Source organism: Phyllostomus hastatus, unplaced genomic scaffold (genome assembly GCF_019186645.2).
Source record: "Phyllostomus hastatus isolate PE091 unplaced genomic scaffold, TTU_PhHast_1.1 phas_scaffold_501, whole genome shotgun sequence".
NCBI classification, from domain to species: domain Eukaryota; kingdom Metazoa; phylum Chordata; class Mammalia; order Chiroptera; family Phyllostomidae; genus Phyllostomus; species Phyllostomus hastatus.
The window spans coordinates 61,158,077-61,221,047 of NW_025334033.1; the positions used below are offsets into that span (position 1 = coordinate 61,158,077).

At 41.1% G+C, this 62,971-nt stretch overlaps 1 protein-coding gene across 6 annotated transcripts; it reads left to right on the forward strand.

Moving 5' to 3' along the window:
* Positions 1-24,091: 24,091 nt before the first annotated feature.
* Positions 24,092-56,148, forward strand: SPATA7 (spermatogenesis associated 7). 6 transcript variants are annotated; one of them, XM_045822868.1, is made up of 12 exons: positions 24,092-24,258; positions 28,165-28,239; positions 30,068-30,163; positions 33,332-33,379; positions 38,235-38,386; positions 46,473-46,948; positions 48,063-48,129; positions 49,937-50,052; positions 51,372-51,425; positions 53,244-53,321; positions 55,157-55,214; positions 55,451-56,148. In XM_045822868.1, exons 1-12 carry the CDS (start codon positions 24,240-24,242, stop codon positions 56,027-56,029), a joined length of 1,818 nt encoding a protein of 605 aa, XP_045678824.1. In that variant the 5' UTR covers positions 24,092-24,239; the 3' UTR covers positions 56,030-56,148. The 6 variants fall into 6 exon arrangements, with proteins under 6 accessions (XP_045678824.1, XP_045678825.1, XP_045678828.1 ...); XM_045822869.1 differs by having other exon boundaries at positions 38,253-38,386; XM_045822872.1 differs by having other exon boundaries at positions 28,169-28,239.
* Positions 56,149-62,971: the final 6,823 nt, after the last annotated feature.

Sequence of the window (62,971 nt, forward strand, 5' to 3'; positions counted from 1 at the left end):
TAGAATACAAGTATGCAAGCTTTCAGGACCCTGGACAGTCGAAAACCAACTGTACTCTCGGCTGTAATCTCTAGTAAAACCACATAAGCAAACCTGTGGTGCATTTGAAAATCTATAAAGTCATATCAGACTTGGTACTTTGAAACATCTTGCTGGTATTTATTGTTTGAGAAGAAGCAGTATAAATGAATGGATAGCAGTATTAGGCAGCTTCCCAACACTTTTCTCTGAGCTTCTTTCTAAAATCAATAGAATAGGAAAAATTCTTACTTACTATTCTGATACATACCGTTACTTGAACTCCACATTAAAACCTGAATGTGATCAAAGCACCAGACAGTGGTACATCCAAATTATTGGGCCACAGACCAAAGAAAGCTCCACTTCTAAATGTATCATTTTGTGTTTGTTCCTCTACATGTATTCCCAGAAAATACAACCAACAAGCTTTTTAAACGGATTATGGACAATTTTCTATGATCCACATTTTACAAGAAAATAACGAAGACTTCCAATGAGGACGTGAAGCCCAGACTGTGTGCTCAAACCCAGGAGGGGAAACAGCTTCAAGCCATGGATGGAATTCTGCAGAGGGCGAGGTGGTAGGGTTGCTGCGATGCTGTGCTGAGTGGCACACACAACTCTCCCTTAGCTGGTTTGCTACTTCTTTTTAAAACGTGAGCTAACACTTTTGAATACACAGTCACAAAGAGCTACAGGTGAGTAGTATCAGGTGCAAAAAAAAAAAAAAAAAGCGCTACCTCACTACCATCCAAGAAATGCAAATTGAAACAGCAATGGGTTGCTGTTCTTCATCTCTCAGATTGGCAAAGACAAAAAGCATTCCCAGGGATGTATGGAAATGAGCATGACCATGTGCTGCTGATGGGAATGCAAACTGGTGCAAGTCTGTGGTGGGGCAATTTGGAAATAATGGATCGAAAGCCTGAGAAATAATGATGAAGCTACAACATACATGTAATAATATGAAAAGAGATCCTCAATTCATTGTTAAGTAGAAAAAGCAGGTTACCAAGATTTTAATCATCTATGTAGATATTTAAACTTACATTCTGAAGGGACATAAACTAAAAGGTCATTCTCCTGGAGGACAGGATAGCTGGGAAGCAAGGGAGAGGATTTCATTTTGTGTACATGTTTTTGAATATATCTGTATTCAACATGAATTACTGTTTCCACTTTAAAAACTATTTATCCAGCCCTGGCTGGAGTGGCCCAGTTGGTCCGAGCATCAGCCCATAACAGAAAGGCTGTGGGTTTGGTTCCCAGGCAAGGCATATACCCAGGCTGTGAGTCTGATCCCTGGCCTGGGTACGTACACTCCCCAGTCTGGACACATACAGGAGGCAACCACTCGATACCCTGGAGGGAGCATCTAATCCGGCCCTGCTGGATTTTGGACTTCTAGACTCCAGAACTGTGAGCAAATACATTTCTGTCATCTATTGACCCAGTTTATGGTAATTTGTCATGGCAGCCCCAAGAAACCAATAATGACATAGATTTGAAACAGAAAACAACCTGTACAAACCATAAGTGTATGGTTTAATTATCACAAAGAGGTTACTATTCTTTCCCATTAAAAAAAATAAAACAGTGAATTGTGGACATTTTCAAACACGGCAAAGGCAACGAGAGCAGCGTGATGAGCCTGCACGTCCCCAAACCCAGCCTCGGCGGTGGTCAGCACACGGCCCATCCAGTTTCCTCTGTGTTTCCAAACATGCCTGCCACTGGGCCGTTTTAAAGCAAACCTTAACTGTATTATTATTCCACCTAAAAATACTTGAGGCTATATCTCCAAAATATAATAACTCCTTTTTCTGGCATAACCAAAATGCGATAGATCATAAAAATTTATCAAAATGCTGGTAATATGAGATCTCTCTATTCACTATTCAAATTTCCCCAGTTGTGCCAAATATGGATTCTTTTTTCAGCTGGTTTGTCTGAAACAGGATCCAACCAAGAGCAATATTCTGTGTTTGACTCATGTGCCTCTAACTCTATTCATCTATGAGTTCTTTCTCCTTCTTTTCTTTTTCCCTTCTAATGTGTTCTTTGAAGAAACCAGGTCAGTGCATTGGCACAGTACAGTTCCCTGGGTTTTAACCCATCCGTGGGTGTCTGCAGTATGTTCTGATCTCCCGTGTTCCCAGTAAACCAGAAGCTGGATCTTCAGCAGATTCAGCTTCAAAAGTCAGGGCAAGAACACTTCCCAGGTGGGGTTCGTGCTTGGCAACACATTGCACTAATGCTTGGGTCTCTTTTTGGGTGATGCTAAGACTGATCAGTGGTTTTAGGTGTTGTCGACCTAATCTACACATTATAAAGTTCCGTGCTAGCTTTCCCCCTAACTGTTTTACATGCATCTGTGATCATTAGCCAGAGTTATTTGCAGGGCCACAAAATGATAATATTCTAATTCTACTACTCTGTTTGCATTTATTAGCTAGAACTGTTATATAAAGGGAAAAAAACCCTCATAAATAATTTGATTACTTTGAGGTCCAGTGTATGCAGGAAAGACAGATGCCCCATTCTTTCTCTATATATGTGCCAGTGTTAAGCATAAGGAGTTGGTTCCCTAGCATCCCCCCCAAAATGACAAATAAATAGAGTTTTTGTTTCCTTTTCTTTTCTGTTACTAGGAAATCATAAATTTTACATTTGTTATTATTTTATTTCTTGGATTGGGGATTCTGGCCAAAAGCCACAAGTGTACTATTTCCTTGGCTGTGTCTCCTGGGAGCCACTGCTTATAAGTGAATCTTAGGCTGACTCACCCATTTCTATACAGGCATCTTTGGTTAAACAGAGGGCCCGGTGTCCTGGCAGTTTGCCAAAGCATCTTACCTGGTTCATAGCAGGATCCAGGTGAGATCCCAAGTCAATGCTTTTTCCACTGTAAGGCAAATAAGACAGCTAAGCTATTCAGGTTATAAACATTGTGCAGCCAGATGCAGAGTAACCACAATAATGACCATAGTAAACACACACATTTGGCAAACAAGGGAGTAAAGTATGAACTTCTTGTGGTAAGACTTGTTATTGTGGTTTGTCGAGAAGGTCAGTAAGTAGCAATTTGTGCACCAGAAAGAGGGATTTGAGTTGCTTGTGAAATCAAAGGACTTGACTTTGGTTAAGAGAGAAACTTTTTTCTATTTCGATACTGAAAAGAATCTGTTTTGCTAGTATTTTAAAGCAGAACAGGAAACAGTAAAACTAGACAGTTCTACCTAGCTTTATTTTAACTTTTAAAAATAATATTCTGATATTAAATACAACGTAATGTACAAATCTGAAGTTCCAGAGTCACAGTTCTTTAGTATGTGGATTCCAACAGAACATAGTTCAGATGGTGTGCCCCTCCCTCCTAAAACAGAACTGATGATGGTCAAGTATAATGTAATACTCCCGGGGCTACAAGGGATGGGTTAGCTCTTCTTCCTCATACCAGATTTACATGTAAGCGATTTTAATAATTATTTATGGGTATTTGTTTGATCATTTAATAACTGAGCTTGGAGCCTTTTCACATACAAAACTGTATTAAAGTCAGTATGTGTCCTTAAATTAATCCCTTAGTATATTTTAGTATATAGGGTGTGTATGGTAATAGAGTTGAAGGAACTAGAAAATTGTAACCTGGAGAAGATTAATAATTGCTGGGGAGGGGTCATCTCTTGTACCATCAGCTAACTATAAAACGGAGCTGGTATCTCCTTTGTGGCTCCATACAAAGGCCAGTGTGCCTGAAATACAATAACACGTGTGCTGACTCAGCAATGTCACAGGACAAGAACTCTGGGACCACCTTCTTTTCATTTTCTTTCTCATAACCAAAGCATTCAGGAAGGGAAGAGGAATACATATGGACTTTCCCAAATCAATTCAGTGTTATCTATAGAAAGCTTTGGTGGGTGGCTAGGGTGGTGGGGAGGGGTGGGGGGAAAAGGCAGAAAACTGTACTTGAACAATAAAATTCAAAAGTATTTAATACCTGGCTGGCGTAGCTCAGTGGATTGAGTGCAGGCTGCGAACCAAAGTGTCACAGGTTCGATTCCCAGTCAGGGCACATGCCTGGGTTGTAGGCCATGACCCCCAGCAACCGCACATTGACGTTTCTCTCTCTCTCTCTTTCTCCCTCTCTTCCCTCTCTAAAAAAATAAATAAATAAAATCGTTTTATAAAAAGTATTTAATAAAAAATTAAAAGAAAGAACACTTTGGTTCCTTAAAATACTATTAAGTCCCTCTTCCCTGCCCCCCTCACCCCAGCAATCTTCAATCTTCCAGCAGCTCTGTGTCTCTAGTGGCCCGTCTGCATCTCTCTCCCTCCTCTAAGTTTGCCCTCCTGCCCGGTTTCCTTCCGTGCCTGGTTCAGAAGTCCCGGAGGAAGGTACACCTGTCAGTGTCTCAGGGCCGGGGAAGGGGGTCCTGTAATAAAGCCCTGGTTCCCCAGTCTTGGAGTCTGTTTAGTACTGCGGATTCTAGATACCGTCCCACACTTAGTGAGTTGGATCTCAAGGGTGGAGCCACAAAATGTGCATTTGTAACAAGCTTCCCAGGGAATTCTGATCGAACAGGTCTAAGGACAGGTGTCCGGGAACCACTGCGAGGAAGTGCAGTGATTTTTCATGACCGCAGAAAGGGGCGCACATTTCTCTCTTCCCATCGACCCCACCAAATGAACCCTAATCACACATTATCACTATAATAAGCTTTTCATTCCACACACAAGCCCTAGGAAACTTAAAGTCTTGGTACCTGAATTTTAAAACTATTATTTGAAACAGTGCTTTCCTTTCAGAGAGAAGGCTTTGCCTAAAATTCTATCACTACTTTACTCTGTTTGTCACACGTGATGTTGAAAACCCCCACTGGGCCAGGTATTCACATCAACTAAGGCACTTTAGGTCTCAAGTGTCAGAAAAATCAATCCAACCCATCTTAAGCAGACAAGGGATTTATGGGCTCACGTTAGGGAAAAGTCCCAACATTACTGGCTTCAGTGGCGGCTTGATCCACAGGGCTCAAAATGTCATTCCAACTCCATTGCTTCCGTCTGCATCTCAGCTTCACTTCTTCTGGGCCGGCTCTGTTAACAACAGAATTTTCTCTCAGGTTTGCAAAGTGCTTTCGGGAGTCCCACATCGTATCCCCCTAAAGGCAAGTTCAGAGGGAAGAGGCTTCCCCTCCCTCGGGAGTTCCGGTACAAGTGTTGCTGCATATCATTGGTTCTCACTGGTCACATGGCCATCCTTGAACAAATGACTGTCCTAAGGAATGTCATGCCTAATTGGCCGGGTCTGAATCAGTGGCACCTGCTCTCTGCTGGCGCTGACGGTGGATTCATTGGACACGGACCAGCTGCGATCCGGGTGGCTCTCAAAAGAGATCCAGGGCACTAGAACCAAAAAGGAGCAGACCGGACAGACAAAAACGGCATGATCTCAAGTGTATTTTGACCACAAAATACTAGTAAACAGCAAAACTGACACCCAAACCAGCCTTTTAAATTTTTTTTATGAATTTCATGATAGATGCTTCCCAAAAGGAGAGACTTCATGGTCTACTTTTACAACTTCAAAGCAGAATCATTATCCCTTCCCACTGAAGTTTTTGTACTTCTTACCTTTCTATTCAACTGTAAGCACTGAATGGAACAATATGGAAAAGCTAAAACTAAAACATAGATTGTGAATGTGAAATGTCATTGAATAATGATGATGCATCGGATGGTAGCTGATTGCAGACAGTACTGCAATTTTGGAATACGGTTACTTTTTCTTTTCTTTTTTTAAAGATTTTTTTATTTCTTTATTTTTAGAGAGGGAAGGGAGGGAGAAAGAGAGAGAGAGAGAAACATGAATGTCCGGTTGCTGGGGGCCATGGCCTGCAACCCAGGCATGTGCCCTGACTGGGAATCGAACATGCGATGCTTTGGTTCAAAGCCAGCACTCAATCCACTGAGCTCCACCAGCCAGGGCTTGGAATATGGTTACTTTTTCTACCTAGGTGTTGTTAGAAGATTTTCAGATCTGAAACGACAGTAGCATAAAGTGCACAGTAAACAGAGTACCTGAGAGCATAAAACGTACCTCGCATAAATCTAAACACTTAAAGTCACATTAAACATAAGAAAATGAAGAAAATATTCAGCATATATAAAGAACACCTACAAATCAATAAGACAAAGATAGACATTCAAGACAAAAGTGGGTAAAATCCCCAAAAAGACACTTCACAAAAGAAACTATGCAAATAACTAGTACTCATGTGAAAAGGTGCTCAACTTTATTAGTCATCTAGGAAATGCAAATTAAAAGCATAATGTGATGTCACCTACTCACCAAAAAAAATAAATGTTGACATATATACACAATGACCGTGATTCTTGTCCACTACTGTTGATAGTGTAAATTGGTACAACCATTTGGAAAACTACTTGACAATATCTATTAATGGGGACATGTGTGTAGTTTATGACACAGTAATTTCACTCTTAAACATATACCCAAAAGAAATGACCAAGAACACTCTTGGTGTACTTCATTAGAAGTACAATTCGTAATAGTCAAAAACCAAAAACTACCAAAATGTCCATCAACAGTGGAACGGATCAACAATGCATGGTACAGTTGCACAATGTAATACTCTGCAGCAGAATGAACAAATAACAATTACAAAAAGCAACATGGATGCGTCTCAAAAAAATAGAGTTAAAGGAAAGAAACCAACCAAAAAAGAATGCATATTGTATCATTCCATTTATATGAAAGGGAAGAGCAGACTAAATGAATCTATAAAACTGGAAGACAAGATTCCAGGTAATCTTGGAAGGACAGGGACTGGAAGAGTTAGTGGGGTTTGGCAATAGTCTGTCTCTTGGTCCGACTGCCAGACAAGTGCATTAAGTTTGTGAAAACTCAGCTCGGTGACACTTACGTGCATTTTGCTGAATACGCATTATACTTTAAAGGTTAAAAATAAAAAAGGAAGAAATCAACTTGTCATTGCCAGCCTATCGTTTCCTACCATTACCAATTCCCTCGCTGTTTTATAGAGTTGCCTTTCAGTGTTGAAATAACTTGCTCTGTTTTAACAAGTTGTGGGTGGTTGATGTGATTACTCTATAAATAGTTTGTAGAACGGTTTGGGAAGCACACTATAAATGCTAGTTTGAAGCATTAGAGTGTGTGCACAGTATTTTTTCTCACAAAGATCACATTATGAAGCCATAGTACTTTTACTCAGCTTTATGTTTTACCTGTATAGTGCTGCACCCAGAAGCACTCAGGACTTCTAAGTGCGGATTGTATAACAATTGATTCCGATGGAGACCGCAGCTACTTAGAGACATTAAATTACAGCAGGAATCAGGCAAAGTCTGCACTGTTGATCCTGAAACCTTGTTTGAAATAATGAAGGAAGTCTGAGAAGATTTTCTGTCCTTCTCCATATTATTACTATTTCCCATTTGTAGCCTATTTCTAGCAGATACAGAATAACTAATGGTTGGGTTTTAATAAAAATTTCAGAGCCCATTTCAGAGCCCATTTGGCTTCCCCCATTTCAGAGCCCATTTGGCTTCCTCCAATATGAGCCCCCTCCCAAAGTCTTTGATGCAACCAGAGCTTTTCTAAGTGTTGCAACATCCTCTGTAAAGGAAAGTGAAAGAGATAAATAAATACAGATACAAGCTGGATTAATATTGAGAATCAACAAGTTATTCTTATAAGCAACAGTCTGTTGTTCAGAGAAATAGAGTTCAGGGGCCATACAAAATCCAAAGGCATATAAAACTTTTTGAATTATGAAATGAGGGTTAATGCACTGACATGTGTAAACAGACCAAACAGCAAAGGGGATGCATGGAGCAGCAAATCATTATAGTCTAAGGGCTTATAACAAATAGGCCGGGGGAGACACCTCACAGCAATGTTCCCTAACGTCAAAGACCAGGAACATCAAAACAACCATTTTTCTGACCCCCAGTGTTAACAATGATAACGCCTATCTTTTGGAAGTTGTTATATTTTGTTTTCTAATATGGAGTCTCCAGGCTTCTAAAATGTTCTTGTGGCATTATATATTGAGATTTCTCAGAACCATAGACTGGCTATTAAAATTGAATGAGACGTTAAAGTTTATTTAAACCCACAGTCCTAAAACTGTGTTCCAGGGAGCCCTGGGATTTCCTACCTGGTCTGCCAAGGGCGGCCAGGGATTGATACGAGAAGGGCCAAGGGAGAAGCACCCAGGACCCTCCCTCTGCCCAGGCCAACACTAACAAGTAGAACTCCACTTTTTCTTACTTCATAAGGATCTTCCACATGTTTTGTTTGAAGAAAGCATTCAATGACTTAAAAAATAAGAAATGCTACCAATTTGAAAGTAGACAAATTCATCCCATCCAAGCATCCTCAAAACTGAAGAGTTGACAGTCAGGGAAATAAGGGTCCAAGACATTAAGGGATGTGCTCCGCATCCCAGAGCTAGCCTGGGGCAGCACTGGAGCTGGAACTTCTGTTCTGGGATTCTGCCTCGAGTGGGCTTTTCAGACCACCAGACGCCCATCAGAGAACCTAGGCAGGTTCCAAAAAGAGGGGGTGGAAATCTTGAGGTGAAACTATCATGCTCTTATTTATATAGTCTTTATAGATTATCTTCTCTTTGGTATCAAAGCCCTTCTTATTTTTTAAAATAATACATGGGACACTAAATAAAATAATACAGTTAACAGAACTAAGGATAAACTATAGAGTCTACTGCCTGCTGGCTCCTAAGTGCTATTTGCAAATGCTACAGAAACTAGCTGCTAAAAATGTTAAATTTGTTACAATCTGGATTTTTCAACAGAGTAAAGCTGCCATGGGAACTAACTGATTTTAAAGCTTAACACTGGTATATATATATATATATATATATATATATATATACACACACACACACACACACACATATATATATACACACACATACATACACATCAGGTTTTAAAAAATATATCAGGATGTTGGTTTAAAAAATATTATATGATTAGACACCAGCTTTCTCTCTGTCATACTAGCTTTATTTTCTAAAAAGAATCTACTGCAGTTACGTTCTTTATCCACTTTGGTAGCCAAACAGTTAACTGAAGTTAGGGACCTCTATTTTTAACTGTTACTATAGTCCGACTCCCATTTAATCTAAAAACAGCCATGCCTTTCGCACCACCATTTCTAACCCTGCAAAGCTGAGGCTCATGCGGATCCAAATTAAGGATGAGCTTAAATAGCACATCCTCGGGCAAAACCATGGCAACCACTACACAGTACACATCCTGCATCTTGCCCGGTAGTCCTTAAAATTCTTGAACCACGAGGCAGGAAATCTGTTTGGTTTGGTTGTCATTTAAAGAGAGATTTACACTCTAGGGTGGTCAACAATCTGCTTTTATTTAGAGAAAAATAGATCTATGAATAGATTATAGATCTATTATAAAGCTATGTAAGCTTTATAATTAGGGAGAGACAGGAATCATTTTTATTATTTATGTATGTATTTGCTTACTCCCTGCATTACTTCGTACGTCCCGGAACCTCCACAAGAGGAAATGGAGTCAGCGAGAAGAATGATCGGACTGTGGTTTTCTACAGGGATGACCGCGTGACCAGCCGGCGTGGCAGTCAGGTTAAATGATAAAGATAAAATTGGATTCTGTCAGTGACACTGCCCACGTATCAGTATTAACCTGGGAAACACAAAGGGATTTTCATTTTTCTGACTTATTTCAAACTAAAAATAACTTTACGATTTTTTTCTGATTATAAAGTGAACACATGCTCAAGTAGCCAATCCATGCATTTTAGAAGAGTAAAAAAAGAAAGTAAAAATCAGCCCGAATTATCTAGAAGCGACTGTTGAAATTGCGGTGGCCGACGTCCCTGCTCCCTCTGTGCGCAGATCAACAAACGCGCGCCGCCGGAAAAGTGTAGGAATGACGTGGTGCCCTGCACCGTGGTTTGCGATCTGCTTTCCCACCCAATTCATTGTGGAGACTTTTCCATGCCGATTAATACAGATCTGCCATACATTCCACTGCATAGATGTGCCGTAAGTTATTTTTTAAATCCCCTACTTACAAATATTAAGAGCGATGCTTCTAGCATCGGGCTATTGTAAACAACCTCACAATGAAGATATTTTTACACACACGTCTTTGTGCAATTGGTCAATTATCTCTATAAGATAAATTCCTGGATGTGAGATTGCAAAGTCAAAGGATACATATATTTAAATTTTTGGTTCTTATCATCCAGAGTGCACCCTGGGAAAGTTGAGCCAATCTATACATACACATGCTTGTTAGGCATGTGAATAAAGTTTCTCTACATCTTCACCAATCTGAGTATCTCATTTTTTAAAAATCTTTTCCCACCTAATAGACAAGATGTCATTATGTTTTGTTGGTAGCAGCTCTTCTCCCAGCAATTCAAAGAAAAGAAGAAATACAACTAAATTCAATGAGGTAGTGGAACTAGATGATTTTGAAAGGTTTTGCAGTTTTAACATTCTACAATTCTACAAAATGTCCTTAATTAATTTCTCTATCAAGTGTCTATTATAAGCAAGATTCCAGAGGAAGAGAAGCTAACCCTGAGCATCTAATGTGTGTGGAAACACACACATGAGATGATTGCTTTTATGCTTATTATATAGGGGGAAAATATAGGGCTCAGAAGGGAGCATGTACAGCAGAATCAGAACAGGCTGATCCGACCAGAAAGATGAGGTGCTTGCCCTGGGCTCTGAGTTTTTTCCGCACACCATGCTGTGTCTCACTGGGATTCCCATCCTTCGGCAAAATGCGGTCTACTGAGGCAAGAGGAGGAGTTTCAGCAGAGACCACGCACACATGAAATAATTCAAACCACATCTGTTGATTCCTAAGGTCAGGCCCCTGTCTTCCCCGACCTACCCCTACCAACACTTGGTGCCATTTTGCCAGGATTCAGTGCGGTGTTTTACATATAGTAGATGCTCAGTAAATATCATCCATGCTTCTTCCTATCTGCCTGAGTAGCTGGCCAGAAGGGAGGAAATGCTCCTGTTTTGGAAAAGATGGTTCTACTCACTGTAGAACCTGGCAGCCAGAAAGCAATCAGCCTCGGGCTGGTTGACCATACCACCTCATGAGTAAGCCCCCTTCCCCTGCCCGCCCTGGCCAGGCTCAGAGCCATGAGCCCAGGGAAGGAGAGTAAGCTCCATAGATAGAAAGATGCTCCGTTCCAGGGTACAAGTGAGGCACTTGTATTGTTTCAAACTTCTGCTTTTACCTAATTAAATTATTATTGTATCTTACACCTTTGACGTTTTCTCTCCAGCCCTTTGACACTTCCGGAGTGTCTTTAGACTTTACCAAGGTCATTATCATGGCTGTCATTGTTGCTATCCATCACTAATCATATATAATTTGCATTTTCTATGGTTCAACATGGGTTTAAGATGGCACAGCTCAACTCTTACTAATCAAAATATAGTGTGAGCGATGGCTCAGACCCCAAAAGTTACTGAATTCTAATCAGTGACTGTCGCTTGTGGTCAACAGGTCCAACGCTAGGGCTGCTGTGCATGTGCAATGGTGAAGGATCTAGACTCTGTAAACCACTCTTGCAGAGAAATTATATAATGTGCATTTTATATTTCACGTATTACACAATAACTTTTTTATTTGGTTGGTGTAAATATTACAAGCTGCAATTCAATGGTTTCTGCAGATGAGCTATCCTCAAGAAACAGCTGGAAAGACATGTACATTCACACTGTAAACTTCCTGTAACGTTAATTCACCTAGTGGATAAAGCGGGGCCACGTGTCTATACAATGACTTAGTGTTCCACGTGCTTTGGTTAAGCTGAGAAAATGTTGGTTTTGATCAATGCCTGTGGTTTTTCCAGGATCTTAAGTATGGCAGGCTGTGACCTACCTCACTGTAAGATTAGCCTCTCTGTAGGGGAAAGAACGGCCCTGGTGAGGACATTTGGGCCATAATGACAGCCCGTCCCCAGGACGAAGAGTGGGCCTATTATATTTGCTGCAATGGACAAATGCTCGCCTTTCTAATTTACCATCTTTTCCCCCTAAACAAATGTGTTATTATTCAACAACAACAAAGGGTCTGACAAGAAGCCACAGAGCTCAAACTGTAGAGCACCATAAAAGCAGGAGATGATGCATGTTAAGTGTGTTCTGGCCTGATTTGGTTGAAAGAGATCACTTGCAAGAAACACTTGGGAGCAGTCCTTGAGGTCTTAGAGATGTGTCCAGACAGCTGAGGCTTCTGGGAACAATGGTGGCTTTGTTCGCTTTGATGTCCACTTGTGCTGCATTTGTCGTCAGTGGCTGTTCATGCAGAGGGCAAAGCCGGAGATGACACAGAGCAACAGCAAAGTGGGAGACGCTCTCTGAGTAATGCTGAGGAGGAGGCATCGGCTGTCACCAGTTCTATTTTTAGTAGATGTTGCTATGATGATTTCTGGAGTGCCGGGTCCAGCCTGTCCCTGCAAATGACTTCATGTTTGGACATCAATATGCATGTGCACAACCAAACCCACAGATAGCCTCTTGTTCCTGGGCTCATAGCTGGACCCTATTTCTCAAACTCCCTTGAGAACAGAGCTAATGGGATGTGAGCAGAAGGGATATGGGCCACTTCCAGGCCTGGCCGGTAAAAATGGCCATGAGTAATCCTCCGCTCTCTGCCCCCATCTGCCAGCTGGGTGCCTGGACAACCAAGAAGTCATGTTCAAAGAGTAGTGGAGCCCCTGAGAACCAGATCCGAAAATGTGTGTGGAGCTCAGCTCAGCAGCACCAATACCTCTGTTGACTGGAATGTATGCAAAGGAAATATAAACGTCTATGCCATCAGGCCGCTGAAATGTGGGTGGGGCGGTGGGGGAGGTTGGTTACAGCAGTTAGCCTACTCTGGCTGCAGGAGCCCAGGGAAGGAGCGGGCAATGCTCACTCTCAGCGTGCCCAGCCCGGCAGCCGGTCTGATCACCTTTCCTTGGAGCTCCTACTCTGCTTGCTCTCCAGGAGCCAAGCTGGGCGTGGTGGGAGAAACACGTTGAGCTGTTAGACACCAGCGTGTTGATACGACTGGAAAAGACACTATGACGATGGCAATGAACTTGCATTCTTAAGGAGAGAAATGCTGTCCCAATCAACAAATGTTTGTTGGACACGTTCCCTAAAGGAGTCATTTTGCTAACTGATGGGATACAGAGATATCAAACCTCATCTCTACCTTGGAATTAAACACAAAAAAGACACAGTCCCACCTGTCCCTCAACAAGCTGACAAACTGTTTGAGAAAACATGACTTAAAAGACAGTTGCCTAAACAAAGAAGACAAGCTTTATCAGACAGAATCGAGTTGAAATACCAGATATGCCACTTACTAGATTTATGGGGAATGAAACAGCCTGTGCCTCAGTATCCACATCTTTAAACTAAAATGATGTGGGATACACATGGTGAAGTTTTCTTAACTTTTTATCCCAGAATAATTTTAAATTTACAAAAGAGTTAGAAAAGAGGTCTCATCTACCCTTTTCCCAGCTTCCCTTCCCCAATGTCAACAATTTATACAGCCATCATACAACTATCAAAACTAGGAAATGAACATGCAGTCAAATAACCTCAGGACAGGCTTTATCAGGGTTTCTCCCATTTTTCTGCGCATGCCTTTTTTCTGTCCAGGGGCCCAAACCCAGACCACCACCTCCTGATTCGTGATCTCGCCTCTGTAGTCGCCTTCTTTCCACCACGACCTCCCTGTGTTTCTTGTGCATTGTGACATCACCGCTTTTGAAGAGCACTGGTCGTGACTGTCGTGGATGGTCTCCCAGTTTAAGTTCGTCTAACGTTTTCTACAGATTAGACCGAGGCTGCAGACTCGGGGAGAGAATACCAGAAAGGTGAATTGTGCTTCATGTCACTGCATGTCACCCCAATATCAGCATGGGATTACTGGAGATGTCGGCCTCTATCCCTTGGTTAAGGCGGTGTCTGTCCCACTCCATTGCAGTGAAGTTACTGTCTTTCCCACTCCATCGAAGAGAGTCATCCTTCTACATTGTTTAGTGGGGTGACCATTCATATCCTTTAGCCCATTTTTGAAAATCAGGTTATTTGTTTTCTAATTACTTAATTTTAAGAGAGATGTATATACTCTATATACCAGACCTTTATCAGATATGTGATTTGAAGATATTTTTCCAAGTCTATGACTTATCTTTGCATTCTCTTCTAAATATCTTTTGCAGACCAAATGTTCCAAATGTTTTTAATTTTGATAAATTCTAATTTATAAAAAAAAAACATTTTATGAACCTGCTTTGGGTGTCATGCTTTGTCAAATCCAACATGAGGTAATTTTTTTCCTATGTTTTCTTCTAGAAGTTTTATAGTTTCTGGTTTTACATTTAGGTACACAATATATTTTTGAATTAACTTTTGCACATGGTGTGAGATGTATGTCTAGGTTATAAATTTTTTTTGGCATATGGACATCCAATTGTTCCAGTATCATTTGTTGAAAATCTAATCCTCTCTCCATTGAACTGCCTTTGCAACTTTATAAAAAATGCATTGACTGTGAGTCTATTTCTAGACTCTTATGCTGTATTGATCTGTGTTCTATCTTTTCACCAATGCCACCATGTCTTGATTACTGTAGCTTTACAGTAAGTGGTAAAATCAGGTATTATGAGTTTTTTACTTTGAGTCTAATTTTACAGAATTGTTTTGTCTATTCTAGTTCTTTTATTTTTCCATATAAATTTCAGAATCAGTTTGTTAAGATCAGCAAAGAAGCACACAGCTGGGTCTTGTTTTTGGTATAATCTGACAATCTCTATTTTTTAATTAGTGTTTTTATATAAAACATATTTACATAATATATATTAAAATTTACCTTCCTGCCCTGGCTGGCATAGCTCAGTGGATTGAGCACGGGCTGTGAACCAAAGTATTGCAGGTTCGATTCCCAGTCAGGGTACATGCCTGGGTTGCAGGCCATGACTCCCAGCAACCGCACATTGATGTTTCTCTCTCTCTCTTTCTCCCTCCCTTCCCTCTCTAAAAAATAAATCAATAAAATCTTTTAAAAAAGAAAAAGAAAAGGCTTTAGAAAGTTTAAAAAAATTTACCTTCCTACTAGCTGTTCTCTTTGTTCCATTATTTCTTTGTCTTTATTTCATTTTATGCCTACTTTCAGGTCCATTGAGTATTTCTTAGGATTCCATTTAATCACCTCTATAGACATTATATCAGTTTTTTAAAATATTAGTGGATTCCCTAGGTTTGTAATGTGCATCTTTAATTACCCACAAATGGGTTAGACCACTTTATTTGTACTGTAAGAAATTTGTAGCAGCATATCCTCAGTGTTTTTCAGCAGGGCTGCATAAGAGAATCACCAGAGGAGATGAGGAATAAAATAGCAATGCCCCAACCCAACCTAAAGCAAATTAAATCAGAATCTTCAGGAGAGGGGCTCAGTCATCAGTATTTTTTAAAAACTCCCCAGGAAATTTTTAATAAACAGCCAGATTTGGCCACAGTTTTTAAAGCTCATGGGCTACCGATTGGTGCTTATGTGTGCTGGGCAGCCTGGGGATGTGCTTCATTCCATCTGTGGTTGAAAAGGCAAAGTACCTGGGCAGTGCTCACACCTGGTGGCAGCACCTGCCGACCTCAGACGTCTGCCCATGGCCCACGCTCTGCTTTTGTGATTTCTGGTTTAAGCCATCACCACTAGAGGACACTGAATTGTGATATAAGAAATGTGTAAAAATGTGTTTAATGAGAGCAGGTGAAGGAAATAATTTTTTACAGGTTTAGTCTAAGATGCCTTACTCCCATTGGTCAAGGAGGTACCAGGTAGAATACTGTACTTCTCCACGCTGACGCTCTTCAATCTTTATAAATGGTGGTGTCAACAGTCAGGGTGTTTGAACGTGATTTAAGGCCATGAGTAATTTTCTAAGAATAAAATATCAGTGAAATCACTCACACTAAATCCGCCATCTTTCATAAGCAGCTGGATAGTATGGACTGTAAAATAACTTCAAAGTTATTAGAGACTTGGCCTTTGTCAGAACATTAGGAAAAGGCTGCCTTTAAAAAATACCCAGTTTTCATAGAATAAGAACTGGGTGCAACATTTATTGCATTTTAACATTTTTTAAAAGGGGGTTAGGAAACTGAGCCTCAGAGAAGTGTCTCGTTCAAGTTCACACAAGTAGTTTAACACCATGCAGCCCAAGGATTCCAGTTTAATGTCTCCACTCTGTCGTGTTTCCATTCTATCACACACCAAATCTGAGTGGATCCTTGTCTACCTAGTCCCTCCTTTTTCTCTATGGAAGCAGGAATCCCATTGTAATAAACAAATGATTCCCAAGCTTCAGTCTTTTAAATGTCACCGACATGACATTTGCCATATTCCTAAACCACCAGTACTGTTATTATTTTATGCTTTTCCTTTAAATGTGTCACCTTTAAAATTAAACATTTTTTAAAGACAACTATACTTCAATTACAACTGGGAAAAAACAGTAGTAATTGCAATAAATAAACAAAAAATACAAAAAAATATCCCCTCAAATACTATAGCCTGAGCTTCAGTACTTGTTAGACGTGGAGATTAGCAAAGAGGAGAGTGCTAAAGCTATACTAGTAACAAACTGGTGTGTGATTTGGATTGTAAGATGTGCAAAGGGGAAAACTTTCTCACAAGGTAATTCAAAGTTTTTACTGCTGTGCCTGAGCAATCACATACAAAATACCAAAACTTCAAATGAGAGGAAGGATACTCTGGAATAGAAAGATATTGTCAGTACGCACCTGCCTCCAGCATTGGGCTCGCAGCTGTTACAACTACTTGGGAATTTATATTGGAAGCTGACATGTTCGAAGGTACATTTTAGAATTTTAGAGCATGAAATGCTACAAATACATCCATTAGGACTCTTCTGTTGTTAAGTAAAAGTGAAGAAGTTATTGGCTCCTATGACTGGGAGATCCAGTTCAAATAATCAAACCAGAGCTGTATTTGTAAACTCAAACAATGCTCCCCACATCTCGCTCACTCCCTTATTTGTTGTGCATGTGCTCTCCACAGGAAGCGAGAGAGCTGTCGGCAGCCTGGGGCTGCTCTGTCCCAGTTTAGGGGGCCCTAGCGAATAGGGAAGGAAGCTGACAAGTGTCCTGCACCCACATTTGACTCAATCCCTAGAGCCAGCTGGCTGGACCTACTCTGGCTGTAGTTGCTGTCTCCGCTCCTGTGCTCATGGAGGGACAGAAGAACAAGGGGAGTGGGAAGAAGGGAAGATCAAGACAATTCCACCCAAAGGCCAAGGGATGCCTTTCCCACAGGAGAAAAGGGAGAAGATGCTGGGCTGACAACAACAACAGGTGTTCACGACAAATGCCTTCTGTGTGCCAGGCACAATAAATTGGAGAAGAACCTGAAAGGTCACCTAATAACAATAACATTTAAAAATACAAAGAAGTAATACGTTGAATGGGTACTATGTCCAGGGAAGCAGACCCCATCCCATGGCCTTTGCCACCTACTTGCATGAGAATCCCAACTTCAACCATTCGAGTGTGCACCTTATTGCCTAGGGCTTTCTTGAACCTGAGGCCCCCTTTCCATGCCCGTGGGGAATTCACGACCTGCCTCCAGCAGCCCTTAGACAAGGACTGATGGGAGGTGGTGGATAAATACCCCAGCTCCCCATCCTTGGGTAGGATCACCCTGGTGTGTCCTGTACTGTTTCCCGGAGTTCCCTGGAGAGACTGAGCTCCTGTTGTCCCCTTTCTTTTTTCTTTCTTCCTTCCTTTCTTTCTTTCTTCCTCTTTCCTACTTATGGACACCCCCCCAACTTGTGTATACTACTTGCACTTGAATCCCTGTCCCAGGATTTGTTTCTGGGGGAATCCAAATGACGGCAGCCAGGCACTGAGGTAAGCTACTCATTTGTATTACCTCTTAGCATTCTCATGATGATCAGGTGGAATGGACACTAATATTACGCTATTTTATAGATGAAGAAATGCAATCCTTGGTCAAGGTCACGCAGCTAGGAAACAGTAGAGCTGACATTCAAAAGTAAATGGACCCTAACACACACTTCATGGCTATTCTGTGTTAGCCGGCACTTTATAATATCCCTGTAGAGGTCTGGTTTCTAGTAATTCAGTTTTAAGCAGGGGAAAGCCCGAGAATCACTGAAGGGTTTGCAGGGGACATGTAGTTGTGTCCTGCAGAAGCTGAGAAGGCAATATGAGCTGAATGTGAGCTACATCTTACACGTAGTAGGTGCTGATTAATAGTGGTTGAAATAGCATGTGGCAGTTTTTCACTATCAAAAAGTCATTAAGGTGGTTCTTCTCTGCCGTCATTGAAAAAGAGAAGCTGCCCCATCTGAGGAATGATTCTCCAGCGTAAAATGTTTCTAAACTCAATGTGAACGACAGTCTCCCTGGGTGGGAGGAAAACTGGGCTCAACTGGGCTGTATTTCATTTTGGAAGAATAATATGTTAGTCTTTTAGGGAAAAAAATATGACTTTAAAATATACATACCCACATTTATCTCAGACAGCTTAGAGACAGGTTTTCTGAATGCAAAGGACCTAAGCAAAGTCTCGCTTACCCTTTCCATTGTACATTTCATGAGTGCACATGGAAATACCGTTCCCCTTATTTTAGGCAGCGCACACATGAGAGCCACATGCTTCAGGAGCTGTCACCGGATCACTGTCTCGCGGCCTATTTCCTGAGTTAGAGGAATGAGCACTACCAGGGAGAGCTGACTTGTGTGGGTGGGCTCCCTTTCTTCTCTGGGCTCCAGATGTCTTTTCTGCAAGTTAAAGGTTTTGGCTTAGTGATCACCAACATCCTTCCAGCCCCCACATTCCCTGACATTCAAAGAAAAATATGTTACTGCTAGCCTTGTTTCAAAAAGCAAATTCAGGAGGCTCAGAGTATCACTATTCTTCCTACATTACATGTCTGTTTATCTTGCATAAGCGTCCACTCTGTGTAGAGATGACACAGAAGAAATCTTTCTGTGCCCAGCCCACCACCAAGGTTCTAGACTGTGCCCTCACCGTGGGAAATGCCTCCTGTATTTATTTCTTGAATCACAGTGCTTGTAAACTTCAGGGGACGTTTAATGTTTTCATAACAGATTTTTCCCACTGTTGGGCAATTCAGATTTTCTTTAAAAACATGAACACGGAATAGTCTTTTGCAGAAAAAGAAATGCAAGGGCTCCAAGAAGGTAAGATAAATCTTTTATTTGAGCCGAGTCAAATCAGAGATGGAGCATGTCTGCCGGAGTCAGGAGAGCTCCCCCGACAACCTCCTTGCTCGAATATTCTCAAGAAAGAGTTAATACAGCCTATGTTTAAAACTGAGTTTCCGATGGTGCTCTCCAAACACTTCACATGATTAGGTCAAACAAAATGGTAATGTATTTGACCACTTTGACTTATAAAATAGCAGTTTTGTGTCACTCAGCCTAACAATTTAAAATGTTTGAGGAGTCTATTACAGGCAAGCATCCTTAAAGGGCAAAGAACTAGAGCGTGACTGGAGTAGAAATTGAATCCCATAGAAAAACTAGGTAGGGCACCAGGAAAGGATGGTTGTCGTTGGGGGCTTGAAAGATATGTTGGGTTTTCAAAAATTGATTTGAATGTGGCGGTTTGTGAATCATAGATGCACTTACAAGAGCTTTATTACAGCTTCCCAGAAATCTATTCACTGTGAAAACTCCAAACTCTACTTATCAAATAAAGAAAATTATCACCAAGACAGACTCACGTCTTGGTTATGCTTGTTGTTTTGCTTTATTTTTCATGGCGAAGCCCCTTGTAAGCAGAGAACACATTGGGTGGAGATGATCAAACCTTTAGACTGAGCTTCATCCCTGATGTATTCTGGCAGCTGACTGGCAGTGAAAGAATAAGAAAGTGCTTTTCTTAAGCTACAGGGACAGGTTACCTAGTAACCACTGAATGATTAAATTCTGTTCGCAGAGACTTGCTCTCTTAATTGGACAAAAAGATTTAAAGAACACAGCTGGGCAGAAAGTGATGGAAAACCATGACAGTCATTAGTGAGTTTTATATCTGTAATTCCAGCAGCCTCCGCTGAAGGGTCACGATAGGAGAGAATCTTTCATTTGCAAGAAGAAGCCAACTAAGCTACCGATGGTGTCATAATTTTGTACTCTTTTCAACTGGAGAAAAATGAAAATAAAATGTGGAATGGAGCATATTAAAAAGTGCAGTGCAAACTCCGTGTGGTGTCAGAGTTCTGAGAATGATCATTTTTTGCAGATTATTTTCTATGATCATTTTCTAAGATTTTGTGTTCAGTATCAGAATTTTATCCCTTAAGAGAACTCGACATGGTTGCTTGGGGTCAGTTTATCCTACTACCACTCTCTTTTATGTATCTGCACTTTTTGTCTATCTCTTAGGCACATAATGCTTTACAGAGAATTATGGTTATTTCCTGTTCTCTCCTGCTTTAACAACATACTTGAGAAAAATCTAGTTATAGGTTTACAATAATAAAATAATTTTCATCCAGGAAGGGCTTTTTGATAACATAGTAATTTCTTCCTGTGCTCAAAAAAGAACTCAGTGTACATGTCACCAGCTATAATTGGAGAAGCTCTACCTTGGAGTCACTTTTCAGAGTGTTTCTCACTCCTTATGCTCCTTGAGTAAGATTTGTAGAATTTCTATTGCCTTGGCTTCGCAGCCTTTCTCACAGGGATACAGCTTTCTTTCCTAAAGCCCCCTCTAGTGACAAATGGCAAGGAATGTTCATAACATTCCTCAAAGCTCTAAAGTTCCACACCACCATTTAGTTATGAGATGAATCAACAGCTATCGTCTTTTGATTGGAGAATAACAGTCAATGGCTGAATTCCCAAGCATCCTTCAGTCACTGAGGCCTAAGGGATTTTGTCCTGACGCTGAGGCCAACACTGAATGCACACACACTATTTCATTGTATTTGTTTTACTCTGCTGGGGCAGGTAGTCCTTAAAAAATGTTTCCTAAATATCCTTCATTTTTGTCCTTCTGAGGCTTTAAAGATTAAAGTATGCTCCTAATTAACCCAATGAATGGAAAAAAAGATTATCTTGGCCTTTACCTCTCATTGTTTTTACTGCATTTATAGGATAATTTTCATTGATGGTGCTAAGCATGTCTAAGCAAATAGCAATTTCAGGAATTCTCTGAATTATGAAACTAAGGGTCATCTATAATGATATAGATTAAATGCATACATGATAATACATTTTAAAATAATATATAATAAAATATAATAAAATATATATTTTATGTATTAGGCTATGTATTATGGTGTGTAAAAATAGTTTTTTAAATTTATACCTCCATTTCCAAAGGGTTTAGGGCTCATCTAGTAAAATATAGGTGTAATTGAGCCATTAAAATAAGAGTAAAAGAATAAAAGCCACCTGCCTAGTCTAGGGAATTAAAGAGGTAAACAGAAAAATTGGCTATGAATTGTTATTGCATCTGAGCACAAATCTTAGGTTTGAGCCTTCTGTCACCAAGACGAAAAAAGAAACCCAGTTATACAAGTAAGCATTCCAGCTGTGGCTGGTAGCTCCATTGGCGGGAGTGCTGTTCTGTACAGCAAAAAGTTGTGGGTTTGATGCCCATCAGGGCACATACCTATGTTGCTGGTTCAATCCCTGGCTGGGGTGTGTATGGAAGGCAGCTGATCAATGTTTCTTTCTTGCATCAATGTTTTTCTCCTCTTTTTCTTTCTCCCTCTCTAAAATCCGTGAATGTGTCCTTAGGTGAGGATTTTTTAAAAAGTATTGCATCTATTAGGCAGTAAAAGGTTTTCTTTCTAAAATGCAGATATTAAGTTACTAGAGAGCAATAACAAAAGCACACAGCAAGAATAATTTCTTAACAATGAGAAATTCATATTTAAATATTGCACAAAAGGTCTTCAGGAATGCTCTCTCTCCAAGACCACTGAGCTAGTGGTGATTCTCCCAATGGAAGAGTGTTCCTGAGAGTTAACTCTCCAATAAGCCCATACTAGCTGCATGCATCTGCCCATGGATTACCTGTTGGGAATAGCAACCAGAAAAGAGCTTCTCTCATTTGCTTATACACACAGTGTGAAGCCCAAGGACAAATTAAATAGCACTTATGATAATGGTTCGCTGCTAAAATTGGAGAGAAAAAAAAACCCATTGTGCACTTCATGAAAGAATTGGAACAAAATACTTAGAAATAATGAAAGGAAGATGACTTCAGTTGAAGTTGGAAAGCGAGCAGTGTTGCCTTCAGAACCCTTTCCCATTCGCTGTCCTCTCCCAATCATTTCCTATTTCAAAGAAAAATCTGCTATCAGAAGAGGAGCTGACATCACCTTTGCGTGGATCAAGTCAATGTGTTGTCTCTCCCAGGAGTGTTTATCCTTTAAGCTTTAGCTCTAACTCAGTGTAACAATTGCTTGCAGGGAGGCCTATTGTGTGTGAGGTACTTTCTGATGCTAGTAGTAGAATAAACGTTTTTCTCTTCATGTTTTTAAATAGGGATATCAAGCATTAGTGAGTCAGCAGGCAAGAGAGTTTTTGTTCCCTAATATGTGAGTCTCCATACCCACACCCTTTTAAATGACTTTTGCTTTTGGGGCCCAAGAGCCATCACACACACTTCCACATTCCTCGGTTTGGGACCTAATTTTCTCCTTTCCCTAGAGTTCAGAGAACCAGAAGTTCAGGTGTTACTTGATCGAGATTTCTGGCTTATTCCCTTTCCTTAACATAGGGTCCCAGCTTACTAGCTTATGCATGGAATCCTCTGATACCCCAGTTCTTTAGAGGCAACTGTCTTAGAACAGACAAAACTGTTATTTGTTGAATAGCTTGCTTTATTTGCCAGGCACTGTACATATTAATCCTTGCAACTACAAAGTTGTAGCATCTTTTACATTTTGAAAAGAGGCACCTGAGGTTTGCAGAGGTTTAGAAACTAATTCAAGATCTAGTGGGCAAGTAGCAGAAAACTCGCAATTAAATTCCACATATCTGGTTCCAAAGCCAACATTTTCCCCATTACAGCAGAGATTCTCAAAAAGGGGAGGAGGGTTCAATTTTGCTCCCCGCTTCCCCCAGCGGACATTTGGCACCGTTGGGAGACATTTTTGTCACAGCCAGGGGTGATGTGGGTGGGTTGCTACTGGCATCCAGTGGGTAGAGGCCTGGGATGCTGCTAAACATTCTGCAATGCACAGGACAGCCAACCCGCAAAAACAAAACAGAACAAAACAAAACACAAGCATCCAGCCCCAAATGTCAATAGATCCTCTGTTGTGAGCCCTGCTCCCTGCCCTAATCTTATTTCCAAAATTAAAAAAATTGTAAATTTTTAAAAAATTGTTGATGTTGGAACTGTCTTCCCTCATAAAGGAAAACAGATTGGCGCCTTAAGCTCAAAAGGGAGGGGTTGGGCGGGGAGGGGGAAAGCTCAGTAAGCAGAAAGGAAACGCAAACTGATGAATGCGGTTAAGAATGAAGACGTAAACATGTAGATGATTTTCATCCCCAGGATTTTCACTAATTCAAACGTTCACCGGCTGTTTTGAAATTTAATTATTTGGAACTGGTTAAACAGTACCCTAACTTCAACCACCACTTGCGTTTGACTTTTTCCCAGGACCCAGGGGATGGGCATGACAGAGGAGACCACCGTCTTTCACCGCTCCTCCCGCAGCGACAAGTTCTGCCAGGTGCTGGCGGCTGGGCTGCCGCCAGGAGGCCGCTCTGCGGATGACCGGCCGGATCCCAGAACCTCAGACTGGCGCCTGCAGCACCTCCCCCGCGCTGCTCCTCCATCCTCGGTTGCTCTCCTGACTCCGGGTACCGCTGGGGGCGGAGCTGCAGGAGGGCACGTCCTGCGCCGTGACGTCACAATCCGACACCCAGGAACCGGCCCTTAGCAACCGGCCTAGCGACGGTCCCCAGGCGCCACCGCTCTCCTCCCTCACCTGCTTGACAATCTTCTGCTGCAGGGGCTAGCCCAGCCCGGGGAAGGACCGAAGGGGACCCAGCGTGTCTCCAGGGTGGCTGCAAGAGGATCTAACCATGAATGGCAGCCGAAGAGGTAAAGGGCGCCTTCTCGCGCCTCGCGCTGGCCCTAGCCCCAGGCCTCGGGCCCGGAGTCTGGGGTCCCTGTCCGAATCCGAGTCCCGGCTGTGGGAGTCGACGCCGCTCCCGGGGCGCTCTCCGTCCCCTGCTTAGTCTCCACTGTGGACCTGAGTGTTGCCCGGGCGGAGAAGGCTCTCCTTTGGGGGTTCGCGGGCACCCCTCTTGCTCAGAATTCGTCGCCCTGACTCCAGGAGGCCCTGTCCGCTGAACTCGGGGCCGTGCAGCCTTTATTAATTACCTCCACGGCTCCGGGGCACGGGAACCAAATTTGGTGTTTGGAGTCACACCTCCCTGGGCCCCCGCTGCACTCCACAGAGGTGACCCCCAGTTTCCTCATCTCTTGTACGTGGGGGTAAAACACCCATGCCATAGAGCTCTTGAGGATTAAATGCAGATAATACATATAAAGCTCCTGGAACATTATAAGCACCCAGTAAATACGAAATTTCCATTCTGTAACTAGCTCCCTCCTCTCAAAACTCTTGTGTAAACCAGGGATTGTCTAACTTTCAAGTGCATGGGAATCATGTTAAAATGCAGATTATGATTCAGCAGGTCTGATAAGGGGGGCTGATATGTTGCTTTTATAATAAGTTTTCAAGTGATGCAGTGTTTCTGGCTACAATTTTAGCAGCAAAGAACAAATCCATGCTCGCTCCGGCCCCCGGTCTTCGACTGCATGAGTACCTGTGGGTCAGGTGGACATCACTGGAACAGTCGGGGCCATGCAACTAAATCCCTACAAATCGTTGGCCCAGTCGAAATTATTTGCATCTTCACTCTCCCTGAACAAAGTAGCACTCTTTCTTCAAGCCCAATTAGGCAATCTTCAGGGAGACCCTCTCCTCCCAGTTCAGTGTTGTTATGTATTTTAAAAAGTGCCTTTAAACCGAGCTGCTACATGGTTCATGTAGTAAGTCTTGCTTTGAATATGAGTGTGCCTTTAATATGTAATCATTAGTCAAAATAAGTGCTGTTCTGAATAGAGGGGGAAACAACCCACCGCTTAGCAGACTGTATATCCTGACACTTTTCCAGCCTAAGTTCCTGAAATCACAAACCAGCATGCTTGTGTGGTTGTCAGAAATTTTATAACAAAGACTCACATTAAGCCCTGTTTCCAAATTATCTTATCATTTGATCCACAAAAACATTCTGTTGGGTGTTATCCTCACTTCACTGTGAATGAACACTGGAGACTAATAAACTAAGAGATCGTAAATAACTTGCCCTGGTCACAGTGTTAGCCCAGGCTCTGGATTCAGATGGGGAACTTGAAACCCTTGCACCAGTGTTTTTGCTCCCCACCTTGTGCTAGAGATGGGGGCCTGGCAAAGGGTGGATGTAAAATTGAGAGTAGAATAGACTTAGTAAGTCCTCAAAATGTATTGAATTATTTTAGAAATTGGGTTCCTGTCAAATGTAAAACAGTTTATATTTTTATAACCTACCCAATTTCATTAGCTTCATTTTTAGGATATTGTATAATATATATTATCAGACATCATTATTGATTTTGAATTTTTAAAACATATAATATTCAACAAATGCATGGGGTAGTCAGTTCTCTTAGATCTTAATTATTATGACTGATAGGAAACCATAAATAATTTTAGCTAGGGTGAAAATACTTCATTTTAATGGAAAAGATGGCACTTTCTACATTTCTTAAATTTCATTAAGAGATTACTTTTGATGATTTCAGAACACAAAATATTAAGACACCTAAATTTAAAAAGTTATTATTGTTCTCTTTTGTCATTTTCTTTTTGGTATCACATTTTTTAGACATTCTTTTATACAGCAAACTTTCTATATGGTGGTTTTGATAGGAAGAGCACCAACCTACAAAAAAAACAATATATGTTGTTTGTAGTCTGTGTGCTATTTACTAGGTAGTCTTCAGCAAATTGCTTTAACTCCCTGGGTCTTAGTTATTTGTACAATGGTAGACCAGATAATCTATAAAGCCTTTCCAACTTCTCCAGGGAGAATGGGGAAAAAAGACTGAGAATAACAAACTGCATTTACCCTATTATCAATAACTTAGGGAGAAGTAGAGAGAAAAGACAACCTATTCTTATGGATAGCTGAAAGAAGCTTGTTTCATCTGTTGGTCCAATAGAGACATTTACCAATGACATCATATTCCCAAACTTCTGGCATTCCTGGGAAATTCTGCCACAAGAAACACCTTCACCTTTCCTCGGTAGAGTCCCTTCTGGCTATCGTGGTGACAACCCATTGTTTAGGGAACTGGACTGCTTGCACATACTGGTGAATTTCACTACCCTAGCGAGACCTGTGATCTCATGGGTAGGATTTTAGTCCTAACATAGTTAGAGGAAGGTATTTTTTTCCTGGCCTTTGGTGTGTAGCTACTTTTTCGTGGCCCTTTGTATGAATTTGGGTCCAGTGAGAAGATAGGAACCATAAAATGATTTAAACAAGGGAAGCTTAAAGAACTGTTAAACTATCATAAAAGAGTAACTATAAGACATGAGAAATATCTGGATGGTGCCCAAGAGCCAAGGGAGAATTCATAAGGAAGGAAATATTTGGAAGGAGGCCTTCCAAACAGACACTGTTTCGATAGTATCCGAGCAAGAGGAGGGTGAGTTACACTAGATGAGCCTTAAGACATCTTTTAAACGTTAAGTTCTGATTCTGACTTTTATATACTTGTATACGTATTTCTTTTATACACAGTAAAATATGATATAATTTCTAATTAATTCAATTACTTTGTGGGAGGATTATCATTTTCTTAAAATTATTTTTAGGCCCTGGCTGGTGTGGCTCAGAGTGAGTGCCCACCTGTAAACCAAAGAGTCGCAGGTTCAATTCCTAGTCTAGGGCACATGCCTGGGTTGTTGGCCAGGTCCCCAGTAGGGGGCACGTGAGAGGCAACCACACATTCATGTTTCTCTCCCTCCCTTTCTTCCTCCCTTCACCTCTCTAAAAATAAATAAATAAAACCTTCTAAAAATTATTTTTAGGACAGACTAGCCTATAATTAACTGAAATAGTATACACATATTAACTTAGTATACACATATTAACTCAGTTCTATTGTATCTCAAAATCACTTAAAAACCCAGTAGGTCAGTGGTGTACAGAATGAAGTCAGTATATATCAAATAACATAATTGATGTATTTATCATTTTGCCCAGTCTCAAAGTACAGCTGTTTTGAAAATAACTTGTTCACAGCCCTGGCTGGTGTGGCTCAGTGGAATGAGCGCCAGCCTGTGAACCAAAGGGTCACCAGTTTAATTCCCAGCCAGGGCGCCTGCCTGGGTAACGGGCCAGATCCCCAGTTGGGGGGGTGTGAGAGGCAACCAATTGATGTATCTCTCACACATCCATGTTTTTCTCCCTTTCTTTCTCCCTCTCTTCCCTTTCTCTAAAAATACACAAATCTTTAAAAAAAAAAAAAGTAAGTTGTTTGCTTAAAGGAGAAAACTTTTTATCAATGGCTGCAAAATTTTTGTCTGTCTAATACATCATTTCTGGTTAGTAATATGGTTGACTAAAATTTTAAACAACTCTAATATTAAAGATAAATTTGTTATTGTTTAAATGTTCGATATTGTTGCCCTGACCAGGTGGTTCAGTTGGTTGGAGTGCTGTCCCTACACTAAAAGGTTGAGGGTTCGATCCCTGGTCTGGGTGTGTCCAAGAGGCAGACTATCAGTGTTCCTCATATCGATGCTTCTTTCCCTCTCTCTCCGCCCCCCTTCCTTTCTCTCCCTAAAAATCAGTAAAAACATATTCTTAGGTGAGGGGAAAAAAGTGCCCAATGTTGTTGCCTTTGTGAAAATTGTGTTTCATTTATACTAATTAATTTTTTTGTTAAAAGTCAGAGCACCCTCTGTCCTTCCCAGATCTGGTCCATCATGCGTATTTAAAGGACACTTGAGCACCAAAAGTAACGGTAAGTGAGGCACTTAAAATGGTGAAAGGTGGTTTGGGAAAGATTGACTGTTTCCTTTATTTGTAAATTATGACATGAAAACATTCATTCAATCAGTACTTGAAGTTCATATTATTAATCATAATTAACTATTGTAGGAATTCTTAAGATTAATTCAGGAGTCCATTATTTCAAACTATCATCGTGCCTTGGCTGCCCCCTCCTCGCCGGTGCAGCTGCAGCTCCAGCCCAGCCCTGCTCCTCGCGGGTGGACGGCCCTGGTCTGAGTCAGGCCTTCCTAGTCAGCGTGGCGGTGTGCAGGGTGTTAAAGGTGTGAGCTCTGACAAGGCAAAGCCGTGCAGAGAAAATGCATTCTGTGTCAGGAGCAAACACAGGCCTCTCTATTCAACTGGATTTCTAGGTCTCCTGAAAGGACAAGATTTTAAAGCCTTTAAAGTAAAATTTTAATGTAAACTTAAATACATTTTCATAAGTATAGTTTAAAAGTTTAAAGTGTGGGTTATTAGGCACATAATTTACAGTTGTGTTTTCTTTATTTCTGTGAAAAATCTTTGGCACTCGTTCCTCCAGATGTGAAGGAAAGATCCCATTTTCAGTTACCTCGCTTATTTCTTTATTCTACATAGAGCCAGAATCACACTTTGAAAAATAGCTTTTAACTAAAAATTTAAAACTAGATTTAAAAGATACTTAACATAGAAGACCAAGATGAAGAACAATATATATAGTTTGCTTTTTTAAAAGAATATATATGCAGTTATATGTAGTGGTTGTAAGTGTGAGGCTGCCTTAGTTAACATCTAAACTGCATCTTTGATCAAGCTGTGTGATCTTGAAGACCTTACAGCTTCGTGCCTCGGTTGCCACACCTATTACATGGTGATAGTGATAATCAAATGAGTTTTTACATGGACAGAGCTGAGAGCAATGCATGCATGGTACCTATTCAGTAAACGTAGTGGAGTAGTACCAAGCTTATCATTATTGTATATCCTTATATTATGCATAGAATTTCCCTGGAAGGGTGAATAAAAAAAGTAACAGTATTCTTTCTAGGAGGGGGGCAGGGGTCAAGAAAGCCACTCATTTTCAATCCCTGTATACCGTTTTAGTTTTTGATTATTTTTTTAACCACATGCACGTCTTACTTCTCAATACATAAATGCTACTGTGCTATAATACATAGAATTTATAGGCATGTATTACTTCTCAAAAACTATTTCTAATGTTTAAGAAAGTTATGCCTACATTTACATTTTATATTTATATATAAGTGCTTGATTATTTCTAGGATTTCTTTTAAACAGTTTAGATGAGGTCAAGAAGTTTAATGTCATGGAATACTTCCGTGTGTCAGCTGCGTCGGCTGATTTGTGGATCTTGTCAAAGTTAGAAGTTTGCCTCCCAGAACAGAACTTTTGCATAGGGTTTTGGAGCTTGGGATTTGTGTGAGTTCCCAGACTCCACGTATTCAAGCGCTAACAATGGCAGCGTCATTTTACAGTCTGGGAAGCGGCCAACCTTTTTTAGTTAGAAGCTTGAGAGCTGTTGATAAGAATAGTTTTATAAATGTAACGATAGATTATATTCAGGATCTCTTCTCAGGAGGCTCAGGCGTGTAAAGCCTGGCACGGCTTGGTGGCTCCCCAGTTACCAGGGTGAGGGTGAGGCTGGGACACGTTCGCCAGCACAGAGTTTGTCGGTGTCTCTGTGGTTGAACTTCAGAATGTTTTCTAGAAATGAACTTAATAATCAGTAAATTGTTTATCTCATGCTGATTTCATATTCCTTTTAAATATATAATGATTGAATATGTTTCAATTTTTAGCTTTTTGCACTGACTCCTCCTCTCTCAGACTAAGCACTCTCCACATGGTCAAGAATCACATGGCTGCTCACTATAATAAAATCCTTTCAGCCAAAGGTAAAAACGTGCAAATGTGAACTTTCTCTCCCAATTTAAACCCTTGACTTCACTTCCAATTAGAGTAAATCCATAGCAAAAACGAATACATTATATATCTGGGTTGGTGTTTAGTACAGGCACATGGGGTGTCCAACCCTCGGCCCACGGCTGCATGCGACCCAACACAAAAGTGTAAATTTACTTAAAACCTTTCTTCTGCTCATCAGTTTTCATTAGTGTTTGTGTATTTAATGTGTGGTCCAAGACAACAATTCCTCTTCCAGTGCGGCCCAGAGACGCCAAAGGGTTGGACACCCCTGGTAGAGGTGCCAGCTACTGTCTCCAACTTTATATGCACAGCCAATTCAGAATGCCATGTTTGTTAACTGAAATTTGTATAGTGCCTGTGTTATTTCTTTTTACCTGTCTTATCCCTAATGTTATTTTGTGGTTAGATATGGATTTTAATATAATAGAAGTTTATAATCTACTTTCTCATTTTAAAATATATTAAAGAAGTTGCAGAGAAGATGCTAACTAATCTCTTTTTCTTTTTCGGTCAGCTTTACTGAGATAAACCTACCTACGGAAAATGCACTAACTTTAAGAATACAGTTGTTTTCAGAAATGCGCACATTTGTATGACTGCCACCACAGTCGTGCTGTGAAACAGAGGCTGGCCGGCTATAGCTCACAGGCCCAGTCCCCTGCCACCCGTTTTTGTGCAGCTTGTGAACTAAGAATGGTACTTGTATCTTTCAATGATTGGAAAAAGTCCAAAGAAGAATATTTGTAACGTGAAAGTTACATGAAATGCAAATTTCACTGTCCGTCCCCAAACACAGTCACCTCCCTTCTTGTCTAGAGTGGGTTTTGTACTCACAGACGGAGTTGGCTCATTGCCGCAGACCGCAACCCCCCCCCCCCCCCCAACACACACACACACAAAGCCTGGAGCATTCCTTTGCAGAAAAAGGCTGCGGATCCCTGCTGCAGAGCATCCCATCACCCGGAAGGCTCCCCCGAGTCTTTTACAATCAGCCTCTTTGCTGCCGCCCCTGGCAGCCGCTGATCTGCAGTCTGTCTGTAGTTTTACCTTTTCCAGAATGTCATATAAATGGAGCCACCCGGTACGTGTCATTTTGGGCCTGGCTTCTTTCAGTTAGCTAACGCTTTTGAGACTAATCCGTGTCCTTGTGTATAAGAGTGTTTTTTCCTTTTTATTGCTAAGGTAGCATTCCATAGGAAAAAATATGCCACAATTTATTGATTTACCAGTTGGTGGATGTTTGGTTATTTTGACTCACTTTTGAATATTAGGAATAAAGCTGCAATAAGCATTCACGTACAATCTTTGAACACACGCTTCTATTTCCCTGGATAAATTTATTTACTAGGAGTGGAATTGTGGGGTAATATGGTAAGTGTATTTTAATTAAATAAGAAGCTGGCGGAGAAAAGGGGCTGGGATTAAATTAAGTACTAACGGCCAATGACTCCATCAATCGGACCTATTCAGTGGAACCTCCATAAAAGCCCTAAGTGGAGAGGTTAGAGCGTCTGGGTTGGTGAGTGCACCCTGACACCAAGAGGGGGACACACCCCAAAACTCCAGGGGACAGAAGCTGCCGAGCTTGGGACCCTTCCAGGCTGCCATGTGCAATTCTTCATCTGGCTGTCAGTTTGTATCCTTTATAATATCCTTCGTAAACCAGGAATAAATTCTAAGTGTTAAGAAGAAGAAGAAGAAGCTGGATGAACTGTTTTCTAGAGTGACTGTACCATTTTAAATTTCTGTCACTTCCATATCTTCACCAGCATTTGATAAGGTTTTACTTAGTATTTCCCAGTGTCTAATTGATGTTAAACAACTTTTCTGGTGTTTATTTGCCATCCGTATATCTTGTTTGGTGAAATATCTGCATAATTCTTTTGCCAATTTTTTAAAATCGGTTGTTTGTCTGCTTAGTATTAAGTTGTGAGAGTCTTTATGAAATACAAGTCCTGTAACAGACACATGCTTTGCAAGTATTTCCCACTAGTCTGTAACTTGTCTTTTCATTTTTTTTTTAAATTTTTATTTGAAATAATTTCAAACTTATAGAAAAGTTGTAAAAATAGTAGAGTCACAGAAACTCTTCACCCAGCTTTCCCCAATGTTAAAAATCTTATATAATCCTATAGCAATGATCAAAGCCAGGACACTAATATTGATATAATACTATTAACTACACACCTTATTTGAATTTCACCAGTTTTTCACTAATATTCTTTTATTTTTCCCATTTGAAAGGCTAAAGTTTTTAAATTTTAGTTAATATTTTATGACATTTTTAATCTTTGAAAATCTAAAGGAAAATATTTTGTGACATAAGTCAAAATCAGCTTTTCAAGTTTTAAATAGTTTATGCTTTTTATATCCTCTTTAAGTAACCCATCCCTACTCTAAGGTCACTGAGATTTTCTCATGTGTTTTCTTCTATAAATATAAGCTTTAGCTCCTACATTTAAGGTTGTGACCCATTTTGAGCTAATTTTTGCATATGGTATGATATAATGATCAATTTTTTGCCTATGAGTATCCAAATATAACCAGGACTGTGTGTTGCAGAGGTGTTCTTTCCCTGTTGAACTACCTTAGCACTTCTTGCAAGACAATTTTCCATATATGTGGGTCTATTTCTGGACTTACTCTTCAGTTTTATTGTTCTAGATGTCTATCTTTATTATAATACCACACTGCTTTAATTACAATAGCATTACAATAAGTCTTAAAGTCAGAGAGTGTGGGTTCTGCAATTTTGCTTTTTTTTCCCCTAACCTGTTTTGGGATTCCAGTTAGAAGTGTGTTGAGTGCCTGACACAGGTGGGGTAGGTCAGTGATGTTCTCTGCGTTTTTTGTTTTCCAGCCTTTCCTCACTGTGTTTTGTTTTGAATAGTTCATAGTGTTGTGTTTTTAAGTTCACTGGTGGTTTCTTTTGTAGTATCGAGTGAGCTGTTAATCCCAACCAGTATATTTTTTTATCAAGCATATTATATTTTTCATCTCTAGGAGTACCATAAAAGTCAAAACAAAGAACTGCAAGTTCTGGAGCTTTTTGTGATTTCCATATTCAATATTTGTCATCATTTATAAATACTAAGAATGTCATTAAACAACTGATTTTCTGCATCTTCTTCTTTCAGCTGTGGTGGACTGCTCGGTCCCACTCAGCGTGAGTGCCAGCATCAAATGTAAGTGATTTTTGACATACTGCCTTCTGAAAAATCGTGGTAAACTCCACATAACATAAATTTGCCATCTTAACCATTGTAAGTCTACAGTTCAGTGGCATTTAGAACATCCATATTGCAGTACAGCCATCACCATTGCCCGTTTTTGGTAGTTCTGCTATCCTGCTGGACTGCAGTGCCACCTGTTAAACAGTAATGCCGCCCCACGCCCCCTGCAGCCACCGCCGTTTCTGTCTCCGCGAATGTCTCTGCGTAGGTGTCTGTGTGAGTGGAACCGTCCAGTGTTTTTCCTCTTCTGCCTGGCCGATGAGTTTAGTGTCATACCCTCAAGGTTCATCCGTGTTGTGACATATGTCAGAATTTCCTTCGTTTTTAAGGTGGAATAATATTCCATTGTATGTATGTACTATATTTTCTTTATATTCGTAAGTCAGTGGACATTTGGGTTGTTTCCACCTTTTGGCTGTCGTAAATAATCTTTTATGGACATGGATGTACAGATATCTCTTTGAGACCCTGCTTTCAGTTCTTTCGGACGCACAAGAAGCAAGATTGCTGTATCATGTTGTAGTTTTATTTTTAACTTTTTGAGAAACCACCATAGTGTTATCTATAGTAGCTCATTTTATATTCCCACGAATGGTGTTCAAGTGTTCCAATTTCTTTACATCCTCCACAACACTTGTTTTTTTTATAGTAGCCGTGCTAATGGGTGTTAACATATGCCCTTTGAGGAAGCATATTCTAACTTATAAATATTATCCATAAATAAATGTGGCTTGTATTGTATTTCTAAGATTATGAACTTAGAAATGAGTACAGACTTTGCCACTGAATTGCTGTGTGACTTTAGATAAATTATTTAACTTCTCTGGATCTCATGTTTCCTACATATAAAAATTTGAGTAATACTAAAAGGCTTGCCAAGGTTTAAGTTTTAGAATTCCGTGATTCTCACTGTTCTTAGCTTGTTAAGATTACTGAATTTTTCTCCAGGTACATATTGTCTATTTATATCCTAATAGACTAACTAATAATAAACATATATCTAAAAAGCCATATTGCATATGATATTATGGAATCATGTTGACCTTTGACTAAATATTCTGATTTTTAGAAATCTGTACCAAGGAAAGAATCAATTTGCAATTGATTCCATGAAATTTGCAATTCTTATTTAAAAATATTCTCAAAGATACCATTTGAGGCCCTTGTTCGAGTTCAAGAAACTTGAAAGTAGCAAAGAACATGAATATCACAGCCTGCTTATCTTATAAAAATCATAGTATTATAAACTTTAAATTTAGTGTTTCCTTAAGTTTCTATTTTAATTTAATTATTTATAGTTTAACTGAGAAAGGCTTTCCGCAATAAAAGATAATTATCAACCCAAGGAAGTGCATGCTAAATGGTGAAGGACTAAGAGCCCAGCCAGGGAAATGCCCATCAGGCAGAGTCTAGGAGGGGTCACAGGCCACAGGCGGGGCTGGACCCATCTCCTCCTGTCTGTCTGCTTAGTGAGGGAGAGGGGACTCAGGCTCGGCCAGCCACCAGCAGCCGCCATGCAGAGCACGGTGCCTCTCAGCCGCGTGCCTGGCACTGGGACTTCTCCCCTTCCGTTCCCTTCATGTTTGCAACAAGCCTTAGAGGAGGCTCTCAAGTCTTTGAAGACATTCTGTGATTCAGATCATTTTTAGGAGAGGTAAAGTCACTTTAAGCAAGAGCTGGGACTTGAGTGTATATTGTTAAAGACCATTTGACCAGAGCACACAAGTTAGGTGGGCAAGTCCTTGTTTGTACCCTTACTTCCTCCTTTGTAAAATCAGAGGTAATTACATAATCTCTAGGGACCCTTCCAGATTTTTAATTGTTATGCCTTATATTTTTTCTTCTTGATCATATTAGTAACTTTTTATTGCACACAAAGTTGGTTCAATATTTATAGACTTTAAAAATCTGAATCATTTGATTAGTATGATTTCACCCAATTGTCATTAGATCAGATAATCTCCTTTAACTAGGATCACTGCTAAATGGAAAACTTTTGCTAAATTTTCACACTGAAGCCAATTTCCTGAACAACAGGTCAATAAAATAAGATTATTTCTTTTTATTTAGGTTGTGTAATAAAAATCCTTAATGTGTTAATCCTCTTAACCAAACTTTTGGATTTAAAATCCAAACCTACCAATTTAATCAGGCATTTTGTATAATATTTAGGTAACTAGTTTATTCATTGATTAATTCAGCAGACATTTATTGGGCCTACTATGTGCCAGACACTGTTCTAAGGAATGGAACTAAATAGGTGAATAAAACAATACCATATTCATTTATGTGGTAGCCTATATCAGTACTTTATTCCTTTTAATTACTAAATGTAAGGATAATACCACATTTTGTAAAAGTATATCCTTTTGTTGCTCAACATTTGGCATTGTTTCTGATTTTTGGCGATTATGAATTCTGCTTCTAGGAAAACTCAGGTACAAGTCTTTTGTGGAGATAATGTTTGCATTTCTCTTGGGTATTGGGTATATACCTGAGAGTGCAGTTGCTAGGTCATAGGTGAAATTACATTTAACTTTTTTCCTAATCCTCACCTGAGGACATGTTTTGATTTTAGAAGGAGGGGAAGGAAGAGATGTGAAAGACAAGTATCAGTCAGTTGCCTCCTGTACGTGCCCAACTGGGAATCAAACCTGCAACCATTTGGTGCCCCCGTGACACTTCAACCAATTTAGCCACCCATCCAGGGCTATATTTAACTTTTTAAGAAACTGCCAGGCTGTTTTCAAGGTGGCTGTGCCACTTTACATTCCCACCTCCAGCATGTTGGGATTTCAGTGACTGCATGTCCTCCCCAGCTAGCGCTGCACGCTGACTCCCATCTTGGTCACAGCCGTTCCAGTGGGTGTGAAGTGGGTCTCATTGTGGCTCTGATTTGCATTTCCCTTGTAATTCATGATGGAGAGCAGGGTTTTTTATATATGCTCATTGTTCGTTTGTATACCTTTGGGAAAATATTCAAATCTTTTGCCCTTATTTTAATTGGGCTATTTGTCTTATTGAGTTGTATATTATTTATATATTTTGTATACAAGTCCTTTATTAGATGTGTGGTTTGTAAATATTTTTCCCCCATCTGTGGCCTCACTTTTTACTTTCTTCACGATGTGTCTTTTAAAAGAAACTTTCATTTTGATTAAATCTAATTCACCTTTTTTTTAAATGCTTTTGATGTTGTATGTAAGAAATCTTCACCTAACCCAAAGTCTTGAAGATTTACCCCTATGTTTTCTTCTAAGAGTTCTATAGTTTAAGTCCATGCATTTAGGTTACAATCCATTTGGAGCTGGGTTTATATGGTGTCTGGTATGAGGAGGCTTTACTTAAATGAATTGGTTGGACATATTTAGTAACATGGAAGTATTCAATATCTGAGAACTCTTATTTTATCATATTTTTTCTCTCTTGTTTTACTTACCAGTAAGATAAGAGAACTGAAAGATAAGAGAAAGTTCTATTTCATTCCTTCCACAAACATCATCTGCTATAATTTAGTTAACACATTCCTGAAGCAAGTATTTCTTCATAGGAAAAGCTGAAAATGATAGATAAATACTTTTATTTTATATGTTTCTAACTGTTTTAATACTTATAATGTTAACTTTAAATATCCATATCAATTACCTTAGTTTGTTTTTTCCGCATGTAAAAATTATTACAAATTCTGATTCAAATTGTGGTGATTTGAAACTTGAAATCTAAGTTGAGATAGATTCCTTTTAAAAGGTATATGTTAAAGTTTTAATTTTATATGAAAATACAAGTCATTCTACTTCTGTTTAACTCTGAAATGACTTATCTTTTATTTCACCATTTGCATTCTATACAATGAATCTTTAATAGTGACTCAGTAGCTGAATTTAAAGCAAACTAAAGTGTGAAAACGCTTTCTTCCTTTGTATTTTCAAATGAATAGCAGTCAAGAAAAATAGAAATCAGATATCCTGATTGAAAATGTTTTGAGCCCCTGGCCTGGTAGCTCAGGTGATTAGAGCATCGTCCCCACACACCACAGTTGCAGGTTTGATGCCCAGTCAGGGCACGTACAAGAATCAACCAATGAATGCATAAATAAGTGAAACAACAAATCAGTGTCTCTTTCTCTCTCTCTCAAATCAATAAATTTTTTTAAAAACAAAAAATTTCTTAAATGTAATGTCATTTTTTAAAGTCATATAAAACTTAAAAATTGTTTTATCATAGCATATGATGGTGTTGACAATTTTTTTTTTAAGATTTTATTTATTTACATTTTTAGAGAGGGAAGGGAGGGAGATAGAGAGAGAGAAACATCAATGTGTGGTTGCTGGGGGTTATGGCCTGCAACCCAGGCATGTGCCCTGGTTGGAAATCAAACCTGCGACACTTTGGTTCCCAGCCCGCTCTCAATCCACTGAGCTATGCCAGCCAGGGCGGTGTTGACAATATTATTTCATCTGGGGAAAGTCTAAAGCACGAATTCAAGACTCTGCAGTTGGTGACCACAGACTCACAGACAACACGGGCAGACATCTCTGACCTCCGTATCTCTCTCTTCCTCCGCTACGAGTTGCACTCTCGACCCCTTAGGTTTGGCCATGTGTCACTCCTTCTTGTGCTCTTTAGTTAATCCACTTAAAGGTGTTATAAACTCAGTATTTTAGCTTTGCTTTATGCTGAAAAGTACGTGGATTTTTATTAACATATTGGTACCGTAAACAGTTTTAGTAAGGGGAAAAAATGTATGCTTCATTTGTCTTCCAAGACCAAAAAATTAATTTTTCTCTTTTATTCTATATTTCAAAAGATTTGTTTTCCCCATCAGATGCAGACCAACGCCGAAGAGAGAAACTCAAAAAGGAATTAGCACAATGTGAAAGGGAGTTCAAATTAACTAAAACTACAGGGCAGACCAATTCTAAAAATAATTCCAAGGCATTATTCAACACTCTACAAAAGGTAAGATGGTATTTTTACCTTCTGAAAGTAGATATTTATTTCTAAGCTACTTTATCAGTGGTACCACCTGACTTTGGTAACAGGTTTCCTCAATAAACTTTTCCTATAAAGAACCAAATAGTAATTCTTTTAGGCATTTCAAGCCACAAAGTCTCTGTCACAACTATTTGCCATTGGAAAGCAGCAATGGATAATACAAAAAATGAATGGGCCTAGCTGTGTTCCAGTAAAACTTTATTAACAAAAAAGACAATAGGCCAGATTTGGCCTGTAAACTGTAGTTTGCTGACCCCCTGCTGTGGGTTTTAGGTGAGATCCTTTAACATCTGATCTAGTAAATTCTCTTCTATTCCTAGTTTGCTAAGAGGATTTCTTTCCTTTCCCATGAATATAACATTCATGTTAATTTTATCAAATGCTTTTTTTGCATTGTCTGAAATGAGGGCTTGATTTTTCTTTTTAATCTGTTAATGTAGTGAATTACAACAGAGTTCCTAATGTTTCCCTTTGCGTCCCTACTGCCAACACAACCCTCTCATTACCTTTCTTATACATCGCTGGGCGTGGTTGCTGACACTTTGCTTAGGGTTCTAACACCTATGTTTATTATTGATGTTGACCTGTCATTTTCTTTTTTCTGCTGTGTCAGGATATGCTAGCGTGCAAAATAAATGGGGCACTGTTTCCTCTTTTACTAAGCTATAGTTTCTATAAGTTTGGGATAATGATTTCTTGAATTTGATAGAACCCACCATTAAAATTATTAAGGCCTCGAGTTTTCTTTGTGAGAAAATTTTTGACTACTAGCTCAATTTTTGAAATCCTTATGTAACTATTTTTGTTATTTATTATATATATAATCAATACACATATGACATCATCCCTATCATCTGAACGTTCAAATTTTGGGCATAGACTTATTTGTAGTATTCTCTTAGTCTCTCTTGAATATGTGTTGTTCCCCCTTTTTATTCCTAATGATTTTTTAAATTTCTGTCTTCATTCTTGGGTATTTTCACCAGAGATTTGTCAATTTTATCTCTTTAAAGGGCACACTTTTTTAAAAGATTTTATTTATTTAATTTTAGAGAGGGAAGGGAGAGAGAAAGAGAAACATCAATGTGCGGTTGCTGGGGGCCATGGCTTGCAACCCAGGCATGTGCCCTGACTGGGAATCGAACCTGCGATGCCTGGTTCGCAGCCCACGCTCAATCCACTGAGCTATACCAGCCAGGGCTAAAGGGCACACTTTTTACTTTGTTAATCATCTCTATTGTATTTGTCTACTATTTTGTTAATGTCCACATTTATCTTTATTGTCTTCTTTGACTTTTTTTTAAGTTATTTTAGCTTATTGTCAACCTCACTTTTAATACTGTAAGCGTTTGCAAGGCTATAATTTTTCCTCCAAGTTCTACTTTACCTGCATCCCATATGTTTTGATATGTGGCATTTTCATTATAGCTCAATTCAAAATATTTTATAATTTCCATTATAATTTATTCTTTAACCTTGGAATCATTTAGAGGTGTTTCTTAATCTCTAATTTTCCCTAGTTTTCTTTTTGTTACCGTTTTCCAGTCTGTTGTATGATCAGGGAATGTCTGTATGGTACCCATTTCTTGTTGTTGACTTGTTTTGTGACCCAGTAGGTGGGCAGCTTTTTTTTCTAGTTCACTATGTCATTGTGTGTTCAAAAATAAATTATATTCTATAGTTGTTTTGTACAATATTTAATATATAGTATATTCATTAGATTAAACTTTGTATCATTGAGATGTTCAAATCTTACTGATTTTTATCTGATTAATTTATTATTTATTAACAGAAATGTTCCATGTAATTGTATGCTTAGCTTTTCTTCCAAAATTTAATACTACCAATTTTTGCTTTATATATTTTGAATCTATATACATACAGATTTAGAGATGATATATTTTCTTGGTGACTCAAACCTTTTATCACTGTGCTTTGGACTTCTTTACCTTAATGCTATTTGTATAATTTTTTTTATAGTGATGCAATTAAACTGGCTTTCTTTTGATTAGCATTCCTTTGGTATATCTTCTTCTATTTTTTAATTCTAATGTTTAAGGTAGGACCTAAGGTTTTAGGTGGGTCAAGGTATTCAGTCTTCAGCGATTAGCTACAGCTTCTAGCTTAACCTTCCTGCCAGTGTGTGTGTGTGCCCAGTGTCGCCTGTCCCAGATAAGCAAATGCTCAGATGTTATTGCTCTCTGCAGGTGCCAGTCTCTCTTTGGATTTCAGCTTACTTGTTTGTTCTGTGACCATAGTTCTCTCCGTAGCTCAAGAAAAATCAGTAGCCCGCAGTTCGTCCAGTCTCTTCTTGTTGTAATGGTGAATGCTAGGTAGGTTGTTTCCATCTCTCTCCATCTCTCTACCAAAACTGGAAGTCTAATTTATTTTTGCGTGTGGTGTTTTCTTTAAAGTTTTTAATCTTGAAAATTTTAGCATCTGTAAGAACAGTCATGTAATGGACCCACAATATCCCCCAGATACAACAATCAGACATATTTTACCTGTATTCTCACTTCTTGCCCTATCCCAGATTATTTCCATGCAGATTGCAGATATATGATTTTACCCATAATTATTTCCATATTTCAGAGATAGACCACAGTGCCATTATTGTGCCTAAAAATTAGTAGTTCTTTAGTGTCCACTGTTCAAATTTTTCCACTGCCATATATTTTTAGCTTGTTAGATAGAATTGGGATCTACATAATTTCAAGTAATTAATAAATTTTTAATCTGTAGCTTCTCCTTCCCCACCTTTATAACCCCCTACAATTTATGTATTAGAATCAACCAAGTCACTCATCTTGGCTTAAGGGTTTTGTGGACCATCTGGGTAATGCAAATTCGGGCTGCAAGCTTATATGACGGCAGCATATGGTTTCAGATTCTCAAAGACTAGTGTTTCTTGCAAGTCACCTAGTTGAAATGTAGCCATTGAGAGGATCCCAAATTCATGAGCATGATCTCCTAGACTGTCCAAATCAGTCCCTGAGCTTTGTTTCTGTCCCCCAACACCCTTGATGGGGTAAAAACTATTGCCCGTTAGCAAAAGCCCGTTCCACTGCCCTGCTTACTGGGTATCACGTACCACATTTTGACTCTAGCTCTCTCCATTGTACATGTCAGTAGGCAGGGGAATGACTAAGGGCATTTGCACCGTAATGATGAATCCATATTTTCTTCTTTGAGAAATAAGGAGCCACAGGCCAGTTTTCAGTCAGGACGTTATGTCATCATACTGATACTTTACAAAGACCACACTGGAAGGAGGGACAGAGTAATTGAGACAGTTGCAATAATCTGGGGAAGAAATGACAAAGACCTGATCTAAGACAGTGGAAGGGAGCACAAGGAATGTATTCAGGAGACATTTACAAAGTAGAATCCCCCAGAATTCAGTGCCGGATTCGATGATGTGAAGAGCAAGGGGCCAAATGAAAGAGGTTCCCAGGTTTCTGGCTGGGGCAGCTGGGAAGAGGCGTTCTCTCGTTCACTGTAGTCATGACAGCAGGACGAAGTGCAGTGTTTTCTCTGAACGATGACGGGCCATGTAAGGTGTGAGTTTGCACGTGCTTGATCTGAAGGGCCTTTGGAATGTCTTCACATAACCAGTCGAGAGTTGACAGAAGCATCCCTGTCAGGCTGAAACGGATTTGGGGTCATCAGGGAAGCTGCAGTATGCTCAGGACCCCCCAGGACCGTTACGTAGATGAAAGGGCCAGGATCCACTGCTTCTTTGAGAGTAAACCTGCCGGACACTGTACTGTAATTTGCATCTGCGAGCATGTTCATCGGTATTTGACTCACATGTGCATTTTCATTTTTAGTGATTGGACTTTTTAACTGGAGAATTAAAATATTTTTTATTGTCCAGAAATTTGAATATAAATTAAAATTATATTTTGAGATAAGAATGGATTTATTGGAAATAAAATATATGATTAAATCTGTAAATATAAGATTTTCTTTATTTTTTTCTTTAGCCACTATAACCCTATCCATTTGCTTCCATAAAGTAGTTCATTTGTATTATAATATAGGTATATTTTGTATTCCATTTAGAATTCATAGTATCTTGACCTTGACTACATTTTTCTAAGCCTTGATAATAAATATTTAGGTACATTCAAATTAAAATTATTTGGAACATAGTATTTTGGTAATTGGGTGGGTTTTATGGTTAATAGATACCTATTATAACTGTAACCTTCATTTACTGGAAAGTTTGCTACAGTTAAAAAGTACCAACTTTAGCCTCTGGACATATTACCCATTTATACACATGAGATTATATCATCAAAAATCTTTCAGTTGCTCATTCTCTCAAGCTACTTTCTTTCTCTCACACTTTGGCTCATATGCTGTCACCTCGGGACCACCCTGTGCCTTTCCAGTGTGCACCCTGTACCCACTGTGCCCAGTCACTCACCCAGCACTCCCTCACATCACCCACTGCGCTCAGTCACTCACCCAGCACTCACTCACATCACCCACTGCGCTCAGTCACTCACCCAGCACTCCCTCACATCACCCACTGTGCCCAGTCACTCACCCAGCACTCACTCACATCACCCACTGTGCCCAGTCACTCACCCGGCACTCCCTCACATCACCCACTGCACTCAGTCACTCACCCAGCACTCCCTCACATCACCCACTGCGCTCAGTCACTCACCCAGCACTCCCTCACATCACCCACTGTGCTCAGTCACTCACCCAGCACTCACTCACATCACCCACTGCGCTCAGTCACTCACCCAGCACTCCCTCACATCACCCACTGTGCCCAGTCACTCACCCAGCACTCCCTCACATCACCCACTGTGCCCAGTCACTCACCCGGCACTCCCTCACATCACCCACTGCACTCAGTCACTCACCCGGCACTCCCTCACATCACCCACTGTGCCCAGTCACTCACCCGGCACTCCCTCACATCACCCACTGCACTCAGTCACTCACCCAGCACTCACTCACATTACCCACCCAGCACTCCCTCACATCACCCACTGCACTCAGTCACTCACCCAGCACTCACTCACATCACCCACTGCACTCAGTCACTCACCCAGCACTCACTCACATTACCCACCCAGCACTCCCTCACATCACCCACTGCACTCAGTCACTCACCCAGCACTCACTCACATCACCCACTGCACTCAGTCACTCACCCAGCACTCCCTCACATCATGGTGAAGCCTCAGTCTGTGCTGGTAAGGGGAAACAGTCTGTGGATGCGATCCATATTCCTAAATGAATCTATTTTAAAAGCAGCATTAAACAATTAAAATCAAGAGCTATCAGTTTCTTTTCTAAAGTATAATTTGAAACCTTTTTGCAAAACAAATGTTAACCAAATTTTTAAATAACTTGTACCCATGTTCTTCTGTGAGTGAATTAATTCCTCAACTGTTTAAAGACCTGAGGATTGGAAAGTCTTTGTCTGCCATTTTTTCTGACATTATACCGGAAAAAGATTGATTGACTATTCAGTTGTTCTGTAACCATAAAATTCAATAGGTATTCTTCGTTTTTAAATTTTATTGCCGTTCAGTGCGGTTGTCTGCATTTCCCCCGCCACTCCCCCCACCCCGGCCACCGCACCTCCCTCCCCTGCCACCGCACCCCTCGGTTTCGTCCGTGTGTCCTTTGTGGTAGTTCCTGTGGATAGGTATTCTTGTCATAAACACATGTACATGTAAACTCTGAAATGATTATCATCTTATATAAATTCTTAAATGACAGAAACAGTTTACAACAAATTGCATTGAACTGTGAGGATGAGGACATGAAAGTGGTCAGATTGCCTACCACCAAAATGTCTTGTTCCACTGGCATGCAGTTGATTAGCCCTTTTCTAATTTTAGAACTTTACAGTGCTATTCACACTTCGGCGAATTTACCAATGTGTTATACATTTTCTGCGAAAATTATATGTATCCCAGCTTTCTGATATTTATGGCTAAAGGAAATCATGTAATCTCAGAAAAGCAGCCTCATACGGTTGACTTCACACTGTGTTCTGGTGGTTTCCAGGGAAGGAAAAGTAGGACACAAGGCAGGGGCCGCATGACGTAAAAGTGCAGAAAAGTTTCACGTCTTCCGGCAGCTCAAAGGCAGTTTTTTCACGGCCCACGGCCCACGTGGGACGGATGGGAATGCATGTCTGTTTTTTAAGACTTCCTTTGGTGGTTCCTGGCATTCATTAAATAGCTGACGGATAAGAATTTTCTTACAGGCAATGTAAGAAAATGCATTTCTGCCTGCTTTGACCTCGGCTTTTACTGTGCCTCTAAGTGTAAATAATCCCTGTGATTATTGTTTAATAGCCCTAAAGGGTTTTCACGTCATGCTCCGAAATTTCTTCCCAGGGAGCCAGTCTCTTCTGGTAAGTGGGCTGCAGCAGTGAGTGTAGATTGGGAGTGCTTTTTAAAACCAACACATTAAAGTCATTAATTAAACAATACCCTCGTGACTCAGACTTTAATGCCAAAATATTCACTTGCCTTTGGAGTCGTTTCGCCGTGGGTTTGGAGAAGGGCTAGCGAGCCCCGGAAGGGGAATGTGCTCTCTCTTGGGCAGCAGTCACCACGCCCAGGGTCCTGTGGTCTCCTTTCTTAGATACATCAGTGCTTGGGTTATCTGACTTGTTCGCTGCCGGGAAAGGAGTTAAAATCAGCTTAAAATTCCTGGTGGTGTGAAACATCTAAAAATACATGATTTTCAAATGACTTCTTTACAATAGATAATACGGCCCTGGCTGGTGTGGCTCAGGGGACTGAGTGCCAGACTGTGAACCAAAGGGCAGGGCACATGCCTGGGTCGCAGGCCAGGTCCCCAGTGGGGGCCACGTGAGAGGCAACCACACACTGATGTTTCTCTCCCCCTCTCTCCCCTTCCCCTTCTCTCTAAAAATAAATAAATAAAATCTTTTAAAAACTAGATAATACGACGTAATGGTGAAAAGCATAGGCTCAGCCTGGGGTCCAATGTGTGAGACCCTGTGCCTGAATGTCTTCATCTATAAGGTAGAGATAATAGTTGTAGCACCAGCAGAAGCTGATGTGAGGATTACGTGAGTTCTACATGCAAATCAGTTAGAACAGTACCTTGCACAGAGTCAACATTCTGTGCTTAACAGTTACAGTGATAGAAGTTCTCATCATTCTCTCTTCCTCTACTCACTGGTAAGAACGGTGCCTTGTATAGGGAAGCACTTGGCTCTTCCTTTACTGCTTTTGTTTTTCTCCCCGTGGCCTAATAGGACAGACAGAACTGGCTACATCCTCACCATTTTCACCCCAGTTTTTGTAGCTTCCCTTCTGCCTAATATAGGGACTCAGTTCTGTAAAGGATACACAGGTATTCATAAACTGTGCAATCATAGACAAGGCTTTTGGGGCATCTAATCTGTAAAAGAATAAAATGTTATGTGTTTTCAGACTTTATACGTACCATATAGAAATGGTTCTTCCGAGGTTAATGCCCCCCCACAAAATGGAGTGAACACCTTCCCTTTCAAAGTTTTCCCTTTCATGAGGAGAACTTGAGAAAACATATGTGACTTTTTATGGAATAAGTATTTCTTAGTGGTATCCAAAATATCAGTTACTTAAATCAGGGCTGTGTACATTGTGAGGAGTTCCTTTTCCGTTCTCCGAAGCCTTGCAGTTACAGAGCAGCTGCTGGCCCTGAGGACGGACAGCCTCACTGACGAAAAGGGAGAGGAGGGTGCTGCCAGCTGTGGTTGAGCAGGGCTCACAGATGATTTGGAAACTTCCTCTCAGGACACAAGTCAAGATCTCAAATATAGGTGTATGTTATTAATCATTTTTTAGCTTTAGAAAGAAATAATTGCTATTCTATTTAGAATTCTATTTTTATTTTCATATATTAATACTTCAAACACTTGAGTAGAACTTTGTATACAAGGCTAACATCTTTAGGAACATGTAAGTTCATTTCGTAGACTCCTGAGGCAAGCATGTTTGCTGTTTATGAATTTGCAAATGTGATCGATGACCATCCAACCCAATGTTCTCAGTTCACAGGGGAACCACAAAACGAAGAGGACATGTTAATCCTAAAAGTGAATGGATATTCGACCTTTACGAAGTCACCAGTCACTTCTTCAGAGAGGCTGCACCTCGGTGCACCCAAATCCAGCGAAGTCCTCACAAGCGGCGCCGAGAAGAGCCCGGGCCCCCTCCCGCCCAGCGAGGACCACCTGTCCTGTGCGCCCAGGAGAGCGTGCTCTGGAGCCGCGGCCGGCGGGGGGCCCAGGAGCACGCTCCCGAATGCCAACCGGTTTCAGCTAGGCTTCTCAAAAGCACCCAGTGGGGACCTTTTGGATAAACATTCCAGTCTCTTCTCTAACAGACATTTGCCATTCACTCCACGCACTTTGAAAACAGAAGCAAAGTCTTTCCTGTCGCAGTATCGATACTACACACCTGCCAAAAGGAAAAAGGGGTTTTCAGACCAGCGGGTGGACGCTGAGACCCAGACCGAGTGCAGCAGGTACGGCACATCAGCAGCCAGTACTGAGTCCCCCGGGACGCTGTCGAAATTGAACAACATTCTGTACGTTACATCATGTAGTTTATCTGCCTTTGGAATGGAATGACGTTAGTGTGACTTTTCCTTTTACATGTACCTCTTACAACGGTCAGAATAATTGTTGAAAAACCGAATAGCTGTTAAACTTGTCAAGCTCCTCATATACATGGATGGTACACATTTTAATTCATGTACCATGAATTAAGCATGCTTTAAAAATGGTACTAGAACTTCTCTGTTTTTCAATATACTTCCAGAGAATCCTGAAAATATGTCATCAAATAGCACTTGCGTAAATATGTCAGTTGCTTTATGATAAAAGTGGCAAAACAGTGGGTGGAACAGGAGGGAGAACAACCGCCCCTGCGCCCCCTTCCCTGCAGACACGCGTCCCCAGTCCTGTGTAGGGACACCCCCGCGGGTGTCATGTCCTCACTTGGGGTCAGGGCTCAAAGCGGGGCAGGACCTGCCTCGGAGATGCTCTCCCGTGTGACAGTGCCTGCCGCAGAACGAACACGCGGTGAGAGAGCGCCGGCTGTCGGAGGGGCGGACGGGTCTGGAAAGTGTTCAGTGTAAGCTGATTCGCGACTCTTTATTCTGGGTTCCATGAACATATTTATTAGGTACTAGGTTTTAGTTCTAGAAAGTAAAAAACAAGTTATGACTAGTATTTTTTCCTCTGGGCAAATATAAAGGTACAGAAATATCAGGGGGGTCTGTATACATTTAATCAAAGAATTAAGGAATTGAATCTCTAATAGAACTTGTCAAGTGAGTGAGAAATGAGGAAACCAGTAGATCACGTGCTCTTCTGATTATACGTATGACAGCTTTTGAAGACAATAGTTCCCGTTTCACTAGTCCTATTCTGGCCAACTGAAATTCAGCTGCTATCCAAAACCAGGAAAAAGCAGCATCAGTAATCCAAACTGCACCTATTTCCTGATTATGTAACTAGAAATAACACAGTTTATGAGAATAGATGGATTTCATCTCTGTTTATTTTTTCCAGACATTAAAGCTCATTACAGTATTTGAATTTTGAAATCTTAACTATATATTTTTAATATTACAGCTTTAAATCCGAGTTTGAGACCGTTGAGGCTAAGGACTTCACAGACTCAGAAGTGAACTTAAAGCAGGTAATAGAAATGAGGTCTCTGTGCTGCACGTTGGAATTATAGCTGCTTTAACTTAATAGAATACATATAGCCGTTTGGACTGTGAAAAGTAATCTCTTGGTGACACTTCCTGCATATGATACAGCCAGTAGAAAGAAGGTTTGCCTATTTACTCTCTGTGAATGGCCAGGTGGATCCTGCTAATTTGGGAAATCATGTTATTAGCATCTCTTCCAGATAGTTGATTGACTGGCTGGATAGATGGATGAATAAAATACCTTAAATGTTGTTTTCAGAGATGAGCCTTAGGTTACTAAAGAAGCCAGAAAAGGAGTGTAGCCCTGGCTGGTGTGGCTTAGTGGATTGAGTGCCTGCCGGCATGTGAACAGAAAGGTCGCCGGTTTGGTTCCCAGTGAGGACTCATGCCTGGGTTGTGGGCCAGGTCCCTGGTCGGCAGCTGATCGATGTATGTCTCACACACTGATGTTTCTCTCTCTTTCTCCCTCCCTTCCTCTCTCTCTAAATGCGAATAAATTTCTGTAGAAGCATTTTAGTTTTTATGACTATATATCTTTAAAGAATTGCCACTGATTATATAATTGAAAATGATATATTTTATAAGACTGGATGGACATATCATTCTCTTAATGTTTGCTTTTACTTTGTCAGTGTTTATATTTTGAATAATTACCAATTATTTTTATTTTTATTTGGGAGTATTCCAACTTGTATTCCAATTTAAATTTATTGTTTATTAAAAAGTTTGTCTATTAAAATGTCAAACAAAGATTAAGGGATAGAATAATGAAATACAAGCACATTCAACTCTCCTCTTCCCTTCTGAGAATGGAGAGAGGATTTAAGGTCTCCGTATCAGCCGTGAATAGCTGTTTGACATGGGGCCCTGCCACTTAAGGCCCGAGGACCAGTTACTTATCCTCTGAGAGCTGAGTTTCCACATCTGGGACAACGAATTAACGTGCAGGGTCATCGGAAGGAGCAGATGTAGAGAAAGTGCCCAGCCCAACCTGGGCTCCAAAAGTGATGGCTGTGACTAGCTTGAGATTTAGGAAAAGAGTGAGCTCTGTAGGTAACTAAATAAACTAAAGCAGAGTAAGTCCATTTTTATGACGGCTTGCTCCAAATGTTCTTCTGCAAACCAGTAAGAAATGGTGTGTCCTCATAGTCTATGATCATTATCAGCATCTCTCCACTTGAGGAAGCTCGTCGAGTATTAAATAGGCAGTAGACCCTCATTTTTACAGCACTTTTGAAACTGTAAAGCACTATACATAAATGTGCATTTAAAAATGAAATCTTAAAATGCAAGTAAATGCTTGGCAGAGTACTGTGGCCCTAGCGAGGAATCCGCGAGGCTGAGCCGCCAGCTGTGTGTTGGCTCGTGTCACTGCTCGTGCTGCCACGGCGCCCACCGCTCTGTGTGCTTGGCACGCCGGCATCGGGGGCAGAGCGGCTGTTTGAGTGTCCCAGGTATTTTTCTCGAGTTCCCTAAAACCGGCATATGTGCTGTATTTTCTCTTGACATGTTTATTTGTGGTGCCTTCCTAATGTCATGTAAAATGTCTCTCATTAAAATATAAGAAATAAGTTGTTTTATCTTACTTTAAATAAGTTTAAGAAGGAAGTCCTGTTTTGATGGAAAATATATTCTAAAACATCCTTTTCATAATGTATCTGTCACTTTTATCTACTGGATACCTCTACTCTCTAACCTCTACTTTCTTCTAATTTGCCGTTTTGCTTACTTTCTGCTTTTACAGTATTTTTGAAGGAAAACAAAGGTTCATCCTTGTCATTCTATCCCCAGGCACCGCACTGTATGACATGTAGAACCCAAGAAAACCTAACTCCTTCCCCTTCACGAGGGAGCGGCCTGCCAGGGGACGAGATGGAAGACGGCGCGCTTCAGTGCTCCCCCCCAAGGTGAGCGGCGCATGGTGTGGGGTCGGGGGGGGGGTCGCCCCAGCGTCCTCCTCTGCCTGGGCCCATGGAGCAGACCTGGGGTGGCTGCATCATGGGGGCGCTGTTAACTTACGCCCTGGTGCTACACAGCTCACGTCGCAGAGTTGGCTTTGCTAAGGAAGTTTTACCAAGTAGGTACTCAGTAAAAGTTCAAATGAACTCATGCTGTTAATTTATTAATAAAGGAAAAAGGGGCAGTGGCTTATGTCATTTGCCGTCACCCTTCATGTGAAAAAGAACCTTCCCTGAGAGAAACCCTCTGTCGGCAATGCTGACCAGTTTATACGGCACAAATGTAAACTTACATGGCACATGAACGACTCACCATTTAAAGACACATAATCTGTGATTTGAATATTCACCACATGCTGGTGCTTGGTCTACCCATGCTGGGTAGAGGCACTATTTTTAAAAACTACTCATCATGTTTGGTGAGTATGAAATACTGTACCTGAATTAAAGAAAAAAAAAAAAGATTAGCCTGTAGTATAGAATGCAGAAAATGCCCTTGACAGTTTCAGGTGTCAAATGCATTTCAGGAGTCAGAGACTGGACATGAGATGAAGGCAGAGGATGAAAGAAAGGTCTAGAGAGTAAAAAGGGCACGAACAAGAACGAGGTGGTACCCAGCAGACCAGAAGGCGGGCCCACCCCGGCCCAGCTCCTCCTCAGGCCCCGCCCAGGGAGCGCGGCTGCCAGGCGGCTGGGCTCACGGCTTCCCCTGGTGAATTTCATGGCGCTTCTGACTTAAGATTTATGTGCTACTCTGCAATGATATAAAGAACCACCTTCAAAAAGGGATAGTTATCTTTGCTAGTAGTTTCTATCTAAAAGCAAAATAGTATAACATTATAATTGAGTGTACCTGAATAAAAAGCTTTGGAGTTAACTAATGAGGACATAACTGAATGACAAAATTTCTCATAATGACCAGCTTGAAAACTTTTTTCACAGGGAAATATCTGTTTTCATCATTAATAAATAATGTTACTCTTTGTCCCATTGTTATTATTTACACTAGGTAAATGCCATAGTGCATTTCTTTAAAGGATCATGAATTTGTAATTAGAAGAATAAGTAAAAAAAAATCTGTCTTACCACTTACTGGGCTTTCTGTCCACTGGTGAACTCGTTAGTAAGTGAGAAATGTAATACCCACCAAACATACAGACAGGATCTTTCCGAAGATTACATTAGATCATGGATATGCAACATTTTATCACTAATGTACTAACACTGTGCGGCAACCATTGTTCAAATACGTAATTTTCTCCTTGCAGGGCAGTGTGTCAGTGTTCTCTGCAGCATCCTTCACGGAGAAAAGTCTACTCTGAGTAAGGTCTTTCGCAGCTTCCCGCGTTGCTCAGTGCAAATCAAGAACTAAGAATCATTCAGACAGTTACCAAATAAGTTAGGATTGAACACGAATCTCTCTTACAAACAGCTTTGGGGTTCGATCATGTAACAGAATTTTCTGAAATTACCCATCCCTTTGTCTTTATGTCCGGTGGAAATTTGTCCCGAAGTTAGTAATACTTGCTATTTTTTAATAATTAGTCTCCATAATTCTTATATATTCTTATGAGTAAAAATAATGGTTTTCGAGACATTCAGGCTTTTAGTCACTCAGGACAGCCTTCCCGGAGATTTCCAGCCTCGCCCGCTCTTGGCAGAGACTGCGCTTCCAGGCTCTACTGCTGCTTTAGTTGAGCCGCGTGTTTTGAGGGAAACTAATCTACAGCGGTGGGCAAGAGTAGGTTTACAGTTGTGAGTACGCGAGACAGTTTATTGTCGTATTATTATTTATTCATCATCGTGTTATTTTCCATACGGACAACGGTGAGCCTATTTTCGCCAACCCCTGTCCTGTAGTTTCACTTGTTCTCAAACTTCTTGTTTAAATACAAGGACTGAAGCAGTTTGAAACTTTAACTTTTTATACATTTTAATCTTCTATTATCTGATTTGCTAATTAATTCCTCCCTTATATTTATTCAATAATAATTTACACTTAATAAAAGCTGTTCACATTTTCCAGCAATTCTCATTCAGCTCATCAAAGTCAAACTTGTAACAGTATCCTGACATTCTTGCAGTAGCTACTAAAATGTAGTTATCTCATAAGATAATGTAAGAAAGAAATATGTCCAAGTAATTAAAAGTAGTGTAACAGAACAAAACACACAGAAGGCAGACTCTTGAGAGAGAGGCTGGTGTGGAAGGAAGGAGGTTTTACCAGGTGCTGTGCAGTCTGGGAGAATGGCAGGCTGCCGTCTCAAACCCCATCTCCTCAGCAAGGCCGACATAAAGCCGGTGTCCAGGGACCCTGCTCCGGGTTCCAGCACAGTCCCTCGGAGCGCGCAGTGGTCACAGTCCACAGCCAGGCAGCGTAGCTTGTCCCTGGCTGCTGTTCATTAGGCTCCCTCCCGGAGCCTACGTGGCCACTTGGGCCACAAGGTCCCGTGCTCCTGGGGGAGAGCACGCGAACGCACTGGCAAGTGCGTCACCAGGTCAGCGAGACGGAGAGAGAGATGGAGCCAAGGTCGGTCTCTGTTTTGTTGTTTAATCCCTGCTCATTTTTACTACTACTGGGTGGATCCCACAGGCATCTGTGAAATTTTACCCTATTTGGGGGTATTTTCTCATCTTTAATATTTATCCTTAAAGACAAATACCATATGATCTCACCTTTAACAGGAACCTAAACAACAAAACAAACAAGCAAAGTATAGCCAAAGACACTGAAATAGAGAACAGGCTGACAGTGACCAGAGGGGAGAGAGGAGGGAGTTTCAGGGGAGGAGGGGAAGGGTTTACAGGAACAAATATAAAGGACACATGGACAAAAACTAGGGGGGGGGGTAGAAATGGGAGGGAGGTGGGGAGGGCTGGAGGGTGGGCTGGAATGGGAGGAAAAGACAGAAAACTGTACTTGAACAACTATTTAAATAAATAAATAAATAAAAATATTTATCCTTGCATAATTTCAGAAAGCTGGCATGTTTGTTTTATAATATTCCTCTTAATAATGTGAGAGAGAAGTCCACTGGTAATAAATCATGGAGCTACTTCTAGTGAAGTACCCCTGTCTCCTGTATTCTTGCGGTAGGAGACGAGGGATTTTCATGCTGTGTGTTGCTTTGCCTTCCCAGTGAAGAAGAACTGTTGTACCTGAGTTTCATTGAAGATGTAACAGATGAGATTTTGAACCTTGGCTTATTTTCCAACAGGTTAGATCTTTTAAAATGATACATGGCAGTTGACGAGTGCATTAAATACTCTTTAAAGTTATTTCCACATATTAGGAAATGAAAAACTATATTGCTTTCTTGGGGGACAATATGTTTATAACTGATATAAATTTTAAAGAATGTTTAATTCATAGGCTAGGCAGACTCACTGTTTGGGTAGTTATAGAAAAAACAGATTTTATTCATTTAAATACTGTTATATCTCTTGCTTATAATAGACTAGTAAAATAAAATTTTTGCTTATCTGCACAGATCCATAATCCAGTTTGCTCTTTGAAACTATGGTGAGACTCAAAAGCAAGCATTTTGGTTATCACTGTTACTAATACAGTGAGTACTAATTAAACACTGGGTTTGCGTGCTGTAAACCAGGGGTGTCAGACTCATTTTCATTGGGGGCCACATCAGCCTGGCGGTTGCCCTCAAAGGGCCAAATGTAACTTTAGGACTGTGTCCATGCAACTGCTCCTTCACTAGGGGCAAGGAGCTCGGCGCTGCCACTGGGTAGAAACAAGGGGCCGGGCCGGATAAAACAGGGTGGAGGGCTAGATTTGGCCCGTGGGCCTTGTGTTTGCCACCTGTGCTGTAAATGAAATGGGAAGTTTGCAAAACCAGATTAGGTATTGGATATCGAAGGAAACTGTATTCTGAGTCAGCTGGAACAATTATTTATCTAAAATTCATTGGGCACTGAGACAGACTTTGTTACATAGTATAAGACGCCATTATGCACACTGCATGCGCAGAAAATTGCCTGGGAGTGAATATTCCCAAGCACCAACAGTCATTGTAAAATGTAGGGTGTGGGTTTCTTGGGCTTTTTAAAAAATGTTACATTATTCAGAACTACTGACTACAAAGTTGGCTCATAACTTCATTGTAAAAACAAATGGCAATAAAGGAAACGAGTTGTTTTTTAAGAGAGCCATGGACACATTCACGTGATAGAAGACCAGCGTGGCCACGGCGTAGCTGGGAGAAGAAACTCGGAGCCAGACACATTCGGGCTAAATGCTCTTAATGGCTATGACCTCAGGGGAGAGGAAATCATTTTCCTGGAGGCACAGTTTTCTCATCTTTAAAATTTTTTTACAATACCTTTTTCTCCCAATATTGGTCATGATTAGAGGTATAATTATTATTATTATTATATTATTATTATGTGCCTAACACCTAGTGGTGCTTAATAAGTGATAATTTTTAGGTTATCTGGATTTACCACTAGTAGAATATTTTTCAAGTATACTTTAGGGAGCATTGTAAAATAACTCTTTATAAAAGAGTTGTCTTTGGAGTTTGGTTTATGGGGGCAGTTTGGAAGGGAGGCTTATCACAGAAATGTAAGCAGCGTGCAGTCTTGCGGAAACACTGGCGTCCATTACGTTAACGCAAACACGTGGTGGGTGCCGTCCTGGCTTCTGCCGGGTTCATCATGTTGGAGAACCCGACAGAACAGGAAAGGATTGGTCCTCAACTTTGGAAAGAAAAGGAGTCATGTAAAAAAATATTTTCCAGCTCTGGCTGGCGTAGCTCAGTGGATTAAGCGTGGGCTGGGAACCAAAGTGTCCCAGGTTTGATTCCCAGCCAGGGTGCATGCCTGGGTTGCAGGCCATAACCCCCAGCAACCGCACATTGATGTTTCTCTCTCTCTCTCTCTCTCTTTCTCCCTCCCTTCCCTCTCTAAAAATAAATAAAATCTTTAAAAATTAAAAAAAAATATTTTCCAACCCGTAGTAGTTTAATTATTGCATGGACATTTTACATTTAGTTGATTTTCTGAATGAAACATTAACTTTTTTATTTATCATTTGTAGGTCCTTAGAACGACTGTTTGAACGACATGTAAGACAAAACAAACACCGTTTGGAGGAGGTTTGTCTTTCCCTAGAACTTCATTAGAACAACTCTAATAGAGAAAGAATGTTAAAGCGTTCCTATACCCTCAATACAGTGAAAGCAAGTGCTTTCTCCCCTTGTACTTTGGCATGACTTAGGGGTGGGGTGGAAACAGAAGTATTATGGATCCTGCTGAGGGTGGCAGCCCTGCAGACAGAAGTAAGCCCATTGAGCTAAATTAATATAATGACTGTCTTCTTTCTTAATCCCAGGGGAAAATGCGCCACCTGCTGCATATCCTAAAGGTGAATTTAGGCTGCACACCTGAGGACAACTCGGGAAAGCTAGACGACTTCGAGACCATCGAGGCGTTGGATTTACTTGACTTGGAAGAGGCTGCGCGCTCAGAACAGAACGAACACGAGGGGTCGATCCGGCAGGAGCGCCGGGAGTACCGGAAAGCTCTGGACCTGCTGCTGTCCTCACCGCGGGACGAGAACGAGATCCTCTCGTCGAACGAGTTCTACCTGCCCGTCTACAAATCCAAGTACTCGGAGGGCGTTATCGTTCAGCAGCTGGGTGATGAGACGAATCTGGGGCCTTCAGTGTGGGATGAGAAGAACCCAAGTATTTCAGACAGCTTGACCGACCAGGAAACCCTGGTGACTGTCATTGAGGGTGACAGTGACACTGAAAGGGCTGAGCCTCCAAGTGAACTGGGTTGCCTGAGCACGGCACTCGCCCCGTCCGACCAGCTCTGCAGCATCAGCGGCGACAGCGAGGAGGACGTGGGGGAGCCAGCTCTGAAAATCATGGAAATGGGCATTGAGCACTGCCCTTCGGATGTTTGATCTTCTTTAATAAATATCCCAAATGGCCAGTAATTCAATGTTCCTCTTCCTCTTTTTTCCTTTTACACACTAATATTTTCTGTATTTATTTTCTATGCTGTATAATAAATTACCATAAATTTAGCAGCCTAAAACAACACATGTATTATTTTTATCGCACAGTTTGTGGATCGGGCCCTCTGCTCCGGGCTTCCCGGGGCTACCACCCGGTGTGGCTGGCCCACCCCTCCCCTTGGCCTGACGGGGAAGAACCTGCTTCCGAGCCCTTGTCAGGTCGTTGGCCCAATTCCTTTCCTTGTAGAAACGGAGCTGAAAACTTCAGCTTCTTGCTCTCAGCTCGTGACGCTGCCCACCGTTCCCAGCCACCTGGCCTCCTCCACAGGCAGCTCACGACACGGCTGCTTGCTTCTTCCGAGTCGCAGGAATGGCTTCGCGTCACCTCCGCCGTACTGTTTGGGTTAGAAGCACGTCACAGGTGCCACCTGCTCTTACTGTAGAAGGGTGTGAGTGCCAGAAGGTAAGACTCGCTGGGGTCACCTTAGGATCTGTCGGCCACAATTTCTAAGGTGGTTTTTCAGGAGAACATAATTTACCCAGACATGCGAGGTTTTGTAGGCCATGGGACATGGTTATGATCTGGCGTGGATCTTGAGACATTGAGCCCGGTCTACAGTATCATTTTTCCCTCACTTTCTTACAATATTTGAAACCTCCAGGCACTTCTGGGCACCGGTGAGCTGGCGCCGTCTGTCAGCTACCTGGAAATGTACCCATTCTTTCCAGGGCACATGTTCTGGCAGACGCCTTCCCCTCATCGCTGCAGCTGCGACTACTGTGTGCGTCTCAGAAGCCTCGTCTCTAGTTACGTCTTTCCAACCACTTAACTGTTGCAATTGAATAGTCGAGTGCCTGTTACACACACAGTTTTGTGCCCAGGCACTGTGGAGGGTGAAAAAAGGTGAAACGGAATAATGACCCCCATGTTCGAGAAACCTAGCGACGGCCTCCAAGTGTCCCGCTCTCTAGCACAGGCTCCTTATGATCCCCTGCCCACACCAGTGTTCCCCAGCAGGCGGTGCATGCCACTGGGGGTCCCAGAGCCGATGTCTGGTGACACGGACAATGGGGCCATCTCACGCGTGGGAAGCTGACCGTCACCACTGTGCTCAGGATTCAGGCTCGGGGACAGACTGGGAAGTACAGAGCCCCTCAGGGCTCACGCCTGGAGTTCTCCTTAACCCTCTGCGAAACCCCTCCTTGCCCCACGTTGCAGTGCTCCTAAACCTCCTCAAGTATCTCCAACCCTATTCCTGGCTCCCAGCCTGGGTCTCCCCATCAAGCACCCTTCACCCCTCTATTCGCTTCCTGGACTTCGTCCTTCCCTCAGCCCCAGCCTCTGTCTCTGACAAACCCCTCATCTCGTCATCCAGGCTGGGACCTCACACTCACTGCCCGTGCTACCCCTGTTCTTCCTCCCAGGGAGCTGCCATCTTGCCTAAGGCGTTCATTCGCAGTACCTGCCTTCTTCCCGCCACCCCGCCCTCGGGGCCCAGCCCAGACCTACTTCTGCCTGCCCTGCTGTGACAGGTCCACCTTCTCTATCCCCAACCCCCACCCCTCCCAGGCTCTGGACGCAGCCCTTTGTCACAGGGGCCATGACCTTTCCCCGACTTCTGTACCTCTTAGGGTATTTTCATCATTATCCTCAGGTCACCCCTTAGAATTCAGTTTAAAAAGATGAGTCAGCTGAAAGAAGTAGCAAAAGTGGTTCTTGGAGGTGGCGAAGTTGTGCAAAGGCAGAGAGCGAGTGGTAAGTTTGAGAAACACTGGCTTAGACTCCAAGCAGCATCTGAACTTAGCTCTCTCCCCCGCCCTCCCCCCAAGCCCAGCCTCAGCTCTGATTCAGGGAGGCGCGAGGAGTGAGCCTTTCGGGCCAGTTCGCCTGGGTCTCACTCTTGCGAGCCATGACCTTAAGCTGGGGTACAGGGCCTCTGTGATTCCCAGTGTGTTGAGTGGAGGCAATTGCACAGCCTTCCTCACAGGCTGCAGCAACTAACACTCGGCTGTGGGAGAACTAAATGCAAGCAGCTACTATTATTTTCAAGCAGACCATGCCCACCCCTCCTTTAAACATAAACAAACTTTTAGAGTTTCCTCTCACTAAAAAGATAAAGTACGGGCCCTTTTGCATGTTTTCAGCCACTCTCCCAGGCACCCCACGTATCTATGACATCTCACCGCTGGTCCCTAGACCCACAGAGGTCCCCTCTCTGTGCCTCTGTGTGTCCGGTCTGCGCAGAACATCATTTCCCCTCTGCTGCTCCCTTTCCTTAAATAGTTTTTTATTTTTCAATTACAGTTTACATTCAATATTATTTTGTATTAGTTTCAGGTGTATGGCATAGTGATTAGACAACTGTATACTTTGCAAAGGGCTGCCCCTGATATTTCTGGCACCCACCTGGCACCTTACACAGTTATTATGTATAATATCATTGACTGGATTCCCTATACTGTGCTTTGCATTCCCGTGCGTGTATTGCAGCTACCGATCTACTTCCCAATCCCATCACCTTCTCCACCCCGCCCCCAACCCCCTCTTCTCTGCCCGCTGCCCTCTTGAGCTGTCACCGACATCCCACGCTGCACGTAACACTGAAACCTCGAGGGACTGTCCCTACTGCTGTCCCTCCCTCTCTGGGATCCAGGGTCTTTCATTTACAAAGCAATGATAATGTCGTTTACAGGCCCAGTCCGTCTCCTGTCTAGACTATGGGCCTCTCTCTCAGGAGGAAGAACTCACTTCTCGGGTCCCCAGGTCCTGGTCTGCTTGAGAATGAACGTACCTGTTCATGAAGGGAGACAGTTGGAGGGGGAGGAGAGGCTGCAGACAAGGTTATGTGGGGAACAGGACAGAAGTTTCCTCTTCTCTGTACACTCAGAAAATACGAATTCTCCCAGTACTAGGGAGAATGTAGCGAATGACAAAGTTGCTTGGAAATTTTCTGAGAAGCCTTATGTAAAAAGCCACTTTTTTCCCCCAGTGAAGCCTATCAGAAAAGATCAGAGCAACTGTTATGGGGCAAGAGAACAATTTGCCAAGCGAGTTAATTAGCCGTAGGGTCACCAATGAATTACTTTTCCCTGGGCCTCAGTTTAAAAGAGTTTGGACTAGATGAGGCAAAGATCTATTTTAGTTAATTCTTCAGGTCTTTAGAAATTAAAACTGAAATAACTGACATCCAGAAGTAGAAACACCTCCTCTTGTTTTCCCTCGTGCTAGTATATCGTCCCGGGAAGCAATTTGCTAAGTTTATTCACATTTCACATTCACCAAGTTCTTCCAAGCTGTTAAAAGCAGGTGGGTTTACCACCCAGATTTTCCTGAGAGAAAATACATACAGTTGTATTGCTTTCTATGGCAGCTATAACAAGTTACCACACATGCAGCAGCTTGAGAACACGTTTGTTATCTTACCGTTCTACAAGTCAGAAATCCTAAAAATCACGATGTTGCCAGGGCCGCATTCTTCTTCGGGGCTCCAGGGGAGAAATCGTTCCTCACCTCCCTCGCCCAGCATCTGCACTCCCTCGCCTGCCGCCCCTCCCTCCACCTCCCAGGCCGGCTGCACAGGTGGGGCCTGTCACCAGTCACACTGTGGCCCTCCTGCCTCCCTCTTACGAAGACCCGTGTGATTCCTTTGGGCTCACCGGCACACGCCAGGACAAGCGCCCCATCTCAAGAACCACAAGCACACCTGCCAAGTCCCTTTTGCCACGTAAGATGACATGTACAACTTCAGGGACATGGGCATCTTTGGGGGCCCATTATCTAGCCTACCACAACGGTACAAATCATTAACTGACTAAAAATTCCCTAACTAAGCTCTAGTGCAGGGGCGTCCAGCCCACAGCCCGCAGGCCGCAGGTGGCCCAACACAAAATCATAACTTTACTTAAAACCCTTCTCTTGTTCATCAGTTTTCATTAAGTGTTTGTGTATTTAAGGTGTGGCCCAGAGACACCAAAAGGTTGGACGCCCCTGCGGCCTACCAGCCGTAGCTTGGCTGTGTGAGGAGTCTCAAGTGAAGATCTGCACTGACCATCTGCTGCTTAGGAAGTACGAAGGCAGGGGCCCTCACGCTTCACCAGAATCACCTGGAGAACTTGTTAAGGTAGATTTGGGGCCCCATTCCCATAGCTTCTGACCTGAAATTTCCAGATCTGCAAAGGGCCTCAAAGTTTGCATTTCCAGTAAGTTTCCAGTGCCGCTATTGCTGGTGGAGAAACAATCCCACCAAAAAAACAAAGTAGACAACATTCAACAAATAACGTTAGGTTCCAACACAGGGCTGGGAGTGTGAGGGGCTCCGGTGACCCGCTGGGGAGTACGTCAATATTTATTCTTCAAATGTATTAATTGTTCCTCCCTAGTGAAGCTGGAGCGGCTGACTCCTGTGGAGATGTGTGATGACAGGTTGGGGACTACTAAAAGGAGCATCTGTTATTAGCACATTAGTTTTTAAAAACCCAACGGAGAAATAAGACTAATTATATGCCTCTTTGCAATAAGATCTAGAATGAAAAAATAGGGGCAAAATGGCTTTAACTGCACTATTATATTCACACACCAATTATATCTTGCTTCAATATTTATTTTTATAGCAAAATAGACTAATATGTTCATTGCACATATATTATACTTAGTCATTTAAACTTATTTGCCCATTAAATGTACACACTTTCGCAAACCAGTGACAGGTTAAAAGAATTAAGCTCTTCTGAGTATACATTTCTACATTATTGATCATCAGACAACAGCACATAAAATTGCTTTTTTTAAAAAGATTTGTAATTTATTTATTATTTTTAGAGAAGGAAGGGAGGGAGGAAGAGAGAGAGAGAAACATCAATGTGTGGTTGCTGGAGGCTGTGGCCTGCAACCCAGGCATGTGCCCTGACTGGGAATCGAACCTGCGACACTTTGGTTCGCAGCCCGCGCTCAATCCACTGAGCTACGCCAGCCAGGGCATAAAATTGCTTTTTAAACTGTAAGATAATACTAGACAACTATTTATAGTACCATTCCAAAAAGGCCAAATTCCCAGTGCATTGCTTGAATTATAGGAAAACTTTCTAAGAAAATGTATTTATATAAATATGCTCCAAATGTTGGGTTTGTTAGGACTATTAAATCATACTAACCTCTGAATTTTTATTTAAAAAGACTTGCTATCTAAATGCTTTGCTAAATTTACTATGGGTAGCATTTGGATTGCTTCAGCTGTTAGCAACTCAGAAATATACAATAAATTTCTGGTTTATTACAGAGTAATTCTTCATCTGAACCAAACAGCATCATTCTATTCAGAACCTCTCCCTCTATTAACCACAAGAGTGAAACACTAAGGTGTTTTTACAGGAAAATATTTAACATTTGCATGGTAAAAATGCTTTGTATTTTGATATAAGAAAATTACTTGAGAACACAGTAAAAAGAAAAATTATCTCTCAATGGCTCAATACTCAATCTTTTGAGTAAGGTTTGACTGTGTACCCAAATTTCTTAAAACTCTTAATATATTAACAAATATTTCCCCTTTGTTTTCAGTGTGTTAGAAATTGAGTATACTGATAGTTGCATAACAGTTCAATTCTATACCAAGAAATTAAGTCGCTTACTTTTATTATATAACTGAAAAAAGCTAATATGGAGATATTCTGATATTAACAGAAATTTTTCAAAACTGTTAAGAAACATCCCTATATAGAAACTACTTTAATTTCTCTATTGTGCCACAAAACCAAATTATGCAAATGAAGCCCATCAGAGCTCTACCAATCTGTAAGTTGTTATAAATTACAGTATTTTATCTGTTTTCTTCCTTTGTCCTTTTTGTTTAACTCATGTGGGTTTAAGAGTTTTGTACTGTTTTTCATTTTGTGTTTATTTAAACCTGCTCTGGGAGTAGGTTTGTCACCTCCGGAGAACAGGCCTTTTCCAGGCCACCCGCTGGACCGAAGCGTGGTGGAACAGGCGTTTTTCTAGCAAAACTTCAAAACCATTAGATCCTTTCAAGAGACTTCACTCTGAATTCAATCACTACTCTTTAATAACTACTCCTATAAAATAAGTAACAAAAGTTTTGTCTCATTCCATGGTGCAATAACTTTAAGTGATTTCTAATAAACCAGGATAAAAAGTTACACAGTCTCTTTGCATTTATGACAGCAGTCTGACCTGCAAGATTTGCACTTTTATGAAAAATGAGGGACTGAGCTTCTATTTCCCATGTATTTGTCCACTTTTTCTCAGTTGATAAATGAGCAGATAGAAATGGAGAGCCAATTATCATGAAATCTGCACTAGTTTCATCCATGGACCCCCCAAACTGAAGACTGAAAGATTCATGTTAGGACAAACCCAGATAATCTAACTCTGAATTTCTTTGGTAGTATACACCTGCTCCGAAAGTGAATACTCTTTTTTTTTAATCCAAGTGTTTGGAGTGTAAATTTAAAATACACACACACACTGAAAATATCAACAGTGACAACTGAAATCAAGTTGTGGTCTTTTCACACAGTTTAAAAACTACCTATCAGTTCAGATAAAATTGCAGATCTATTACTGGGATTGTACACAGTTATAGCCATCATGGGTATACTACGGTATAGATTCAGAGCCAAAGGGTCTTAGAGATTTTAAAGGGTCCTTTTATATGACATACCACAAAGTCATTTAATGGAAGTTAAGGGATAATGATCAAATAATTCACCTAATAAGTAATTTTCAAAAACTCAGAACAGTCAGTCAGCCATACTGTTCTACAGTAAGTTCAAACACAATGACTCCTTTTTTATCATTCATTTCTACTATTATTAAAACATGTAATTTAAGATCAGTATATGGTTACTCTTTCCATCAACATATTGGAGAGA

Coding starts and splice junctions, on each gene's coding strand:
- SPATA7 (XM_045822868.1), top strand. Junction 30,164..33,331: donor TAAAATCCTTTCAGCCAAAG/GTAAAAACGTGC, acceptor TTCTTCTTTCAG/CTGTGGTGGACTGCTCGGTC. Junction 55,215..55,450: donor ACAAACACCGTTTGGAGGAG/GTTTGTCTTTCC, acceptor TCTTAATCCCAG/GGGAAAATGCGCCACCTGCT.